Source organism: Gambusia affinis, linkage group LG17 (genome assembly GCF_019740435.1).
Source record: "Gambusia affinis linkage group LG17, SWU_Gaff_1.0, whole genome shotgun sequence".
Classification (NCBI taxonomy): domain Eukaryota; kingdom Metazoa; phylum Chordata; class Actinopteri; order Cyprinodontiformes; family Poeciliidae; genus Gambusia; species Gambusia affinis.
Window position 1 is genome coordinate 6,272,059 of NC_057884.1, and position 60,988 is coordinate 6,333,046.

The window sequence follows — 60,988 nt, forward strand, 5'->3', positions numbered from 1 at the left end:
GCGCTGAAAGAGCAGCACTTTCACCCCACCGCGTTCCACATGAGTGGGCTTCAGAGGGGCTGAGTGATAAAAGGGAGGAGAGAAGGGTAGGAAGAGTGACGGGGTGATGCTGCGGATTGATGGTGGAAAGGGGGACGTGGAACAAAGGTCATGTACCTGGGTGAGTATTAGGAAAACAAACAGACGATTCAAAGATGCGAGGCTCGGATGAGTGATGGGGACGAGGAAGAGAAATGAGATGCGAGGGAGGGAAGAGTGGAAATCCTGATGCATTATTCAGTTCATACAGACTGTCCTGTCTTTGTCTGCTCGTGCTGACTCACACAACAACTAAATGAAGAAAGACAAGGGCCCTGAAAGCACAGACGAAGCCCCTTTGCTTCTAATAAAGACCTAAACTTAGACACCCACCCAAACAAACATTCAAACACAGACTGGGATTTTTTTGTTGTTGTTTTTTTTAAAGGCTGATATTAATATGACACATTTATTTTGATTGTTTCCGGGTTTTCTGTGTTTAAAAATATTGATTCGGCAACAACAAAAGATGGCAATTGGTGAAGAAAGACAATTATTGTTGACCCTTTTGACAAGGATGATGTGTCTATAGCATCAAACCAGTCATTGTGGATATCTTTATCTCTTCTTAATAGGCTGTCTACGTGGCTATGAAATGTGTTTATATTTAGGACCCCCTATATGAAAATATTTATTAAATATCATCCAAACTCAACATCCTAAGCAAATAATCAAACCACAATAGTCGACTAAAATCACAATAAGAAACTGAATCAATCATAACTAAATGTTCTGTACCACATCTGCCTCAGGAGATGATTGAGGATGAAGAGACGCTGATTTTGGGCTGCACAGTGGCGCCGTTGGTAGAGCTGTTGCCTTGCAGCAAGAAGGTCCTGGGTTCGATTCCCGGCCCGGGGTCTTTCTGCATGGAGTTTGCATGTTCTCCCTGTGCATGCTGGGTTCTCTCCGGCTTCCTCCCACAGTCCACAGTCTCTCTAAATTCTCCCTAGGTGTGAGTGTGTGTGTACATGGTTGTGTGTCTCTGTGTTGCCCTGCGACAGACTGGCAACCTGTCCAGGGTGAATCCGCCTCTCGCCCGGAACGTAGCTGGAGAGGAACCAGCAACCCTCCTGACCCCATTAGGGACGAAGGGTGTTCAGCAAATGGATGGATGGAGATGCTGATTTCTGGTTCTTAAGGTTCTGACGGGTCTGCAGTTCCTCTCCTGATCCATTCTGTCTGATATACAGCAGCACACTGCACCACGACGGATACTTTTTTTTTGCTCTTTCGATGTACACAGTATCCATCCTTACTGAAATTGTTCAGCTTATAATGCGCGTCTTTTCATTCTCGTCTGTATTTCTTAAAGCGTTTTTGCTTCAAAGGACATGGAATCGGGTAGAGCAACCCGCGTTTTAAAAAGACGCGGGTTGATGGCGGCTGCATAGTGTCCGTTTTCAGGCAACTGTGACGTTCAGTGTCGGTCCGTAAAGTTCAGGGGGTCCTTTAGCTCCCGCCACTACAATTTAGCTTACCTTAATATTTCCTGTGTTGTATTTTGGTAATTATTGTTAAACTTAGTGTCAATGTGTGTATGATAAGCGTGTCTATCGGACAGTTATGTATCGGTTCAATACGGGACGCACATTTAACGGCCAAATATGGAACGACTCCGTATTTTACGGGATAGGTGGATATCCTATAAAGGGGTGCTGAGATACAGTTTTAAAACAGGGTTAGAATCGCCACTGCTACTCCTACTGGTTAGCTTTCAACTAGCAAAGGATGGTCAAAAACTTTACTCTGGTCAGCCAAGTCAATTCTGAGTAAATTTAAGAATACAATATATGAGCAAAGTTACCAAAAAGATTAAAAGGTCTGCTGTACTTTCATTGAAAATTCATGGTACAATATAATAAATCACAATAACTGAATAAAAACCTTAGCAAAAAAGAAAAACCAACCAGACAAAAATAAATAAAAAAACAGACTGAATATAATGTGCTGTTCTGATGTTTACATTTTTGACACCAGGCTCCCAGATTGTCTTGTGAATGAACTAAAACAAACAGTAGGCCAAACGTTTGATGAAACATGCATGTATTATTGTTTTAAATGACTTTTTGAAGAGTGATGTCTTATTAGGTTTGCAGTCATTTCCTTTTCAGGGACGTTTCTGGGCCTGAAAACTGTCACTACCTTAAGTGAGTCATTGCTAGAGTGAGTAATGCATGTGCCAAACATGACTTGTGCTGTACACTCCACCGAGACCATTCTGTTTGGAGATATGAAACACAGGGCACAGAATTCAATTATGTCAGTGGCTAGGCGCCCTGGACTCACGGTTACCGGTGTTGGGTGGATCTATCTCGCCTCTTTACTCAGAAACAGTCAGGTCTGGCAAAAACGAATTTTGTCCACAAAAGAACAGAGATAAGCAAGTGAAGTGAAGCTTAGGATTCAAGGTGAGACGGAGACTTTTAGGGAGCTATACTGTGATCAAAAACGCAGCAAAGGAGAGCACTTCCGGTGAAATAAAATGTGAAGGACATATTGAAATTTTGCAGTAATAATGTGGAAATGTTTTCTCTCTCTCTCTCTTAAATCCCCTCTCGAGTTGTTTGTGACATCTGGACAATAATTAATCTGTCCTGTTCATCCAGAGGACAGGAGTAACAACTCTCTCCATTGTAGGATCAGTCATCCTTGAAGCAAATCCAACAACCCTTACAAAAAATATGTGATCTGAATATTTTCTAGCATGATGGATGTATATAGTGTTAAAGTGCATGACAAAACGTACAGTTTCTCAAAGAGGAAAGCATTAGTTTGAACCTGAAAGTAGTTCATTTAAGATAAATCACAGCCCTACATCATCACAAAACAAGTTGGCCTGACATAAGAGATGTGACCTTTTTATGTCTTTATGAACATAGAACCTATAAATATGCAAATAGTTGATTCAAATAGTTTAATGTGTTATCTTCTGTGTTATCTTCCAAGCTTGTCATGAGTAGTGTGTAGTTTCTGTGAGGTTTGTTTTTGCCTGGCGTATTTTTCTCTGCAGTGTGGGTGGGTAAATAATTGGTTTGTCTACTCCTAATCTCTCCCTCCCGTTCTAATCTAAACCAATCAAACGGTCAGTAGCATTTATTTCTGCATGGCCCCTGCATAAGGGAGAAAAGTTGAAACTCTGCTGCTGCTTTGGCCGAAATGAATTCATTCCCACAACGAGGGGCGTTCAGCATCAACTTACCGCGTGGAGTTTTTCACAAGTCTTTTTAGCCTCCTAAGTGCTTCTTTTCTAGCATTTATGCCACTTTCACCTCTTTAGAATAACATTGTTATCACAAGCGTGAAGAACAGCACAATTATTCACAGGCTGCTCCTTTTCAAGTTTGGAAATGGTCTTGAAAATTGTCTGGGCCTGCAAAGTGTTCGCCACTTAAGTCCCCCTCTCCCCCTGATCCCGAGCTGCAGAAATGTTTGTTTGGACGTGGAAACTCCACACTGGGGTCGCTTTCAGATCTTAGAGCATAACATAAACCGATTTTCAAGACAGTTCCTCCTTTAATCATGTTAAGTAACAGTAACTGGAATTGCTGGGGAAATAAAAATGGGACTAATAAATAAAATAATCAACTACTGCTAAAAAGCAGCTGGCAGCCATTATTTGAGATATTATGTCTGGAAAAGCAAATTCATAACAGCGTGAAATGAATTAGATGCGGATAAGATGCAGAATCGCAAATGTATGTATGTTCTGACATAAATGATGAAGCACAAGTCAATCTGCTGACTTTGGTACTGGAAGTCATTCATGAGCCGCACCTGATTTCAGATGGGAATCTGTTTGAAAGGATTTCTGATTTTCTGTTTCCCAAAGAGATTTTCAGAAAGGGGCAAATGGACAATTAACCAGATGTTTGTCACTTATACCAGAGTCATTTAAGATACTACACTAAACTCCATCTGATGTATATACACAAAAAAAAAAAAAAAACTGTTTTTAACATTGCATCTGACTCAATCACAACCAGGCTCAGTTGAAAAAAGAGGCTTAAGCTCATACTTACAATGTTGTCATGTAGTACTTTGCTGAAAGGCTAAGCTAATGCTAGCATGCTGGCTATCGGTTTTGATGTGCAAAGTCGAACAGTCTGTCAGGTTTTGTTTTCTGACAGAAAAAAAACTTATCTGTTCATTCCAGGGGAGGAATGAACAGATATGAATTAACTGATTTGGGGCAGGAGAAGGAGTTAATGTTGACAGAGCATGAAAATGCCTTTTGACAATCTTTATAGGCTTTTTGCGAAAAATTACATAAATCGACATAGTTCCTTACCGCGACTGATAAACCCTCCTTAGAAGTGTTCATGTCATCTGCAGATACTAAGACCGGACAATGGCAGCAGACTAGCTGAACCGAAATACCTTCATGTCTGTCCGAGCGCATTCCTGCATAAAACTTTTGACCAATCACACAAGACTTCGCAAGGGTCTACGAACAAGATGACGCAATTTCCGGCACGCGACTGCGTCAATGACACAATCTTGATGCTTCAGATGAAGTATGGGAGAGCCATTACGGGAAAGGTTGTTCTCCTGTATCATAAACTTTGAATGTCTTCAATTCAAATGTCTTCCTAACCCTCACCCTAAGCTGGGATCTGTAAGAATTACAGACAGCAGAACAACAGCAGGTTTTACGAGTTGATTTTGGCTGGGGACTCCTATGCTAATCACTTAAAAGGACTTCTATCGGGATCTGATGTCTGATTTGTAAATCCCGAGTTCTGAGTCCCTGGCAGAGCTGCACTGTAGCCCAAACAAGTACAATCAGTTTAAAACTGGATTACAAAGAAAAATCAAAGGGGTCAAAGTGTGCTTTGGTGATGAAGCTCAATTCATTTCAGTCTAAAATCAATAAGCCATGATCAATAATTCCTATTGCGCCCACTGTCCTGTCAGGGTACATTTTGCATCTTGATGCTCTCCCCCAGACCCCCAGCGCCACACATGCGAATAAACACATATGAGAGCCTGTCACTCACTGCAGCCTGTTTGACTTTCCAAAATACGCCCGCCTCGCAACTTCAAAGCTCTTGCTTATACTTTAGTGAGTTAGTCTCATATTGTTTGGAGCGGAGAGTTATGATGTGTCATAAAACAGGAGAAGGAAAGCAGAAACGTGTTACCACACACAGTTAATGGGTTTCAGCACTTACCGAGCACACAGAGCACAGATGACTGTTTCTCTTGCAAATTGGTCTGCTTACAGTCTGTTTTCATTGATTCAGCAAAGGTTAATTAAAACTGTTTAACTTAGAGAGAGTTGGCCAATATTTATGTGCGTGGATACTGCTGTTTGTGAACCCAGATTTGATTTCTTTTTTTTTTATTATAAATTATGATAAAGTATGATTCAAGTCTTTAGTCATTCTATTTTTCTTTTTCCAAATTTCCTCTAAGGATCCAAGCAGTTTTGCAATCTTTTTCATGTGTTCTTAAGCAAACGTCCATCGGGTGTTTGAAGGGATTATTAGCATTTCTTTTGCTACACTTTGGACACATTTGAGAAATCCTTTTCAGTCTGAAAGTTTTAATGTTTGACAGAACTTAAAAGCAATTCACAAAGGCTCCCAGAGTCGACCAGACTAAGATATTGTCACATCAAACCAGTTTTCAGTCTATATTTATCGTCTTCTGCCTGTTGGATTTTTATTTTTTTTAATTTTTTTTTACTTGTTTTAATGGGTAAAACCTATTTTAAAAAGTGCAAGAGATATTACAGTTTCACTCTAAAAAAAATTACTGTCACAAAAGATAACTTCGCATTTAATAACAGGTTAATTTTATAGTTGGGAGATGAAAAACTGCAGTGATTGATTCAATCATTACCTTAGTGCTGGGTGATATTTGATAATTTTTTTTCCTCTGTTGGGCACATATGGCAAACTCCAGCTAAACAATAAAAACCAAATATATTGAACAGTAATTGCTGCTGTTGGATAATAATGTACACCAAGTTAAACACAATATGACCTTTAAGTGGCTGTGCTGTTTGCTCACACGTTTCATATTTTACACATGGAGCTTTCTTCAACATGGAAATTTAGCATCCTTATCAAGATGCGTAAAGTCTTCAGTCTTCTCTCGCTCTCTCACAGAAATCACACTTGTTTCCCTTACTCCCAGGGAGCTTACAGTGTCTTGTGCATTTTCTCAGATTATATTTAATCAGAGAAAACCTTTCACCTATTTGAAGGCCAACCGAGTCCTATGGTGTGTGTGTGTGTGTTTACCTCACAGCGTGTTCCCTCTAAACTGTGTAAACGCATGTAGGTCCCCATCACCGTGCCTCACTCTTTGGCTCTCTCACACCCTTAAACGCACTTTGTTCCTTTTGGGATCTGAGCTTAATTCATTGAAGCTCATTATACTGACGTTTTTCAGGTTTCTCCCTTTTGATGTGTCATTGTGTTTCTCAAGCCTTTCAGGTGGTTTTCTTCTCTCTCTCTCTCTCTTTTTTTTTTTTCCCTGAATAACACTTTATGAACACCCGCCACACACAGAGACGTGCCTCTCGTCTTATCCTCATCCCACCGACCCCAAATGCCCGCGTTTAGGCTCGGGGGTTTTTAATGACACTATGTTGGGAAGTTTGTCAAAATTTCGAGCCATTTTCCTGTGTCCCCTTTTCCCCCAGCCCCAGACTCGACAAATCACCCCGGCAGGTTGTTACTCAGAAATGACTGGTTCCAGATTTCGGGAGGTGAATCACGTTCTGTTCGTGCGTGAGAAGGGCCAGCCTTTTCTTAATTTGTTTTGAGGTTTGTTTGTCTTACGTGTGAAGCAGCACCGGAGTCCGAGCAGGATGTGTATGATGTTTAAATGTCTTGGTTGGGAGCAGATGCTATAAACACAACCTGAGTGTTATGAGGTCTATTCATAATTCCTGAATTCGCATTTTGACTCCTTGTCGCCACAATGTCGCAACGAAATGTAGCTGAAAATAAAATTGAAGGAAAATGGATTCACGCTTTTCAACATTGGTCATCTATTTTTTTTTTTTATCTGAAATGTGTGGCATGCACTTCTGTCCATCCCTCTTTCCTCTGACATCCCCCTAACTTCCTGTAGAAGACATGCAAGTTATCCAGTAGAGTCCACTTAATCAATTAAATCAGTTAATTGCACAATAAATTAAAGTTACCCTGATAATTTCCATTTGGATGATAATTTTTTTTCTGAAGCTCAATTTTATTTATAGTGACTTCATAATGCATTTTATTTACGGTTTCAATTGTGTATGGCTTTTATTTCCTTTATCGTTATTCTTTTTGGACATTTGCTTATTTCTTTTGGATATTTAAAATGTCTTCCCCTTCCAGTTTTAAGTGTTCTTTACAAAATTAACATTTATTGGTCTTTTAAACTTGCATTACTATGCCACTGTCCTTGAAAATGGTCTCAAAACAATAATGTTGCTTATCGCAACAATTCGGGGGACAATCTGTCATCCAGCAAAGAGTTCTTGTAACAGGCAAATCGCCATTGACACATGGTTGTGGCAGCAGTATACTTTGGGGTTTATTCTTCTTTGTCTTGCACAGGGAAGCTAGTCAGAATGATGGAAAACTGGATGCAGCTAAATACAGGAAGTGTGTAAGAAAAGCTGTAAGGTGCAGCGAGGCAGGGAAGGCTAAACTTCCAGCAGGACAATGAACCTAAACATGCGGCCAAAACCTACACTGGAGTACTTCAGTTAAAATGTATTCATGTGTCAAGGTCCAAAACACAACAACTGTATTGCCAGAAACCATAAAATTGTGCAAATTGAAATGACAAAAAAATTATTTGCTTCAAGGACACACATCAATTTTTAAAAATAAGAACAAAAAGGCTTTTGAAAAAGACGTGTTTCACCAAACTGCAACGGACAGTTTTTCCGCATCACACGAGTCACGTGACCAACAGGAAAACGTCACTACAGGCAAGAAGACCAAAAAAAGAAGACGTCAAGAAGTAGTACGAGGATGACGGTTTGTTTTTGTCTTTCTTAGGAAATAGTTAAATGAAAATTTGTGTGACCTTTGAAATTGCTGAATTCATAGCTCACACTGGTACTAAATTTAAAATAAAGAAAAACGCGCCTCAGGGACGCTGCCCAAGCTACCTGTATGGGAGGGGAGAGCGGCTGGTAGGAGGGGACGGGCGCTTAATCAATGCTGTTCCTCTGTTATTGATCATTTCATGCAGAAACAGCTGTTAAGTACATAACATGCTGTCTAGAAAAAAAATTCCCCACATCTTTTTTGTGCCCTATATAGCAAAGCGCCCCTATGCGTTGCATACCCACTTTTTGCGCCACTGATATGACATAACCTCTGAACGTTCAGTAGGTACAGCTGCACCCATTTCCTCCCCTTCCTTAATTTCCCTCAACTAAAGTTGCACATGTTCCCCGCCAAAAAAATAAAAAATACCTTCAGAGTATTGATTCAGAGACCCACGTCTCCACCCAAAAGCTTCACTCCCTTCTTTGGCTTCCTCCTGAATCCACATACAAGATGCATATGCAGATTGCACATGAGCCCTTGTGAAAATAAAGGCACTTGTGGTGAGGGGGTCTGAAAAGTCTCCTGAAGTGGCAGAGTCTGCGGCCTAATTAACATGCCATAGGTGTTAATTGGCAGCTGGCAGCAGTCAGAGCCTGCAGCAGGTGAACACCAGTGCTTGTTGAACTTGGATGCACTGAATAGCAGGAGGAGTCGCTGGAGGTTTGTGTGTCACCCATTTGCAAATCAATGCCCGCGGCTGGAGGTTAATTTGGATGTGGAGAAGTCTGACATCATGGCGCACCTCTTTTTAAAGGGGTTAAAGCGCCGCTTCCCCACTGAAGGATTCAATTAAAGATTTCATCCGAGCGTTTTTATGCGTTCGCCCAGAAAGCCAAATGTGTGTGGCGTGAATCTTAAAAGAGACGGCGAAAAGGAAAAGAAAATCCCTCGCGTTTTGAGTCCGATGGCTTCTACCTGGAAAGCCGCAAAGGTTTTCAAAAACCCCTCGTGCTGAACACTTTTTGTGCAGGGATGGAGAGTGGAAGAGGGGGGGGGGGGGGGGGGGTGCAACTTCAAATGCAAAGGGAATCCGGATTTTAAAGAAATTTCAATGATATTACTGTTTTTTTTCTTTCTTGAGCTTGAGGTTACCTTCCAGGAACAGAATAGTAGCAGTTATTTGACTATAAAATGAAAATATAAGGTCAAAGGGGAACGGAGGGCAAGAGGTGGTGGTGGTGGTGGTGGGGCTCTTTACAACCCATAGACACGGCACTGTAAGGGTCCCGAGTTCAGCAGAGTCCCGGATCTGAACCAATGAGCAAACCCGAACATCTGCCCGAGATGTACCCTGTAAATGTTCGGTGTTTCTTCTTCGGTACTCTCATAACCCCCAAGCCCCCCGGGTTTATTTTTGTGCCTTTTTTTAATCAGGCGTTTACGCGCACGTGGACTGCGTGAAAGAAATTAAGTACACGTGTTTGGTTTGGTTGCTGTTTGCCGTCTGTTTGCTTCTTTACTAGTTTGAAACACTCGAGGTTCGAAAAAAAGTTTACTTTCTGCATGCAGGACACTGAAATAACTCGTTTTTTAAGATGGAAGCTTCAAATTTTCTAGATTTTCCACTTTTGAAGTGTGTGTATATATATATATATTAGAACCACTATTTAATGCATAAATACATTATTATTATTATTATTAATAATAATAATAGTAATAGTAGTAATAATACTTTATATTTTTCTGTATTTTTTGAATAGATAAATTTTATTTGTGATTGTCTTTATTACTTATAAATAAATAAAGACACCTGTCAAACACCATGCAGAAAGCAGATCTATATTTCCATTTCCGCGTTTCTGAACTTCTTGTCATTATTCAGTTTGTTTTTGTATGATCTGGCGTAAAAGTAACAAAAATATAGCCTATGTCACGAAGTCGGCTTGGTCGCGGAGGGAACTGCTTCCCTCGCTGTGGGGCAAAAACACTCTCGTTTCTTTCATCAATTAGAAAAACCTCCCAGCTCGATCCGGTCCCAGGTTCGGTTTTCATTCAGAGCGTGGTTAAAAAAAAAACAAAAAAAAAAACTAAAAAAAACCTCAAAACATTCATTTTAAACAGACTTTTCATCAACTTCAGTGTTAAGCATCAATATTTCACCAGTGACGGCAAAGCCAGTTATGTTTGCTTTTCAAGAAACGGGGCTAACTGGGGACAAGACATAAAGGAACGGATCAGTTTCCTTCGCTTTAAGCGCCAATTTTTACTTGATTACCTCCCAGCAATGAGCCGGACTAGTTTTGCGCTGCAAGTTCTGGTTCCACTCCTTTTTTTTCTTTTTTTGTTTCCCTTTTTCGTAGAATTATGAACAATCAGAGTCTGATTAGGAGACAGCAGGAAACAGCAGCTCCAGGAGCTTACGCCTTTGCCAAACCACAAACAGCTGGGAGTTATTAATAAATAATACAACCCGGTTGCGCATGAGCGATGCTGACTGGATGGTGATTCCCAGCGAAAGCCTTCACGTTAACGTTTTAAACACACCGAGAACTGCGTGGAGGGATCAATAATAATAATAATAATAATAATAATAATAATAATAATAATAATAATAATAATAAACTGGCTTTCTTTTGTGATAAATATAATATTTCAATCTTTTTAAAATCAGTTATTGCAATTTAACACTTTAGTTTCCAAACTAGCAGACTGAGTCAAAACTTCTGAAACTCTTAAAGAAAAAAAAAAAAAGTTGGAATGTAAATACAGTGGCAGAAAAAAAGTAAATTAAGATTATTTTGGCCAAGAGGGCTTTCCGTCAAGACAATAAGTTGGACAGATGAATCAGCGTTAGGGTCTTAAATCTTCTTGTCCACTTAATCCGTCTGTTTACATAAAACCAAAGAAGAAGAAAACAGCGGCATACAAATGATTAGGTAACTAAATCAATAGCAAAAACTGAATTAATAAATGAAAAAAATCGGGATAGTTTGATGGACCAGAACAATTTTTTGTTTCTATTTTTCAATATAAAACATAAAGTTTCAATAATACATAAATAACGGCAGCAGCAATAATGATATAAATTATTATACAATATTTAAAATAGTGATTATAGTTATTCTTACTACTTTGTTATTGTTGTTATTATTATTATTATTACTATTATTATTATTAATTTTATTTATAAAACTTAAATTTAAATATAATCTTATTTAATGACAACCATATTTAAAAGATTATAGCAGACTCTGAAGCATAAAAGATAAAAAATATATAAACTTTGGCAGCTTATCTGTGAGTTTGTAGTGCAAATTATATATATATATATATATAAACATATTTTCTTTACCTTTTGTGTTGATGAATTTTGTCCCTTAGATATTTAAAACTCAAAGTTATTAGTGAAGGCTCATGGGAGCTTTCGTAGTTCAAAAGAAAACAGGTGGATTAAATGTGTTTCCTTTTTATTTGAAATAATGACAGAAAAATAAAACATGCTGAGAATTTGTTTAAACTGCAGCAAATTCTCTTGCAACGGCTTTAAAATCTTAGCATATTTTAAAACATGACTGATCAATTCAACATATTTCAAATTTGTTCGTGCTTTCTAGTTTGCAAGTGTGATTTTTTTTAAAAGTGCAGTTTCCATGTTCTGGTGGTAACAATTTGTTCCACTCAGTCGTATGTGTTTGTTGTAATTCCATTTGGTAAAAAAAAAAAAAATAAAAAAAAATAAAAAACAACTTTATTTGTCCCAAGGGGAAAGTAAATGTCATAATTCACATCATCCAAGTATCTTAACAGAGTTGTCATGGGTAGTGGATCTGTGGGCAAGTAGAATCTCCAGTAGCAGTCGGTCTTGCATGAACCTTTGAACCAGAAGACGCCTCTGACTGAAGACTGCTGCTGGATGACAGTCTCATGGCTGCCATGACATGCTCAGAGCTCAATTTATGGGCAGCAGATAGTAACATATTCTTTTTGACACCAGCAGTTTTTTTCAAGCACTGCTAATCCACCTCATCTGCTTTCGTCTCTCCTCTTTAAATCTCTCTTTGGCCATATGGTTAGCGTTAAATATGTCATGCTAGGAGTAAATATATTCACTTTGTAAAACTTAAACAATTTGAAAAAAAAATTCTTTCCTAAGTAGCTTGAAATAGTTCAGCAAAAGTGCTAATGCTAACTTAGAACTTGCTAGCGAAGCAAGTTGTCGGTACATATTATCTTATGGTTACCAGGGAAATGGGACACATACCACCTTGTTGAGATTTAAAACTTCACTATTTCACCTATGTTTCGTTATGCCATACCTAGCTTACTAGTGGTGCTAGGGTAAGTTGTTGAATAGCACAGCCTTCACATTAGTTTTCAAGTGAATTGTTTATTTTTTGGGGGGAAAAAACAGATAAGCAAAATTATCCTAAGATTAATGAATTAATTTAACTGAATAAAAATGTTTTTTAGCAATTACACTTTTGTGACTTCTACACGGAAATACGGATAAAATCTGTGTAAGTTAAATTGTTACACCGACTTTATTAGCGAAAATTTGTATCAGTTTAAGTCTTAACTAATTTCTTTCCTTTTTTGTTCCAGCACCGACTACGCCTACTTGTTATTTGAAACTTTAATATCCCGGAAAATAAAAGGCTTTGAACGCGTCGTGCTTTTCTATAGTTTAGAGATCCGCTGTAAAAGAGAAAAAAAAGAAGTTTTTATCACAAGTAGACAAGTGTCACCAGGTGTTTGTTGACACACGACAGTGCTCGCTTTTCGGTGATTTGTCGGGGCCAAGTTTCCAGTTCCTGAACACATAAAAGAGCAGAAAACATCACTTGACTTTCCTTTCCCCCCCCCCAATCGACAGGAAAAACGACTACGTGGAGGTGGAGGTTAAAACAACTCGTAAAGGGAGCGTTTTGGTAGTGCGCACAGCCGCAGCAGCTCCTACAGGAGCTCCTCTTTTCGCGCAGGGGTGATGCTGTCGGATGAAGGCTTCTGACAAATACGGAGGGAAATTCCAGTTTTCCCCTGACGGGTGCCCGCTAACAGAAGCGATCTACTTCACTTTAAAAAAAAAAAGAAAAAAAGAAACATTCCCAGGATTTGTATCGGTCAAATGATCCGGTTTGCGCAGATGACCCCCCGGGCCATATGATAGCGTTTGCGCCGCTGCCCGCGCGCAGCCCAGATAAGGTGCTTTTGGGAAATGTTTGTTTCTGTTTTAGTCAAGAGTAAATGACAGCGTATACGCTTATCGTGGAAAACCACAATGAATGGCCATTAGGAGTACAAAGCGCTCCAAATGGTGCGCGTTCAGGGGAATACTTTAGTGTCATATCCAAATTGCAGCAGGAGTAAACCAATTTTCTCCGCGCAGGAATAAACACAGGCTCCGAGTTGAACCGCAGAGATCAAGCTCAAGGAGGATCACACGGAGTGTTTCCCAAACTGCAGCGCAGACTTCGGCGGCAATTAGGAGCATTTTGCTGTGAATGGTGAAGGAAATAGTTTCCCTCGCTGCTAAATGTCACCAGGAGCGCGCCCGGGGCGTCAAGTGACCGCTTTGTTTTTGTTTTGTTTGTTAAAATCCCATTTAACTTCCAGAATTGGGGGAGGTGGGGTTATCACAGGATGTGCCGGCATTTCTTCAAACCGTGCAGTGTTATTTTAATTCAATTAACCAGTAACCTGTTGTTGAAGAGAAAAGAAAAGAAAGAAGTTTTTTTTTTTCATGTACCTTATATGTGACCATGCCATCACAGTTGGGATTTATTAAACACACTAAATAACTCATTACACATTCATTTAAACTACATAAACTACAAGAGGCACATGTATTTATTTATTTTTATTCACATAGAAAAAAAAATCATGTATGGAGATAAGAGGCTGAAGAATGTCCATTTAGATTTTTATTTAATCCTATTTTTTTAATTATTGAATTTTTATTTATGTAGTTGGACGTTATTAGTTGACCTAACATTGCTTATCGATTTACTCTATTCATTTACAGTTATTATTATTTATCTATTTATTACAATTTCTGCGTTTCATTTTTTTTTATATACATTTTTCAAAAGTTGTCAACCAGTAGAGACTTGGCACACTTTCTACTTTCGCTCTTTCTGTTTGGACTGCTCTGACCTGAAAACAAGTAAAAACCAGCGAGGACCCGAAACCTCAAAACCTAAGGACGACTTTTTCTTCGTAAATAATTTGAATTTACAACAGTTTCCTCCACTTTGCTGCGCGATAATGCAGCCTCGGCACAGAGAGCATATAGGCGTTTCTGTGTGTTTGCGCCCGGCGGATCAGTGCAGGAATTCCCTCAGGTCAGAAAGAAAAGCTGTGTTTTGAGGACCTTCTTAGCAGCCTTTGCTTCACTGCCCTTTGACCCCTGCCAGCCCTCCTTAGTGAAAGAGCATAATCCACCTAACATGGATTTAAACAAACAGTGTAATCCATAACACTTTGCCATGGCACACCGTCTGCTTTGGACACGGCTGCGGTCACAGTTCTTTTGAAAGCGCCATGTTTACTCGGATGATTTGAACGCAGTTTTTGTGCCCATGTTATGCAGCTTTTCTAAGTGGAGTGCAGTAAAAACAAAAAGAAGAGAGAGAGAGAGAGAGAGAGAGAGAGAGAGAGAGAGAGAAAAAGGACAGCATTCCCAGCTCCCTGGTTCAGTTCTGCTTGTGTCTGTACAGCTGTGTTTGTGGCCCTCGCACCTCTGCCCTCGATCGCCTCCCTGCAGCTTTGAGCCTCCGCCTCCCTCCCCACCTCCTCTCCTTCAAAAAAAAAAAAAAAGAAAGAAAAAAAAAAGTTCATCAATATTTTGTCAGACCTTTGACTTGACCCACACAATTAAACAATGGGATTTCGGGTACACTAAATGGCCTGGCTTTACTACAGAGGGCAGACTAATGAGAGCATGTCGCCTTTAGTTTCTGGCTCAGCCCAGAGAGCAGCGGAGCGGAAAAACAACTTGACGTTCCGTTAAGTCCGCCTCACGCAAACTTTTGAGGGCTGAAGGCAGGGCCTTTCCAGTGTCATTTACCTTCCCTCTGATAACCCGGACTCTCCACCTTCGTCCTTTCCGCTTCATTAATCACCACTCTGAGTTTTCGCTTTTTTCCAAAAAAAAAAAGCGAGAGCTGTAATTCCTCCCCCTGTTCTGGTTAGTTTAAGAATGTGTGTGTGTGTATGTGTGTGTGTTTTAGAAAGACAGAAAGAGGAACAGTACTGCTGTTTGTAAGTTGTGTTTTAGTGGACGGCCACTCAGTTTGATTTTTTTTCAGGCTCTCAGAGAAATACCAACGGACACATTTTTCATTAAAAAGGCTCAAGTTTAGCTTTCATATAAAAGACAAACGAACAGTAAAATAAAATTACTCTGTAACTCCTGCTGCTTGTCCAACCATCACATATCTTCACCTTCCTGCCTTAGTAATTGTTCTTTTGTTTTTTCTTCTTTTTTTTGGGCCAAAGTTCATGTTTTTTTTTTCTTTTTTTTCTTCTTTTTTTTTACCATAATTAATTTTGGCAGAAAAAAAACTTAATTCATTAGTTTACAAGTTCTAGAGTTCTTGTACGGTGAGCGCTGGAGGTCTTTCTGCATGAAGTTTCCATGTTTTTCCCACATGGGTTCTCTCTGGGTACTCTGGTTTCCTCCCACTGTCTCTCGCCCATTGACCACTAGAGAAAGACACCACCTCCCTGTTGTATCCAATAGATGGGTAGAGACAGAAAATATGGAGGGATTCTGTTGTGCCTTCAAGAGATTGGGTGTTAATGATGTTTAAGCATAGAAAGAACGGAAAGTGGTCGGATAGAATGCTACTTTTATTGAAAGGCCACTGATATGCAAGTCATAAATTTGCAAGCTAAACCTCTTTGACAGTTCTTCCTCTCTTGGGGGCCCTCTGCTGGCGTTTGAGCTCTCAGCAGCTGCTTGGTTTGCTTTTGCTTTAGGCCAGCTATAAATGTTTATTACCCTCCCTTTGCATTTGTTACAAACAGTAACAGAAACAGTAAATCTTTGTGTTGTGTAACTTCAATCCAACTTTTTTTTTTTCTATGCCTCGCATTTCATTTCTTCAGGTTTAAAGACGCTCTTGAATGAAATTCCTTCCCCCAATTAAACATCGAACGTTTCGAAAATCCTCCTCAAAACTAAGTTCACGTATCCAACAATAACATCGGCTTTGAGAAATCCCACATGGCTCTGAACTGGATTAAACATGAAGCAAGAATTTACACTGACATCTGAATTAACCCGTGGATGGAATCGCCAGGCAGCCTTTTCTTTTAAGCATTTTTGTTCCATATGATTTGTTACTTGTTTAAAACCTCTGAGTTTTAAATCTACAAGCTTTTCGATTAAATTCGTGTATAAATCACCAGTTCGCAACAAATGCCACCTCAAAGCACTTTAGAAGGCAAATATATCTGATGACATTGGTCAATGTTTTAAGAAGGTGACATTATGGGAGTTCTTTTAATTATACCTCAGCGGTGTTTCCGAAGTTTAAGTCATATCCTAAATGGACTACTTTATTGCACTTTTTAAGGGTAGACTGTTGAGGTAAAAACTTTCCAGTGTTCTACAACTTTACCATCATAATAAATACCATAACTTAAATAAATATATGTAAATTTTGCCCCCTTCAAAATCATTGTTAAGGTCCTTTAAAATCAACCAGAGGTTGCATGTGATTTCCACCTAAATGATTTACCAACGTATCATCTGCATATTTATTTATCCCACTTGTCCTGAATCCATCACTGCTGCAATTCTAATACCATGGCAACCTGTGTGTCACTGAATTTTCCGAATGCAGCTAATATTGCTATTCCCAGAATCCCCCTCCCTCTCCCATTAAATAAACACGCATGCACACGCAGTTTGACCGGATGGTGCACATGCGCGTGGCGTCTCCTTCCCCATCAGTCGGATCAGTCTTTCGAGGAACCTCCTCTCTCTCTCTCGGAGAGTCAGACTCGATATCTTTCGCTCTAATAATCTTCCACAAACGCAGCGTGTGGCTTTGGCGTCCCTGGATGCTCCCTGCACGAGATGCCCCTCACACAGGCAAATAAACACTCTACACACACACACACACACATAGATGTACACGCATTCTTTACTCCCTCCTCAGTTTACCGATGAGAGTTATAGTTTCTGTAATTATAACCCAGAAAGAAAAAAAAAGGAGAGAGAAAGATCCATATGCTTCCTAATTGGCTTACAGATCCTTTGCTTTATTCACCCCATGGTAAAAGGCCGGAAATATCAGTTGAAGTGTTAGCTGAGGGGGGACGGACCGCATGAGAAACGGCGGCGACAAAAGATTGAGAAGAATGGCCGCTGGAGAGGAGGACCGGCTATCTCGAAAAGACAGAACGAGGAGCGCTGTGACACAGGCGTGGTGTGTTTGAAATGAAAATAGACAAAGCACATTATGGGTATTATGTGATTTTGCACTAATGGGATGTTAGAGGAGCTGGCTGTCTTGGCAGGGAAAAGAAAGAAAGGAGGGGCCAGAAGGAGAGTGGGGGTTATGCCGAGTCTAGCATCCAGAAACCTTCAAGTGGTTTCACCCTCATCACTCCCGACGGTCAGAACGTCCAAGCGCTCGCTTAAATCAGCTGCGATAAACTTCTTGATTGGGAATATGCGTTAAACTTACCAGTTTTGTGGTGCTATGTGAAATACGTGAAGGTGTTCAGGGTGTGCAATTTGTTGCTGGTGTGGCGCTCACTGGCATTTAGCCTAAACGCCGAGCTCATTAGCGCTGAATCAGTTCCAGGAGAGTAACACCCAGACCTCTGCTCACACACCACAGAGCTCCGGCTGTGGCTGTTCGCCTTCGCCTCCGTGCCAATGTGCTAGCTCTACTGGAATGTGATTGATATATGTATTTAGTGTTTGGAAAGCGGTCCAAAAGCAGACTGCTTGCAAAGAATAAGACGAGAGAATCCGTCTGCCTTTAATGTTTGCTTCATACTGACTAAACAAAAGTAGGGAGTTGTTCCATGCATGCTCCTTTCCAGTCGAGTCAAGAATGGTTGCTCAGTTCAAACAAACAAGCCGTAAAATTTTCTATTATTTCAGAAAAAAAAAATAGAAATGTCAGTTGGAATAGCTCTACGGTTGAGAAGCTGTATTGGGTTTGCAGCTAATATTGCTATTATTATTATTATTCCCCTGTTTCTCCTTGTGCTAAGCTAATAATGCGCTGAGCCAAGCTGCAGCGGTGCACCTTCACAGTGAAGCAAGGAAACGTACATTTATTACCCAATGCTACTTGCACATCGCATATCTGGTTCTGCAATGCATGGGCCAATAACAAACTATGACAATATGACAATATGATAACCTTAGGTAAAAAAAAAAATATCGCGGTTGTGCTCTAAATTGTTTTATTTAGCATTTTCTTTAGTATGTTTTGACGTGAATGTACGCACGATTTCGTTTTTAAATATTTGCTAAATTATGAGCTGATCTTCACCCTTTGACATGACCTGCTGATACCAGTTCTAAAAGAACAATTGGGACAGACATGTGAATTTAGCTGGCATTTTAAATAAACTTATCACGATAATTTCTATAGTCATTGTCAAATTTAATGATCTTTGGAAGCTGTTTATTAGATGGTAAGTGAAATGCTAAAATTTGATTCCCCTCTAGCATGCGCGTTCATACTTTTGGCACATAACATGACTTAGTTATGTCATGATTAAACTATATGAATGTAGATGTAAACTATAATGGTATAGTTTACATTTAATAGGATGACTATTAAATAGTCTACATTTAATAAACTATTCTAGTTAATGCTACTAGATGTATGCTAGTAGCTAGCATAAATCAGCTACACGACAACAGTCATCTTTTTATTTATGAAATGTATCCCATTGGAAGTTTTCACTGTATTTTGGATTCCAAGACGGTATTTGACGTAAATTTATATATATATATATATAACTCGTATGCAAACAGAACCGATAGACATCACAAGAAGGAACACATTTTTATGAAATATGAGTTAAGCTAAAGAGCGTCCCAGGTAAAGACACAAAGGCACAAAGGTACTTTTGCCTTTCTCGTAAAATTAATCAAATAGACAATGTAACTCCAAAACAGCTATACATAAAAGTTATGACCAGCACAATATGCCACAGTGATATTTGTATCACCAATCCTAGACGCTAACAGCCCTTGAATTTAGCAAATAGTGACGTGTTTTCTCCTCTGCCTGCCACCGTCTGTTAGCACGTTTTACTCGTAGGACGTTTTTTTCTCCAAGTTGCCATCAGTCTCTTTACGCTAGCCCAAATATTCTCATAGAATGGACTTAAATTGCGCTAGCTTTGTAGCTAGCTCAATTTAGTTACAAAATTAAGATAACTACAAAATTGCTAGCTACAATTTTGTAGCTCAAGTAGCTTAAGAGTCTTGAGCGTCTCTCCGCTCAAGTCACACACGGAGAGATGTGTGACTTGAGTTCCACTTTATCTCTGACCGGACATATAAAAACATATAACAATAAATGTTGCTGGTTTTGAAACCGTGACTTTTTCATATCGAGGCTTATCGTGAAAAAGGTAACCAGCCCATGCCTAGTCTGCAAACATATGGAACTTCCTGTTTTGCATTTTTCATATACCTGGATCTGTTTGGATAAATGAAAGAAGGACCATTTGATCTACATGTTTACCCATCCCTCCACAAATATAAATTCATACTAAATGTTTATGGGACTCTTGAAGTCTGAGTCTACAGAAGTATTTAACTCTGACAATAATAATGAGTAGAACCCTAATGGCAGGTTAATGATTCAATGTAGAAATGTAGCAGAATGAAGGTCAAAATAATCTCATGTAAATGAAAACACGTGCAGCTGGACCTAAGGAAGGAGAGATGATTGAGAACTGCAATTGAAAGAGGAAGTAAAACAGGTCAAAAAGTGATCTTTATTTTCTTAAGAATCTTTAGCCCTGCTATTAGCCAGTGGTCCTTTCTTAACCTTTTTAGTCCTGAATCAAGGGCCTGCTGAATTGAGTCAGCCCCCCTCCCAAATGGAATTAGACTAAAATTACAGCATGAGGTCATGGCTCTCTGGCAATGAGCTCAACTACTCCAAGAAAAAAATAAAAAAGGAGGTTAATTACAGAAAAAAAAAAGTTGAAAATCTTTGAAGATCCATGGTTTTGGTACAGAAATAATCATAAGAAATAAAGCATATTATATTTACTGAAGTATGTCAGAGCAACGTTGGAGCCAGAAACCTCAAAGTGGGAGGACTACAGCGAGAGTTTTATGGAAGCGGCCCGTTTCAGCATCTTTGTGATATTCCCAAGGAACTAAACTTAGCAGGGCTGTAAAACACACATTAGTGCTCACTCGCAACAAAAACATGCTCCTCGAGGGAGAAAGTTTGTGAGATAGGTGGTCCCAGTTATGGGATCAATTTCTTTGTTTCCACAATGGCAGCCTGCAGCCTTCTAATTACCTGATCATACACAAATGATTGCGGTCGTACAGAAATTGCACGTTTGATGGACAGCGGCGAAGGGGGAAGAGGAGGAAAAATCTTTTTTTTTTTTTTTTTTCTCACATTAGTGGGAGAGCGGCGTATTGTGGTGGGGAAGTTGTTTTTTTCCTCTCTGCACACCGCATCTGGTTTCCAACATTTTCACAGGAAAGGATTCCTTCGCTTATGCTTATGGCTTGTCTGTGTCCAACAGCCTGTTACGGGCCTTCTTTGAAATAAATCCGCTGGGACAGCCGGGTCGGTGTGGCAGAGAGTAGAAATTTACAGTGCCTTTGCAAAAAAAAAAAAAAGAAAAGAAAAGAAAAGAAAAAGTCTACGAACCCAGCTTTTCCACATGTTTTTATGCCAAAACCGCAAACTCCAGTGTATTTAACTGGGATTTTATGTGATTACACAAACTGAAAGCAGTGGATTTAGGGTGAAGTGGGAGGAAAATATTGCATTATTTCAAGAAAATGCAAACAAATATCTGAAAAGTGAGAGGGGAATTTGGCTTCAGACCAGCCCTCCCCCAATGACATAAACATGTACAACTCATCTTTAATTAAAGTATCAATAATAATAAATGTACATATACGTGAATAAATTGCTGCCTACACGGCAATTAAAAAAGAATGAAACAAAAAACAGGGCAATATTTCATAATTTAATATATAAGTGAGCCAAAGAGCCTCTTCTGTTAGCCTGTGTCTAGAACTCCCTATGGGCTGCAGGTCTGAGGCTTTTTGTTAGCATGTTTTCCATCATTCTTATACATTGATAGGAAGCCAGATCTAAACTGGCAACCCACATTAATACAATGGTGAAATAATATTGACCATAAAACACTGTATTGTTAAAAAATATCAACATTTTTCCTACACAATCCTAACAAACATTTTTAATGTTCTCTTCACACTATTTATTAATTACTATTAATCTATTTGTATGATTTGTTCTTTAAATTGCCATTTATATTATTTTTCGGTCTCAGGAAATGACTGAGGGTTGAAGAGACTGATGTCTGGTTCTTTAGGTTCGGCGTAGCAACCGTCTCTAAGCAATGCGGGGCGGAGACAACAACAACCACCTGTCATTTTAGGCTAGCTTAAGCTAACCTGAATATTTACAACTCTCTTGTTGATACAATGACATTACTTACCTACTGTCTTTCAACCACTTTGAAAAGCTTTTCTTCGTCTCTGTTGTATTTACACAACAGGGTTCTGTCAACCTATGAAGCCTTCTTCCGTTTTCTGTTTTGTGCCCCGGAGTTTTTTTTCTGCCGCCCCATATTTAGCGCCCAGTTCAAATTTTAAAAATAAAAAATAAAAAAGGGAGGGCCGCTGCCCAAGATACCTGTATGGAAGGGGAGAGCGGCTGGTAGGAGGGGAGGGGTGCCTAATCAGTGCTGTTCCTCTGTTATTGATCATTTCATGCAGAAACACGTAGTACATGAAATGCTGACTAGAAAAAAAAATCCCCATAGTTTTTGCGCCCCCTCTGGTGCAGCGCCCCTATGCGTTGCACAGCCACCTTTTGCGCCACTGCTTCAGACCGTTTTACTTGGGACACTTCTAAATAAACTCCTGTTTCTGCTTGTATTAATCAAGTCACCTGGACCACATGGGAAAAACATATGAAGTAGACAGACTTTCCTGTCATTCAGCTGCACACTTAAAATGTATGCACTGAGACTCCAATATTAAAATAAATACAATAATAAATAGAAATTAGCTAAAAATAAAAAATCTAATGAAAAGTATCAATAGAAATATGTACAATAAAAAAGATGAATGGGAGCTTAGCATGTCAGAGGTCACCAAATAATTTTATGTAGTGGCATTTACTTTCTTACTTGCAAAAAAAAAAAAAAAAAAAAAGAAGCAAAGTTTGATTATGTTACAAGTAGTCCCAGATTGATTATGCATCATGTCGTTATAATAGAGCAATATTAAAAACGTAAAAAGCATTTAAAATAATACTGTTTGTTGTTTCAGCCATTTTGACGGAGCATATTTCCACCCGGAATTAGAAAAATGTTGCACCCTTCAACAAACATACATATTAGACGTCACCTTTTTCAAACCTAGGTCCAAACAAACGAGAGTCTATTAGACCGTAACAATGTTTTCTATATGTGTATTTAAAGTAGTTTCTGTTCATATTCGGGTTAGCTTACAGAGGAACACAAGGATAGACAAATATAAGAGGACAAATAAATTAAAGAAAAACTTTTTGTGGAAATATACAACTAACAATATAGACCCAGTTACATTATCGTCAATAATTTCTCCTGCGTCCGCTGATTGGTGCGTACTACGATTCGGAAATAGCCTTTTCTGCCCACACACAGTAAACACAAACAAATAAATATATATCCGCTTCAGCTGCAACAACAGAACAACCGTAAAATGCTTTACAAGTACCGTTTCTCCAGTTCGCCTGCTGCTGTTACCCAGCCGCAGTGGTTGGCGCGTCCATTACTCTCTAAGTGGTATTGATGAATGGACGTGATGTCCTGGGCTTTTTTTTCTTTTTTCTTTTTTCTGGGGTCCGGTGTGCGTGCTAAAGACCGTTTAACGGGAGGGGGGGAAAAAGGGACAACAAACAAAAACAAAAAACAACCAGCTCTCATCGCACAGCCTTAATTAAACAGGCTCCTTCCCACTGTGCATAAAAAACTGCCTTTTAATTGCTTTGATTAAAGTTTCTCAGCTAAACCCCAGAGTACATTTTGTTTCTGGTCACCCAATGAGCGTCTCCAAACTGTCTCGCTGTGGAAGCAACAAAACTCTAAAGCAGTTGGTCAAATTAAAAGTTAGTGCAAGTGTGCAAGCCTCGTACTTCCACCGATGTCTCTCAACGCTTGCAAAAAAAAAAAAAAAAAAAAAAAAAAAAAAACATTTTCTATTTCATTCAGCCTTTTCGGCGTGAGCTCGATCGTCAATCAATAAAAACGCGAGCTTAATGAACTGCTGTGGCCCTCCAGAGGAAATTGTTCGTGCACTGTTTTCGGTTTGCCAACTCGGGCGGTTGTTGCAGACGCACGTGTAAAAAAAAAAAAAAAAAAAAAAAAAAAAGAAAATGCTAGGGTGGCTCTTTTAAAAAAAGATACAAATGAAAATCTTCTTAAAATGGAAGATGTAAGGTGCAAGCGACGCAAAAGGCTTCAGCTTCTGCCGTTTAATTTGACAGTAAATTGCACCACAAACATCCAGTGACTTTCACAAAGAAACCAGACTTGGGCGCAACCATTTCAAAAACCTTGCTAAATAAAGCAAGACTGAGTCATTTGTCAAGAACCGTTTGACACTCCTAATGACAATTGGTTGGGACGACTGTGACTTTTAGTGGGCAGAGTAGTCATCTTGCAATTGGAAGACTGTAGGTGCAATTTACAGCGATGATGTGCCCCTGGGCAAGGCACTTAGGCCTAAGTTGCCTTCTAATCTTTGCATAAGTGTATAAAAGTGTCAACATTTATGAGTGGGATTAGGTGAATGTGGCTCTAGTAAAGCGCTTTGAGTGGTCGGTGTGACTAGAAAAGTGCTATAAATTCAGTTCATTTTCCATGTGTGCTTTATTGTGAGATTTGGTTTAAAACCACCATTCATAAAAAAAAAAAAACACACACACACACACACACACGCACACACCCACACACACACACCAAACAGAGAAAGCGAAACCTGTCTACCCAGGGAATAGAGTCGGGTGGCTTACAAATGAAATCTCCCTACACTTTCTTTCCTTAAAAAAAGAAAAGAAAAATACAAATGACAGGAAATATTTAAAAAAGTGATTTTTATTTCAGTCATCATTTTTCTGACAGAGTATTGTAACCTGACTACAATAATTTTTATTTAATTATGTGATTAAAGTCATAATATTAGCAGAAAAAAGATGCAGTTTTACCAGAAAAATATCTTAAAATTGCAAGAAAATATTTTTTTTAATGAGAAAAAAAACTTTGGCGTTATCAAGATATAATGCTCAGTTCTCTAACTGAGATGGCAGGATTGTTTCAAAGTTCTCATGCTGATAGTAATTTGATGCTTATCAAATTTCTATTGAGTATAAAGTGTTATCTGTATAACATATGCCAAAGTTTAACTTCAGAAGATGCTCAACATTCCTCGTTTTATTTTTTTATTTTTTGTAATGGCGTTCATATAGAATTACCACTTAATATTCTTAATATTGCAACTTTATTTGAGTAATAAATCTTAGCTTGGCTCATTGAGTTGACCTATATATATATATATATATATATATATATATATATATATATATATATATATATATATATATATATATATATATATATATAAACATATCTAATTCGCGTAAAATACCGGCAGCTGTGGTTGCCAGAATTTTACTGTATAAATACGATTTTACCGTATTTACAGTACTTATGGAAAAATTTAGAATTTTACCATCCTTATAAAAATCTTGGCAACCACAGCTACTGGTATTGTACTGTAAATTAGAGAGGTTTTTTTATGGTGTATGAAAGCCCAAAGAGGGGATTGGTGAGAAAAATTAAATTTTTTCCAAAAAAGAAAAAACTTCGATTAATTTCTCAAATCGATTTATCGCCCAGCCCTGCGAGTAAGTCGAAGAAAAACTGCGACCCCCTAAAGGTTGACGGTTCAGCAGTTATCCACCGTCAATCAAACAGTTGCTCATGCAACAGAAAACGTAAATCATCTCGTCGACTGACGGTTCCCTTTGGGCAGGAAGCTGTCTGCAGTTATCACCGCCAGTCCTTTTCCTCTTCGCCCCGATCCCTCACGTCCAACTTCGCCGGCGTCAGCTGTACAAACAGAACGAGTGAAGATCTCCTCTTCCTCCTCCTCCTCTTCCTCACCCCGTCCTGCTGGGTGAGTGTGGGGGGGGGAGCGGGTTCTGTGGGGGTATCCAGATGCCGGGGCACGAAGGGAGCTCAATAACTTCAAGGTTGTCTCGGGTGAGCGCCGCGAGACACGCCTCAACACCTCCATCACTTTGTGCCTCTTACTCTCGGTGTGAGCGCTGTGTGTTTGTACAAGACGGTGCAAGAGAGTGAAAAAGTTTTGTTATTCTCCGGAGCGTTTCTGTTCTTTCACGTTTACGCAGCCAAAAGGTTTTCTCGCTGGATCTGGAGTCAGGTGCATTCCTGCGCTTTGCCCCCTAAACACCCCCCTTCGTTAGCTTGGAGGAAGACAAGCTAGCGACTGAAATTCGATTGAGTGAGAGTGTGAGGAGGATGGTCCCCTTTCTTTCCCTCCCTCCTTCGGCCCTTCAGGCGCCGTAAATTGGCGAGTCGTCCCTGCGGAGCTTCGCGAGCGTAAACACACGCCTATGAATGGTCTGCATTGAGCCGCCGCTGGAAGGGGGAATCCAGGGGTCACCGGCGGACCCTACCTTCCTACTGCGCAGAGGTCGCCACAGTGATCTCCCCCATAACAGTAACATGTAGAAAGTTAAAGATCAGAGGGATGAATTCCCCCTCCTTACACTCCCATCAAACCTCCTGCACATCCCCACAGAGAGAATCCCGCTGCCCTGTAAGAGAGAAAAAAACGATTATTTGTTCAGACTGGGGAAGTCTTCAGCCGTCAGCGACAGAGCATCAATCTGTCAGGCTGCTGAACCGCCAGCAGCCGGGAAGCTGAAGCCAGGAAACAGCAGATGAAAGTTTTTCTCCTACAGGTAAATATCCACGGGGATAGGTGGAGCAGGAACTGATCAGTTCCTTTCAACAAGAGCGTAACGGGTTGACGAAAACATCTGAACTCTCAGTCAGCTGTACAAACCAAGCCGTCATATTTGACACAGCAGATCATTGCCACTTTGGGCTTAACGCTACTGCTGGAACTCAACCACTATTACAAATGGGATTACATTGGCTTACTGAGATTTTCAAAATAAAAGCCTCACTTTTCCATACTTTAAAGCTGGTAAAACAGTTAGTCTTGAAAGACAACCAAGTTAGACTTTCAAAACATACATAGTCTCTGCAGAATGGAAATATTCACTCATATACAGATGAACCACAAATATTTATACCCATAAGTACTCAGACATAAATCCTTATTCCCATAAAAGGAGGTAAAGACAGAAATTTTTCCCCTAAGAGCCCGCATTTACACGGGAACTCCTTTTTTGGTTATGTTCTTGACGCTGGCAAATAGACGAAGAGACGTTCACAAACTATCTGTTGTTTTACGCTAGTTGAGGCTTGATGCTCAAACCTGAGACTCATTGGACCTAACCCGAACATTCTTCAGTCCCATTTCCCAACCAAACATCCACAAGAAAAAAAAAGAAAAGAAAAGGAAAACAAAAGCAGTCGACTGACTGACAACAACTTGAACTCCATCCTCCCAGGGCGAGTACAACTTGACATGTCCTCATCTTGCTCTCATAATATTTTCAGAGGGTTGTTCCAAACATACGCAGAGCATCACTAAGTGGCTCCTTTTGCATGCGTGGGCTACAAAAACAGCATCTAAATTTGCTTAAAGTCTGCAGTGTTTCTTTAGCTGCGGCTGCTCTCTCAAGCGATACCCCTGGAAGCTCTTCGGTGGCTGTTTGTTTTCCTGATTCGTGAACAGCACAGCTGCTCCTGCAGCCAACTCAAACAATATGACACCACACATTTGGAACTGCTCATCAAAACTGAACTCTATGTCGAGCTGGTGCTACAAAACTAAGATCCGCTGAAATATTATGATTTCACTTGCAACAAGTACGACCATTTTCAGGCTAAATGCTTTGAAAACGCTGCATTCTATAACTCCTCTCCATTTAAACGAAACATTGAAATGATGTGCGGACTGTAAATCAAATAACTCAAACTCTGAACGCTACACGCTTGAGCTGTCCGTCCTTTACGAAAGCGACTTTGCGTTCAGGTGAAACGGGGCATTTAGCAGGTCCGGGACCTGCTCTAAGTCGAGCACGACCACACGGGTTCCACAAATCAGCACGCGGCCATTCTTCCGCCTGTTGGTGCAGGGGGTCAGGTTACCGAGGAGGGAAACGGAGCGCTGGTTCCACGGTGCTGCAGAGCAAACACATAAATCTACTCATCTTAGCAACGGCGATTTGTTAGTGGTGGGATATTTCCTTCCCCTCTACCTCAGAGTTTTTACCTTTTTTACAATTTTTACAAAATTGTTTTTGCAACCATAATTAGAAAGAAAAACACTAACAGTACTTCACACCCAGAGTACTTTCAACGTGATATTTTTGGCTTGCATGCCAAAACGTTTTGAAAGTTCCTGCTCTAAACCGACAATGAAATGGTTTAGATCAACATGTCTAAATCTGTGAAGACGGTGCAATCAAAGTTCAGATGCACATGGATCAAAGTGAGAATCAAAGCAAATTTAGAAAACTGAAAAATCTGCTCAATCTGAATGAGCTTGAGAATTTTTTTTTCATGTATTTATTTATTTGGAAAAAAAAATGGGTGAAAATTTCAGCCACTCTGGTTTGAAAAGCTGGTAAGAATTTGCAGCAACGGTGTCATGAAAAGGCGGTTCAATAAGCTATTAACTCAAATTAATCAAGTCAATCAATCAGGTTTATTTACAACAAGGCAGTTCGAAGTTCTTTACATCATAAAAACACAAACATACGAAATCATAGAAAACACAGTCAGTTGAAACATTGCATTTTGTCAAGTGCCATCGTTACACATCATAAATGTTAATTAACGTTTTATTTATTCTTCCAAAAGCAACTCTAAACATGCAGGTTTCTAGTCTAGATTTAAAGGAGCTCAGTGTTTCAGCTGTTTTCCAGGTTTCTGGAAGTTTGTTCCAGATTTGTGGTGCTTAGAAGCTGAATGCTGCTTCTCCGTGTTTGGTTCTGGTTCCTGGGATGCAGAACCAGAACCAGAACCAGAACCAGAAGACCTGAGAGGTCTGGAAGGTTAATACAGCAACAGGAGATCTTTAATGCATTGTGTGACTTATAAACTATTTCAAAGTCTATTTTCTGAACTATAGGGCTGTAGGGACTTTAGAACTGGGATGATGTGCTTTATCTTTCTGGTCTTAGTGAGAATGCCGGCTAAAAATAAACACGTCACAATTTATTTTATTTGTATTTGTAAAAACCTTAAAATGTATCACTGCCTTAAGTCAGCCTGACATATCTTTTTTCTAAATATAAAATGCTCCACATCCTCACCCCCGTTTTAATCTACACTAATTCTGGGCAACAACAGATTTATTTTATTTTTTTGCTGTTTAGAGATCACTGCGTGCATACTGATGACTCTGAATTACCATTATCGGACGGCTGGTAATTAGTTTTGGTGTTCACATTCAGGAGAGCATGCGCGCCGACTGTACGTATGGGGGTGTAAAAGCCTCTTTCTAGCTTTAACGGGATACAAGAGGGCAAAATGGAAGCGTGAGAGAGGCTCTCTAAACCTTGGAGATAAAACTGCTCTGAGCAGGTCGATACCGCGGTAATTCAGTAAACACATAAGTAAAAAAAAAAAAACCTCTTTGGCGCTCGCTTCGGTTTATTTGAACGGAGCGGTTCTGCTCACACGTTTCCATCTTACACCAGCGACGAGGCCGCACTGAAATCCATCCGGTAAGTTTAGCCTGTGCTAACACTGGAGGTGGGCTACGTTTCAGCAGCTCTTCCAGCCCCCCTTCGCCCCCGCCGTGCTGTGCATTTGGGTTCGGTTACCTGCCGGCGGAGCAGCAACTGTAGTGTCAAACGGATATCTGTCCAGAGCCGTGGGGGCTCGGCCACCCTGAAGCACAGAGGCGGCCAAACCCCCCAGCAGCAAAGGTATACTTTGATAGAGGCCCCTGAAAGTGTTGTGACAGGGCACAGGAAGTGCCAACTGCTCAGGGAGGAAGTATCAAATGAAGCGGCGTCTTGAGAGCTGGATGTACCAATCTGAGTTTTAACACTAGTGGAGCCTACAAATATATATATATATATATATATATATATATATATATATATATATATATATATATATATATATATATATATGTATATATAAAGAGAGAGAGAGAGAGAGAGAGAGAGAGAGAGCATATTGTGTGTTTTTACAGTTTAATTCCACCAGTCGGGGATGAGTCAACATTGCTATAGCACATGAGGTGTGTGTGTTTTCATTCATCCAAAACTGTGCAGGGAAAAGAATAAATGGAAACAGTTTAGTAAAAAGAAAGAAAGGAAAAGGAAAAACAGCCTCCAGATTCCTCTGAGGTGACAAATAAAAGTGACTGCTCACTGTTTCCCCACTCACAAACCTTCTGAACTCTTCTTTGTCTTGGCATTACCCAGTCATTACTCGCAGTGCCTGGAAAACATATTCTTCAGCTGTTTCACAGTTTGTCACATTACAACCACAAACTTAAATGCTATTCTTTTTTTTCTTTTTTTAGATGAATCAGTATAATTGGGAAGTGAATGGAAAATGACACAATTTTCAATTGATTTTTTTTTGCTTATATTAAAGGGTGCTGTGGTTGGTTATTCATTCCCCTTCGCCCTCACGCCCCTAATTAAAGTGCAGTGCAACATTATCAGCTGTAACTATAAACAGTTCAAGTGGAACGTGTTGACACCACGTCTATTTGTGAGACGTTGTCAGTGTTAGGGTTACCATGATTTGCGGGATGCTTTTCCGACAGGCAGGGAAGGTGTATCGACTTAAAATACAATGCAAATCATACAAAAAAAAAAAGCACATTGAATTGACCCCCATACATCCAGGCATTTGGTGTGTAGACAAGATGAAATTAATTTAGTAAGAGGCCCCAGTTGAGAGTGTTTGTCAAAGATTGAAATTTTAATTCCACTTGGCATTTCCATTCTTTATGTTGGATTTTGAGCTTTTTTTGCGAAGAACAGGAACCATTTTGCTCTTCAGAAATGCCAGAGTTTCTCAATTATTTTCTGCCATGCCCCCCCTCAGGGATCATTTTTTCGCAGCCCCCCACTCAGTGCCCTTCCCTCCACAGAATTTACATACTATTGCGAATCTGTTCCTATTTAATAATTTATCGTGACCTTATTATCAAAACCGCTGTTTTATTGTTCTAAGCCTCAAAATAATTTCCAAAATCAGTTTATTGAGTGAATCACTAACATTTAATCAAGACTACTCAGTTTGAAAAAGAAAAAGTGCAAATCATTCACTGGGATGTGCATTTTTAGACTTGGTAAAACTTTTTACAACTATAAGCATTGGTTACTTATCAGCTTCTTCAGCTTTCCCCATACTGTGCTAAATTGCAGAATACTGAGGGTCTTGTAAGGTTGTAGTTGGTACTCGTTTAACAAATGACCAAGTACTAAATGTTTTAGCACATCAGAAGCAATTTTCAGCTCCAGAACTTTGAACAGCTTCTTTAAGTTGCTTAAACAACTTTTTATTTAATAGAAAGAGCCAGACGGGTCACGTTACATATCACTCTATCTAAGCTTTTTAATTTAACGACTTTCTTCCAGCAATATTGCGTGTTCACTTTGCCAATATTTAAATTACTCTGCTAATTCGACTGGGTTTTAGCAGTATTATTCTTGTATTTGAAAATAAAAATCTCTTAGCCTGTCCATAAAACTCCGTCATACTTGCTTTACTGACCTCTGCTGCCGTTTTTCTTTTCACTGTCAAACTTCTCCATCTCTCCTCCATGACAGTAGATATATTTAAAAATTTTTTGTTGTTTTTTTTGCTCATAGAAATCATATTTTCTGTCATATCTGATTTTTGTTTTTCAAGTTGGTTGCCATGGTTATCATGCACAAAATTTTTTTTAACTAAAATCACCAGTTAATTTAATGTATTTCGTGTCAAATCATAGCCCACACGTTTTAAACCGTAGAAATTAGTTATAGTTTCTTGGTCTTAACATTTTTCAAAACGGTCGCCATGACAGTAATGGATTAATGGATGTTTGCACTAAAACGCAGTTATTGCCAGTGGTGGGAATAGCCAACCAAAAATGTACGCTCACCAACCACTACTTCCCTAAGCAAAATATTTGCTCCACTAATCCTAAACCACTAAACACGTTAAAACATTAGCAGAAGCTAACGCTAACCAGTCTGTGTCACACATCCAATCAAAGTTAGTTCTGGTTTTGCCCCATATTATTACTCTAAAGTTGTACGAACTGGTCAAAGTTCAAAACATATGAAGTGACATAAAATTCATCCGGGTCATGAAAAGGTGTAACATCTCGGCTTAAAGGGCTCAAAGACGGGGCGTGCTGTGGTGGCGTGGGGGATAGCGCGGCCCACACTTGGAGGCCCTCAGTCCTCGACGCGGCGGTCGCAGGTTCGATTCCCAGACCCGGCTGACGTTTGCCGCATGTCTTCCCGCCTCTCCTTCCCCCTTTCCTGTCAGCCTACCTTCGAATAAGGGACACTAGAGCCCACAAAAGAGCCCCTGGCGGGGAAAAAGAAAAAAAAGGGCTCAAAGATGGCGGCCATGTTGAAAAATGGCTGTCAATTCACGTGGCTAATGGGAAAATATGAACGACATACAGCATGAGGGGCGAGCGTGCGAACTTTTATCCTTGTATCCACACTTGAAAGATTCTTTCAGTACTATGTTACACTTTTCCACCTGTCAAATATACTGAAAAGTATTAGCCACATCTTTTAAAACTACAGTAAAACACCCTGCAGTTTATAGTTGCAACTTTACAAAGTGGGAAAAATACCAAGGCCTGTCGATAATTTCACTAAGTGCTGCTGATGCCTTTGTAGAAAGGATTCTATCACATAACCATAAAACAAAGACAGCATGGTCGCACTATTTCAAGGTTCTGTAAGACGAACTCGTCTGTCCCAAAGTTCCCCTCACCCCCCCGCCATGAAGTGTGCTAAAAGGAAATCAGATTCCCCCAACATGTTGCAAGCAACGTCGGTTTCATCTTTTATGTGGTGCGGGATTTGGCAAAAAAAAAAAAAAAAAAAGTGATTTGGGATCTTGTGCAGGGAGACGTCTGCTTCCAATTGTGGGCTGATGCGTCCGCGAGAGGAGCAACGTCTGTCAAACAGCGAGACGGGAGGTTTTGGGAGACGTCCAGAAAGCTCGAAAGGGACGCAGCGACGCAGATAGAGCAGGGGTGGCTCGAAAACAACCGCTCCAAAGCCCCAGCTCCAGCTTTTGCCCCCCTCATCTCCCCACCGTCCCATTCACAGATCCGAATCATCTGCCACAGACACTCTGTGGTTGAGTCAATGAGGTGGAGAGCTGGAGTGAGACAGAGAGAGAGGGAACGAGAGAGGATGGAAGGAAAGCAACACACCAACAGAAGGGGAAGGTTTGGGGGAGGATGTTTAGGGAGGGAAAATAAGAAATGAATGGGGCCACATGGGTGGCTTCTTGTCGGGGATGTTTTATTTCTTTTGGCTTCTTGAGTGACGGGGCCATCATCGCTGAGGAATCAGTGACATAATGCAGACGACGTGGACAGAAAGCTTTGAAGCACTTCAGTCCCCTCCCCACATGCGAACAGCGTTACATTGGAAGCAATGCAAACATACAAAGGCTTTTGGTCCGCCTGCTTTGTGGGTCTGTGTTGAAGTGTCTGACACTTGTCTAGCGTTAAGATTAGAAACACTAGGAGGTCGGAAACATTTGGTACTTTTTGGGCGAATGCTGATTTCTGAAATCCCCGAAAAATGTTAATACACGCTTTAATTTATACCTAAACAGAGCTACTTTCAGCTTGCAGTGAATACTTAGCAGATAAATGTTGTCTCAAGTCAACAATCTTAACCTCCTGGCAAGAGATGGTTTGTTTTCGCCCTATTTATTTTTGTACCTTAAGTTTCTCGCAGTGTTTGTTTACAGGATATTTCTTTTATCATGTTAGATTTTTTATTATTATTATTATTATTATTTTGTCTTCTGGAAAAGCTTCAGTAAAGTCTGACGGTTGGAAAAGAATGATCTACTTTCTCTCTCTTTTTTTAACACAACAAACTAGATTTTTTTTTTTTTTTTTTTTTACTTATTTGTTGGTTGAAACTACTCAACTTGATTCCAGAAGCAGCGCCACCAGCAGGAGAGATTCGGCAGGTCTTGGTAACCCCGATGTATTTGTTGACTGCAGTCAGACAACCTTATATTCTCATTTGTTAGGAATCTAAATTTAGATGAAATCAAAGGCCTGCCTGAACCAATGGGGTTTATAGCTGCCTTTTAAGATCAAGTAGTTTATTTATTTATTTGCGAATATATTAGTTCTTGTCCTTGAGGTTTTTATAGAATGGGTGGTTCCCAAATCAAGCTCTTCTCAAGACCCCCGTTTTCCTGGGACCGCCTCTGTTTTAAGCACACATACAAGCCGTGCTGTACTCACCTCTCTCTCTCTTTCTGTGTGTGTGTGTGTGTGTGTGTGTGTGCGTGTGTGTGTGGGCGTGTGCGTGTGTGTGTGTGTGTTTGCTGTGTAGACTTCTGGCAGTCTGTGTTTAGAAGAACTGTTTAGGCTCTGCCTTGCGTCAAGCTGCAGCTCTGGGTTTGGGTTACCTGCGGGTGTCACGATGATGAACGGGCTGCCGGAGCTTGATGAACTGTTTATGACCGAAAGGCGTTGTTGCATGTAACTAATCAGGCCTGAAGCCGGTGGGCGAAGGCAAGACTCTCCGCCGAACGGCAAACGGCAAGAGATGCTTGATGATGTTTGGGATGCAAACAGTCAGCGGATGTTGCGGTGACATCACGCAGCTGCTTGACTCGGAGGGTTCCGCGGGGCGGCCGCCACTGGGGACTTCTCCTGGCAAAAGTCGGCTCGTTGTTTTTTTTTTTTGTTTTTTTTTTTGCTCTATTTATTGTTGTAACCTAAGTAGGAGATGTCTAGGTAACCTCTGTACTTCGTTTCAAGTGGACAGAATAATAAATCCAGCCGTAACAAATGGTTTGTTTCAGGCCGGCCCTGTTATTTTATCATCACATTCTGCACAGGCGTGATGGATAAGCTACGAGGCTCCGGCTGTTTGTACGAGTGGCTAGCATGCCAAAGCAAACACGCGCGCGGGCTAAAAAAGAAAGTGAAAAATGCGGTGAGAGACGGGCCCGCATAATTTCTGCAGCAGAATCCCCCGGATCTGAGGGTTCACGCCGGGGTGAGACAGGCAAAAAGATTGGAGGATAAATAAAAACACCCCCAGAAAGTCTTCGGCTAAATAAATTATGTGCAAGGACGCGTGAGTTTGCACTTCGTGAAGTGGTGAAAGCTTGAAAGTTTCTCCTCGGCGGCCCCCGTCTGCAGAGAGGTGGCTCCTCGCCAGAATCTTTAATTCCTTTTTTCTTTCTTTTTTTGCCCTTCATGCATCTGTTGCTGTTACTGTAACTCTCTTTATGGGGGAATCGTCAAATGCCCTGGGCTTGTCTGTGCAAGATCAGAAGGGTTACATGGTGTATATAATGTTTTTTACGGTTCCTTTTTCTTTGTAGCTTAATTCAGCTGCAGGGATTTCCATGATCAGAACTGGAAAACACATATATGTAAAAGTGAGGGGGGAAAAAAGTTGAACATTGCCAGTAATGCATGAATTACATTTGGATTACAGATGTCAGGCATAATTTTAAGAACACACACACACACACACACACACACACACGCACACACACACACACACACACACATCTATCCCACAACAAGTTGAATTTTAATGTCTACTGGAGAAAAATTTGAGTTCATAAAGTCAAGATTTATAAGTCAAGGGAGGAAAAGTCAGGAGAAATGTATAAAAGCAACAGTTTGGCACCCTAGGTAGACATTTAAAAACTCTTTGCTCCAAGTCCAGTCTGCCTGTAAATAACCACACTTTGCCCCTAAATGCTGCGTCTTGAAGCACTTAAAAAAATTCTGGGAGTATTCAGATAGATGCTGTCGGTTTTGAACAGGCACGTTTGAGCCCCGTTCCTCAACCTCGACTGTGTCACCAGAGCAGTCTGAGTCATATTAGCAAGCCGTGCGGTGGTGGTTGTGTAAGTCTCACCTTTTTCTACATAACCTAACCGTCATCTGCTCGTTGGTTTTTCACCACATTCATTTCACCAGCCGGGGGGTTAGATTAGCTACCAACAGGTGGAGTTGAATGCTCTGATGGCCGTGGATAAAAATCAAAATCTAGTGGATAATAATATGCGAGAGGGTGTAAGGAATAAGAAAACAAAAACACTCCAATGGAAATCAATTTATTACCTGAAAAACTTTATGCTTACAAACAACCTCAACAGGAGCTGGGGTGACCCTGGTGTCTACACCCTGCTCAATATCCTGCTACATATCCAAGCTCACCCGTATATATATATATATATGTATATATATATATATATATAATGTAATCACAAGTACTTACTGAATCCTTTTTCTACTTTCCCAGTGAGCGGCCACACGTGAACCACTAAAAATGTCCTTTGCTTTGATGAAGAACAAGGTGTTCTGCGTCCAGCAGCGGCCCGTCGGACCCTCTGGATCCAGATAGCACGTCATCATCCAGAAATGGTGTTCAACTTGTTGTTTTTAGCAGGGCAAAGGATTTTTAATTATTATTATTTTTAATCATTACAGTTGCCTTGTATTTCTTCTTTTTTTTTTTGTATCCAACTAAGGTTTTAGTGGCTATTGTTCATTAGCCGGACAGAACGGAGTTGCAGAGAGAGAAGGGAAGGAGGGAATCAAACTGAGTCGATGTCCTGCCACTGAGCCATGTGGCGCTCCTTATTTTTGATTTATTAATAGCTTTATGGCAAGACAGAGAGAAAGAGGGAGAGAAAGAAGGGAAGAAAGAAAAATGCAATGGCTTGACAAAAATGGAAAAAAGCCACCGTTGTGCAGCAGGTCCTTGCAGTTTGGAGCAGCCTCTAATTAGGGCAGCATTCAGGGGTGGCATTAGTTCCCAAACTTCTTTAAGGGGTAGAAAGCGGAGCTCCTATTAGAGGGAGACAGGCTGAGCGTAGAGACATACGCTGAATAGCAGATGGAAGGATCCGGCACCGCCAGGGGAGGCCGGGGTGTTGCTACGGATCCTGCAACTCTGGGTTTTAGTTACTTTTTTACATCTTTTAAAACTGAAATTACGTTGTAAAAGAAAGCCTGCATAATGTGAGGAAAGATGCGTCACTTTTTATTGTTATAGTAGTTGGAGTGAAACACTAAGAAGTCAGAGCTCCATTTGTTTTGTAGGAAGAGAAAGAGGGATCAGCAAACATTTATGTTTTATGTAATAAAAACACGACGTTCTGATGTGTTTTAATGAAAACAGTCTATGTTTTCATTAGGAATGTGTTTTTAAAACGACTTCCACACTGAATCAGAAAAGGGGTACGGAAAAACATCCTGGTTCTTCTGAAAGGTTGACGTTTTCACTCCTTTAATTTCATTATCAAATTTAATTCCATCGATTGGGTTTTTAATAAAATTCTGCAAAAAGAACTAAATTATGACGAGCTTGTTGTCAACATTACAAAGTGCTTGTTATACAAGTCAGTTTCTTTTTGTTGTTTTTTTTTTTTTGGGGGGGGGCGCAGAGTTTAGTTACCAAAAGTCAAAGTTTTCAAGCAATTTCAGTTATTTTGATGAAAGTTTTATTTTAAAGGTTTTATATATATATATATATATATATATATATATATATATATATATATATATATATTTAATGGTTAGTTATCTAAAAAAATATATTTATAACAGGATGTACTGTTTACGTTTGTAAGACATATTTGTAAAAATATCACCTCATTAATAAAACCAGCAATAAACAAATCAGTTTTGTTAAAAATTCAGCACTTTTTCTGGTTCACAGAGGAAAAAAAAGAAAATTACTTTTTCTTATTCTTTTTTAAAAAATAGATACATTAAAAAAAACTTCCATGTGTACTTGGATAATACTCACCGATTGCTTAAAAAAAATTATTTATACATAAATTTTTTCTGAACATGAAAATTCTTATTTTTCTCATTCAAAAACCCATTTACAGAGTCAGAACCAAAATCCCTTGTTTGCTCAAACTCAAATATTATTTTGTGCTTTTAAAAAAAAAAAAAAAAAAAAAAAAAAATGGATACAATGTTCTTACAAACTTAACTTGACTTTTTTTTTTTTTTTTTTTTTTTTAAACCACGAGACTTTTCTGCTCTGAATGTTACTTTATCCCCTCTCCTCATGACCCGTGTGACCCCGCAGGATAAACTGCTAACTGGGCTTCAGTCATGCTCAAGGAGGATGATGATGGTCACGTGATCCATGGCCACAGGTCTCCTGTACCTCCACCTCACTGCACCCTCCGACTTCCAACACTTCCTAGTTCCCGACGCATCTATTTCTTCCTTTATTTGTGTACTTGTTCTTTTTTTCAGCTATAGTGTCGCATTTTGTGTTAAGCACTTTCCATAATCCTTTCGAAACTGAAGGTTATTTAGTATTTTTAAGCGGGGGGGCTGAGCGATCTTATGCAATGGTTCAATAAACATATAGCCATCCACTTATTAAGAATAAACTACTTCATAAATTATTGAAGGAAGTGTAGGATGTAAACAGATATTTCCTACGTGATTTACGTGATGTGATAGTTTACGGCAGGGTGTTTTTGCGTCTTTTTGACCTCATCTGCCTTGAACCGTTTTTACATTGTAATCTACGATTCTTTTCTTTTCTTTTTTTTTTTGCGCGCGCGAGGTTTAAGTTGTTGAAAGCAAAAACCAAAACAAAGCAAAAAAAAAAACAAAGTCAGGTGGGTTGAGTAGCCTATAATTTTACATATTCCCAAGAGAACAAGTGGTGAAGGAAAAAAAAGAAAAGAAAAGAAAAACACTTCAAGAAATTCAGTGGTGGATTTTACGCCGAATCGGCTGCTTAAACCATTTACGGAACGTTTTTCTAGATGAGGTTTATTTCCCCTTTGGGGGCCTGCGTTTACTTCCCTCCACAAAAATGTAAACATGCGAGGATGAAATACACTTGTTCCAAAAATGCTTACAGTTATTATAAGAGCAATTTACATAGAGAAATTAACGTCCGACGAACAATAATACTAGAAATATACCAGAGGGTTTATTATTATTATTATTATTATTATTATTATTATTATTATTATTATTATTATTATTATTATTATTGTTAATAATAATAATAATAAGCACTGTATTCCCTAACATTCCCAATTAATACCAGATATACCATCCATCCATTTTCTGTACACCCTTGTCAGTGGGACGTTCCAGGCGAGAGGCGGGTTCATCCTGGACAGGTCGCCAGTGTGTCGTACACACACACACACACACACGCACGCACGCACGCACGCACGCACACACACACACACACACACACACACACACACACACACACACACACACACACACACACACACACACGTAGGGAGAATTTAGAGAGACCAATTAACCTAACTGTCGTGTTTTTGGGAGTACTGGAGGAAGCCAGAGAACCCGGAGAGAACCCAAGCATGCAGAGGGAGAACATGCAAACTCCCTGCAGAAAGACTCCGGGCCGGGAATCGAACCAAGGACCTTCTTGCTACCAACTGCGCCACTGTGCAGCTCTGCCAGATATAAATTCCGGAAATAGTTACATGATTTATCATTTCCGCATTTACTTTTGCTTTTGTCTCTATTTCACTTCTGCTATTTGTAAACAAGCCTTCAGCTGACCTCGTTCTTTACTCTCTCTCTCTCTCTTTCTCCTGCCTCTCTCTCTCTCTCTCTCTCTCTCCAGTGTGTGCGTGTGTGTGTGTTCTGTATCAGTGTGTATGTGTGCCCGTCTGTCTCTCGTTGCGTGTTACATCATCACGCAATAGCTGTCCTCTCGTGGCCCACTGAACTGGCTCTAAGCGCTGTACCAATTTGGCCGTCTACTACGCGCTTCACGTTTCTATGGATCAGCGCAGGCAGACACACGCAGGCGGCGGGCGCACACATCCAGTCACGGAAAGCGCTCAGGCTGTATAGTTTTATTTATTTATTTATTTTTAAGGCAACCATGTGGAGTGATTAAAAATTAACAAAAAAAAGTCTACCACATGCATCAGCTCAAAGTATACTTGCTTATATCTCAGATGCTTAAAAACGGTTTGATTTTATGGGTAAAAATAAGGCAATTGTGTGGCTTCTTTCTGCAGCTAAAAGCGCACAAGTGAACACTCCAAAGGGACAGAAAACATCTGAAACAAATGGAAGTATAATGCAAAAATATAATAAAATAAAATAAAATAAAAAATCAAGCTGATTGAAGGGATTCTAACTTCCAACACTCACATTTACGCTCCAATCAAGCTGCTGCCAAAATGTCAACAGTCTCGCCCCCCAGCTCCCCTGGCAGATTTGCAATTGAAGAATGAGCTTTGAAGTTATTGAAAAAACACGTCACACCAGTAATAATCCCAATTTTCAAACGGATTTTAGCACGTCATTGGACGTCATACTAGAATATTAAATCAGTGATTCTTGAGAAGAGGGGCAAAACAGGTCCTATGGATAAAGCACAAAATTTGAATAAAATACACACAAAATATATTTTTTTCAAATATCTAACTAAACTAACCTGGGCCATGTGAGCACAACAATGTATGTTTTCCTGGTGTTTGCTGAATATTTTTTATTTCAAACATTGTAGTAGATGGATGTTGTCTTTAAAATCCCTTGTCCTGAAGCAGGACTCGATACATTATAATAGTTTAAAACAATCAAAGGGATACTAAGATAATATATCATGACAATTAAGTATAAGTATTCAAATAAATAAATATAAAAGTATCATTGAATTGAATTAAAAATCATTTTTATATATTTTCCAACTCAATTGAAATTTGTCCCAAGTTTTGTCAACACCGTCAGACATAAAAGATGTAAAAAATTTAATAAATAAAAAATCAGGCATTATTGGGGGGCATCAGAACTTCTGAGGACCCCATGACCTCTGACGCTCTCTTCCTTTGCTAAGCAGCTCTAGTTAGCTTGTTATTCTTTAGTTTTTCTCTTCCGTTTTATTCCTAAGTTGTTCGTCATAACCATGATGTGTCAACACCATAACTGACAATTTACAAAACTTTGATGAAATTTTGTGAACTAAATGCTTAATTTTAGTAAACTGTAAAGATTTAATTGACCTGATGAGCTGCAACTCCGTCAGAGTTTTTAACTTTCAGTGTGACTCTTTCATTGATACTGTAGACAAATCTCACTTAAATCTGCAGTTAATTCATTTTAATGTATTTTATATAAATGGCTTTACTTCACATGTATCAAGCTTTTCTTTTTACTCACTAGTTTGTCACCACCTTCAGTTCTGTGTCAACTCCGTCATGCACGATCAACTCTGTCAGATGGACTTTATGTTGTTTTCTTTGTTTTAAATATTTCTTTTGTTTCTAGAGAAGCATTTGTCTGTAAAACCGAGTAAAAATATCACTTATAGAGTCATTAAAAAAATAATTGTATATTTATTTTTGTCAGATGGTGACGACAAAGTTCTGGGTCAGATCCATTAAAAATGTAATTTAAAAAAAAAATGTTGCAACTGGGAGCTTGCACCTTAGCATCTTTACAGTTCCAAAACATTATTTTGTCATATTTGTATACATAAGCTTGAGGAATAATAAAAAAAATGTGGAAAAATGTAAACCCATTTTGTCCCACTTCTCAAGAATCACTGAAATATTATACATTCAAATAATTGAACTCCCGCAAAATCACAAGTTTGTACGTTCAACTTTCAATTAATATTACGTTTTCAACCCTACCTAATTTTTTTCTTTCTTTCTTTCTTTTTTCTTTTTCTTTTTTTTTTTTTGAAGTGAACTGAAGTTGTTAAATTATTGAACCGTTAGCTATTCACATTCGGTGTGCGGTGAGGAGAGAACACACAGAGAACAGTAAGGTCAAAATCTTTATACGAATAAAGCAACTTAGTGAAAGTTGAGAGAGGTTGTTTTTACATCGACAATTTAGGTTCGTCTTCAGTTTTACCTAATTTATCGACAACACTAACGCAAAACGCAATGTACGGGCAAGTTGCACTGTAAAATCGAATTTTGAAAATGTGAATACATTCAATAAGATTTTATCGAGCCTGTAAGTACTTGAATTTAGCTTCCAATGACATTTAAATTATGACTTCACTCGATTCTTATTTTAATTTTATTTTTTTAATCACAAATTGGACCAACTCAAGACAGCTGTTTCAGTTGTTAGCTTAACTGCTAGCTAGCTAGGCTCAGGTGGTCAGCAAATAACAATGAGCCTGGAGTGTTTACATGGGTTTTACTTTGAATCAGTAGCTTAGTAAAAGCAGCCTGCTGTCCTTAGACTTGTGATTGAGACGTTTTCTTTGTTGGACTAAGAATTTGAGTTTTTAAAAACGATAGCTGTTTTTACTAAACTTGTTACAGCAACAAAAGGTTCCCAATCAATTTTATCAGAATTCTGACTTTTTACTACAATTCGAGAAATTCCTTCACTTTGCAACCCATATAAGCATATCAAGGCAACTTCTTTCTGCTGAGTGCCACACAAGATAAACGAGAATTGGATCATTAGTTAAATTCCGATCAAAACATTCAGCTTTACTTAAAATGACGTGAATATATATATATATATATATATATTACACGTCATTCTCAGAAATGACCATAGTTGATTCAAATTCAAATCACCTTAATTGCTAGCATTTAATTAATTTTTATACTATAAAATGTTTCAAAAGAAAACAGCTAGAGTATGTGTGACTAATTATTCTGTGAAAAAATGATATAAAAAACGAGATCTTTTACTGTGCTTGTTATGTCATTAATATTAAAAACGTTCAGCTTACTTAAAACTCTTTTTAGCTGTTGATCTTCTAAAACAATTCTTTTCAGGAACGATTATTCACCGTCAAATTCGAATAAATTTTCTTATCGTTGTGTGTCAAACGGTAGCATATCTTGGATCATTATTATTATTATTATTACAATTTTTTTTTTTTCTTTTGTGGCCATGATGATGTGTAAATCTGTGACCCGGCGGCAGGGAGAACACAGCCGCACCCCCTCGCTCCCCTGCCTCACCCGGCTGACACCCTCCTGTCCGCTCACCGCAATTACGAGGATGAGTGTGAGAGAGGTCAGATGGACACGCAAGGCCCGTTTGCGCATGTTCCAAAACGTGCAGCGGTGGCACCGAGACGAGCGTGTTTCAGCCTACATTTGTGAACGCACGCACAGAGGCTGAAACACGCTCGCCAGCCAGACGTGACCCTTCCTCGTTGCAGGGGCTGCGTAACCGCACTTGTAAGTGGTCATTCCTGCACTTTGACTTTGCACTTAAACGCACCAGAAAGCTCAAAAGCAATTCAATTGATTTCCGAAACAGGCTATGGTCTCGTCTTTTTTTTTTTTCTGTTGCAAAACAAAAAGAGAAATTTATTCTTCTTAATAAACAAACTGTGTAGAAAATATCACACCTCAGATACACCATAATTGGCAAAAAAAAGTACAATGCTTTCATTACCTCAAATCAAAACACATCGCACAGAATTATAAATGACCTTGCTGCTTGCGTGTTCTTTTCTTCTTTTCTTCTTCTTCTTCCTTTAATACAAATTTCAAATCGAAACCTTTAAACCTTGTTCTGATTTGCTCATAAAATAATAATATTAATAATAATATATGTTAAAAAAAATTATGTGTTTGACACAATTTAAACATGTGATCACTTAGAACCTGTCCTGAGACGCTCCTAAAGAAAACAACAGTGACTGAAACAGATCACGTCTTGATAAAGTACAAGGAAAATTCGAGGTCAAAAAAATCCTTTTGATTCTCACTGAAATAATAATAATAATAATAATAATAAAAACCCCATACCATAAATATATAGTTTCATAATCAGCATGAATATAGGCACAAATAGTGTTTGTTTTTCCTGCATGTCCGTCATTCTGCTGTAAATAAACGTACAAAAATAATCCTACCTTCAAAGAGGGGAGGGGGGCGTTTGTTTCTGCTTTTGATAAGTTTTTTTTGTTGTTGTTGTTGCAGTTTTAAGACGTTTTTTTTTGTTTTTTTTTTTTTTTAACAGGCGCTAGTGCCTCCTATAATTCTGTTCGGGAGGTTTTCGACTAAAACGGCCTCCGGGTGGACGGACTGCGGCTGGCTGGGGAGCCCCAGGGAGGTCGGTAAAACCGGGACAATGACAGGAGGAGTCCTGGCAGGGCTCAGCGACCCGCCGATGATGCTCTCTATGGAGAAAGGAGAACGCTGCTGCGGCTGTGGCGGCTGCTGCTGCTGCTGCTGCTGCTGCGCCGGGGGGCTCGCTTTCTGCGCCGGGGATACGGAGCCCAGAGCGGACCCGAGCTGCGGGTAAAATCTGCTCCGGGCAAGGTCCGTGCTGGTGGGCATCAGCGACGGCGACGGGATGTGCGTGTGGGAATGTCTGGGCTGCTGTTGCTGCTGCTGCTGCTGGAAGGCGAACAGTGCGGAGTGCGTGTGGTAGGACTGCAGCTGGATGCCGTAGCCTCCGCAGCCGTACGGTCCGTACCCGTACGCCGCAGCTGCCGCCGCCGCCGCCGCCGCCGCCGCGGGGATGAAGCCGTTGGGCTCCCGCAGCAAGTCCTGCGTCTGCTGCCGCTTGAAGCGCTTCCTCCGCCTCAGAAAGCTCCCGTTGTCGAACATGTCGGCCGACTCCGGGTCCAGTGTCCAGTAGTTGCCCTTTCCGGGGTTCCCGGGCTCGCGCGGGATCTTCACGAAGCAGTCGTTCAGGGACAAGTTATGCCGGATGGAGTTCTGCCACGCCGGGAACTTCTCCCTGTAGTACGGGAAGCGGTTGCTGATGAAGTCGCAGATCTCGCTGAGCGTCAGCCTCTTTTTGGGGCTCTGCAGGATGGCCATGGTGATTAAGGCGATGTAGGAGTAAGGGGGCTTCACCAGGGCGTTCTTCCCCGCCGGCTTGAAGGCATCCCTGGAGGAGGAGGAGGTGGAGGTGGAGCCGTCCTGTAGGCATGGAGGAGGAGGAGAGCCGGCCAGGAGGATGCCGTCCCGCATCTGCGCCACCTCGTCCACGTAGGAGCGCGTGTGGCCGTCGCCGTCCTCGCCCTCGCCGACCACGTCGATGTCGGTCTCTTCCGAAAGGAGGGAGGCATCCGACATCTCCGAGCTCAGAGTCATGGCTCAGTCTGTGCGCTCCGAGCTGCCCCTGAACCCCCCTAAAACACGTCAAAAACTCATAAGAGAGGGAGAGGAGAGGCGCAGGAGAGAAAAGTCCGCTGTTTTTTGCGCTGTTTCCATAGGGTTTCTCTCTCTCTTTCTCTCTCTCTCTCTCTCTCGCTCCCTCTCTCTGTCTTTTCTTTCTTGGGAGGTTAGGCAGTTCGCAGACTGAAACGCGAACCCTGGAATTGTAAGACTGAATGTGTGAGTTTGGGGGGAGAACCTTCGAAACGGGCAAATAGATCTCACAAGGGGCGGGTCTTTTCTTTAAATTTATACCACCGCCCTGATCACATGGGGGAGGAAACGTCACAGAGGCAAACGAGAAGCATGTAAAATCATCATCAACAACAATAATATAATAAAAACGGAATTTGAAAACTCAGATTTTCCTTTTCTTTTGAAGAAAGACATTTTCTAGTGCCTTTTTGATGCGTTCCAAACTCATCTAATGCGTTTATTTTGTTAGAAATGTAGCAAATTGCTACCAGGGCTGGCATGTCTCCATTTGTCTCAGTGTACATACAAAATAACAAGAATTAAAAAAAAAAAAAAGAAGAAAAAAAAAGTGAAACAAAGGGGTTAAAAATACATTATACAGGAAGCTCAGTGATTGGCCATTCATTTCTCTTCTGCCACTTCCTGGGAGTGGCGCTCCCAGTTTGCGTGATCCCGCACTTCTCCAGATTATCCTGCGAGCCATTTGTAGTAGGAAAGAGTCAGCTGTTAACTCGAATCAGTCACGGGTCACGCAGAGCAGGCAAGACCCCCCTACCCCCCACAGCACCCTACATGCAGCCGGGGCCTAGAGCCGGCTGCATGTAGGGTGCTGTGGGGGAGCGGGTATAGACTCGGAGTAATAATAATAATAATAATAATAATAATAATAATAATAATAATAATAATAATAATAATAATAATAATAATAATAATAATTATAATTATTATTATTATTATTATAATTATTATTGTATGGCACAATCAATATTTTATTGTATTTGTCTATTCAAATACAATAAAACAACACAAAAAAGAGAATTTTATAATAAACACGGAGGACATGGCAGAAGATGTCATCTTTAATAAATGTCCGGCAAAACTCGCACAATTCTTATTGATGATTTATTTTCCTGTTTTAGGATTATTATTATTATTTATTTTTATCTTTTACTAATCTTTGGGCTCTCTCTTTGATGTTTAACGTGTTAAGTAATAAGTAAATAAGCTAAGCGAGTTGAATGTAATTAAATTCTGCCTTGCTCGTTTATAGTTGGCTCATTTTGAGGTTGATTTGAAACACGCCGTCACATTTATTGGTCGAAAGAACGACAGTAACTGCTAGAGATTTTATTTTAAAGCACACAATAAACTTGGCAAGCAAGTAAATAAATAAATCGAAATTCGAAAAGAATTCTATTTTTATTTTTTTACATTATTAAAGAAGGAAAACAGAAGTTTTTTGGTTTGTTGATTTATATATAAAAATACATATATTTTTGTTAAAAAGAAAAAAATAGATGATTTATAAAAAAAAAATAATAATAATAATAATCCATTTTCAAACTTGATACGGTACCTTCCTTTTTAAGGGGATCTGCTTTGTTTGCGTGCCCCTCCCTTCCCCACAAACGTTTCAGACGTTTCCTTGTTTACACCGCCATCTAGCGGGGATATCGTCCCGGACAAAAATAAAAAGGAGGAGAAGAAACCTCCAAGGGACGCAACAGTTTCAGTACCAGCTCTCACACAGCGGCTGACTAAAATTTTATTCAATTTTGGATAACTCAGAATGCTGGGATTATTATTTCGCCAATGTTACATAGGCTATATTCTTGTGTTAATGGGTTTTTTCTTCTTCACGTAGAGCAAAAACATTACCATGCACTTCTTTGACCACAATACCCCTTTTAAGGACGTCACTTCCCAGCGGCAAAATTAATCGAAAGTGGGGTTTTATTTCTACTATCGTTAATAATATTGTCGATAACATCGTTGATATTTTGAACAATAGCTGATGTTTAATTCAGTCAAAATGTGAAGATTGACAGTTTTAACCGGTTCATCGTGAAGGTGTTAAACTTCTTAAAATATATAAATTGACCGACAGTTTAATGCATTTAGAGCAGACTCACAAAGAGACCTGCAACAGACATATCTGTTTATCGCAAAATGTTATCGTGATAATAGAGCAACTTTTGTTTTTGTTGCTATTTTATTGAATCATCTATTTATTTTAATCACATATATTTATATATAAATTTATAAACTGAAATACATAAATAGTAAAAAAAATATATATATTTATATACAAATAAACTCACAGGAAAAAAAATGTTTGGAAACCTCTGGCACCTGTTACTTACCCGCTGCATCCCGTTTTTTTCATCCAAATAAACTTTGGAGACTTTAACCAAAACATAAATTCTTGAATAACCACTTTATACTCTAAAAGGAAATGGAGGTCATGACATATAAGGCCATTTCCCCAGAGCAGCACAACCTTGAGACGTCTTGATGCAAACACAAAAAGAAAGCTAATGCACTCTTTTGTTGTTTATTTGTATTTGCAGTCAGCGATGAGTCCTGACAACCACCAATTCCTAAAAGAAAAAATAAATAAACAAAAAGAGTGAGGAGAAGAAAAAACAAACAAACGCTGCACACACTTGTAACCAGTGACATCACTTTTGACTAAAGATGTTGAAATTAGTGTCTGATTCAGCATACAATGAACGATCGCTTATAACTTTGAACGTAAAACGGCAGCCTGCAAGTTCACTTACTTTCTCAGAGTTAATCTAATTAAGTCAAACAAAGATTTGTATTTGTGAAACTTTTTTCTTTTCTCACTCTGACAACTTCTGGTTTGAAAGAGTTGTGAAAACCAAATGACCTAAACTAGCCAAACTAGGACTGATTTACTTCACAGCAGTTACTGATGTTTTGAAACAATTTATTGGAAAAATCTTAGGGGTGGGAGGAGGGTTGCAGGAAAAAAAAATTGTTACTGACTTCAGTTTTACACTGACACTTTATACAAACACAATCAACAGTTTATTTCATTGGGAATGTTTTGGTCCTAGTTACATACAAAACAGGTGAAGCCAAAATGATTCATACCCATGGTTGGTTTAAAACACCCAGTGTTGATTGGGTTAAGATTTAAGGAACAATTTCACTGAACACAACTCACTTTTTGTGATTATCCTTACTTTATAGTACTATTGCGTGCATACATTGTTATATAGTATGGATAATATAATAATACATGCCACACCCACTGAAACTACTGATTTAAATCCTAATCTTGATTTAAAAAGCAGCTTATAGATTGGTTTAATAATGATCGATGAGAGAGGAAATGGGTCAAATAATACTTAGAAGTGGGTAAAAGTTGTTAACCACCTTGGTAATGTTATCAAAATGCTCAGTATAAGAAAAGTTGCATTTTTTAATTTTCCCACTGAAACACTATTTTGTTGGGTGATGTTACATCTAGAGCAGGGGAGCCCAGACGTTTTGAGAGCAAGATTTCTCTCTCACCAGCCGCCTGAGATCTACCTCATAACACTGCTCTGCTAGTCAGTCGGTCTTTGAGTCCTTTTTTTTTCTTTTGCTAATGGAACTGAAACACACTGAATTGCGCAACACCTTGTTGAAACAATAATTACTGAGATTATTAATTTTAACACGTTGTATTGATTTTAAAATAAATATTATTCTTTAATGGAGCTACAAACGTTTAGGATCTTAGTGAACATTTTTGATAAGCGCGTCAGAGGAGGACGTGCTGGTCTCAGCGTCCTGGCGGCGTTCAGCTTGTCACCTAACTTGCCGAGATCGACTCGAAACCTTCCCGGGATCGACCGGTCGATCGCGATCGACGTATTGAGCACCCTTGATCTGGAGTATTTTAGCATTAAGGTTGATATTTCCATTTATCCGTCACCTGGTGCAACATTTCTTTTTGAAACTGTGGATGAAATGACGGAAATGAAAGCAGAATTTAGCTGTGAGAGTGATTGAAATTGAGAAAAATGTTGACAAATGTAAGACTTTGTAAACATTGTTTAACCTTGTTATGGAATAGTCCAGCCGTGGCACTAATTACGTTTATTTTAATTTTTTTTTTTTTTTTTTTGAAGCGTTGCATCCTGCCTTTCTTGAGACAAGTTTGAAAAAGGAAGACTGATGTTTTTTGAATCGGCGGAAACTGCTGCTGGACTAATCAATATGGGAATTCATCCCTGAGTTTATGTCTTCATCTCCGGTGTAGCCAATAGTCAAATACAAGGAACTGTGGATGTAAACATTTTGATGCAATATTTTGTAAGCATCAACACAGTTTAATCTTCTGTGGCAGGAAAGGTGCTGAGTTCATTATTTGAAATGTTTTGTCTTCTGGAAACTTTTTTGAAGTTCCAGTTATTTTTGAGTTTTATCTGAGGTCCTATGATATGTATGCATCTCCACAACCACCCAGAAGCTTAGAAGATTGACTGTATCAATGCGTACAAAAATAGTATTTGTGTGAAAACCGATTCACAATATTAACTATGTGAGGAAATTATTTTATAAGCACCTGTCTAGTTTTTTTTAAAAATTGTATTTAAACTTATTTAACTATCTATTGAAAATCCTGTAGCTGTCTTAGTAAGCTGTGTTTTTGTGAAATCTGTTTCTGTTATTCGTTGGGTCATAACTAATAATTCATAGCACTAATCAAACCTGATGCCAATGTGTGTATTGCAGCCTGCTGAACTAAACCCAGGGCAAAAAACCCCCAAATAATTACGCTTCTCTTTTTTTGTCTGACGTCACGTCCTCCCTCCTCTCTCGCTTCCATCTTGCTCCCCGCATGTGTCTGCTGTTAGTTTACAGGTCAGTGAGGAGCTCTAAATACTCTCTTCTCCGCACTGTTATCCCCTGATCAGACGGCCAGAGGTAAACGAAAGCCTTTCCTAGTCGGATGGCTGATATTCGCCGCGGTGTGAAGCTAATCTTACTCACGGATCTGTGTGGTGGTGTAACAGGCCGTGCTGCTAGCAGCTAAGCTAGGCAAAGTTAGCCTCCAGCTTCCTCGCATAAAAGCTATAAAAAAAACTAATTTAGGCTGAATGCAGGTTAACTAAACTTGCCCTTGACGTTGAATAGCGTGTTGCTGGCTTATTTAGTTCGACTAATAATATTTTCTTATTTGCTTGGCTTCGCTCGTTCAAAGCACCTCCCAGAAATAAGGAGAATAGCTTGAGTTTTGTAGCACTCGTCCAGCGGATTGGGTAATTTTGTCCTTTTTTTGTCATACAGTGCTCACCGGCGGTTCGTTTAATATGGTTTGGACGTCTTATCTTGAGCATTTGCAGTACTACCACACCCACACTGACAATGCTGCTCGGTGCGCATTTGTTTATATTCGTGATATTGTTCCTTTATTTTTACCTTCTTTTTTTTTTATCCAATCAGATCGCACTTTACAAATAGCTCCGTGTTGCACTGATGACACAATGTGTAGAAATAAGTGAATTAATTTATATAAATTGTGCTTACAGTTAGAATAAAAAAAACATTTCATCTGATTTGGCAAGTCAAACCTGAATAGCCTATATATATGTGTTTATTTAAGCTAGCATAAACTATGTAAGTAGGTTGGGTTTGCTTATTTTAGCCATGTTGTTTCTTAAGTGATTTGCGGGGCAAGTGGTGTAAAATAAATTGCATCTGATTTCAATGATCAGAATCTACTTTCTGCCAGATAAATTTCTGGGATCAGCCATCAAATGTTTATTTTATTTTGTCTGCCTGATTATTGTTTCAACATGTGGTCTTTTGTAATTATAGTATTTTAGCATTTGGTGGATTACTTATGGAAGATTTGAACAATGTTGGAGTTTTGCTTTCACCAGGTTTTAGTGTCCTACTAATATACCTATTTCTATATCTTTAAAAATTGATGTTTCTTGAGGTTTGTGTTTCTTCCCTAATTTCCAATCCTGTTTGTTGATTTGTTTTTTCCTTTTTTGGAGTTAGTTGTCACTAGTTTTATCATCTTAAGGAAATGTTCTACCAAGTTGCTGCTAAACAGATAGTTATTTTCTGCTAAAAACAAAAAGAAACTCTGAAATTTTGAGATTAATTGCACATATTTACAAGGAAAGAATTTGGATGTTTTATAATGTAAAATTTGCAAGGAAAAAAAAAGTAAATTTTCCAAGACTAAAGGCATGTATTTACATTTTTTAAGCTAGCATGATTGCTGATATTTAGTCAGAAATTTGTAAAAAAAAAAAAAAAAAAAAAAAAAAATCTCATTCAAAAGCAAGAATTCTAAAGAGCTCATAAAGTCAGATTTTTCAGAAAATAACCAAATTACTTCTTGTAAATACATGCAATCTCAACATTTCCTAGTTTTATTGATCTGCAACACAATGAACGATTCCCTTTATAAATGTAAATTTTGCTGTTATGATAAAGCATTTGAGTTTTTCATTACTCTTTTTTTTCTTTTTTTCCGGAAGCCACATAATAAATACAAATTTATAGAAATAAGTTATGAACCTAAAGATGAATTTGTTATTCTAACTTTTGTGGCTTCTAGTGTATCTGAGTGCATCTCTCTGCTAAACTTTTGTTCTTATTTCCTGCTGGCAAATGTCAGAAATGTTGTTCACGCGAGTTAATTTCAAGATTAAAACCTTCACTCACTGTTCTAATCTGATTTAGTGTTTGAGTTTACAGTGTGATGTCTTGATCTGCATGGTGCGTCTTTGTGCGCTTGCCACTTCTGCATCATGTTGTCCCATGTTCTTATACCTTAGATTTGTCTGTAAATAACTGCAGCACTACCACCTTGTTATAATATATCGATGTGTTCATTTGCAGATGAAAGAAGCAATTATGAATCAAGAAAAACTCGCTAAACTACAAGCGCAAGTCCGCATCGGTGGAAAGGTAAAGTCTCACCGTTCTACGCAGTGTTTCGGTTCTCTGTGCTCCTTTTTAAATGTTCCTTTTGTTTTCGTTTCTTTGCTTCACCTGAATTTTTCAGAACCAACAAATGTTTATGAATTAATCGCTATTAATTCATGAGAATCATGAATGAACTGGCCTGGTCAGAAATGTAGAATCAGGGAATGACTCTAACAGAACCTGTCCGACAACATGAAGTGGGCCAAAAGATGTCAAAACGCCAATCAAGACCTAACGAAGCAACGTTTGAAAACGGTCACTAGGCCGTTTCTAAATAGTTCTCACTACGGCGAACTATGGTGAGAACTATTTACCACAAATGGGAAAAAAGTTGAACCTTTCAAAATACCGTGGAAAGCTGCTGGTTGCAGTAATTCTTGAAATTGAACAGTTTGTGACCCCAGTTAGAAGCGTATTTGGGTTGAATTATCTCAAACAAATAAAATGGCCCAAAAGAACAAAGGTTTATGCGTTGTCTAGTTAAAGTCTGAGCCTAACTCCGATTTGAGATGTTACTTAAACAGGCCACTGATACTTTTGGGGGCGGGGGGGAGCAATTCTGCAAGATAAATAGGGCCAATATTCCTCCAGTGTGAAGTTAACGACTCATTGGGGGTTGTCGTGGTTGCTTAAATGCGCAACGGTGCAAATACTACTCCCACAGGGAAGCGCCCGCAGAAAGAAGAAGGTTGTACACAGAACGGCGACTGCCGACGACAAGAAGCTCCAGTTCTCACTAAAGAAGCTCGGCGTCAACAACATCTCCGGCATCGAAGAGGTAGGCGCCGCGCGGCGGAGCCCGCCTCCCCATGTCCGCGCCCGTCTCCTTCGGTAACGCCTCGGCGTCTCGTTCCAGGTGAACATGTTCACGAACCAGGGCACAGTGATCCACTTCAACAACCCCAAAGTGCAGGCCTCCCTCGCCGCCAACACCTTCACCATCACCGGCCACGCCGAGACCAAGCAGCTGACCGAGATGCTGCCCGGCATCCTCAACCAGCTGGGAGCCGACAGCCTGACGAGCCTGCGGAGACTCGCCGAGGCTCTCCCCAAACAGGGTCCGCGACCCCACGCCGTCGTCACAGATTCCGTGGCTTCGCCGCGGTTTCCCCGTCTCGTTGCCGACGTGGTAACTGTGATTGCTTCCTCTGCTTTCAGCTGGAGATGGAAAAGCACCGATTGCAGCAGTAGAGGAAGAGGACGACGACGTACCAGGTGAGGGGTTGGACATCTGGGGAAATCTTCCCACAGTGGGGTCGTTGCATCAAGATGCTGCTCCTCCGGCTTAAATAAATAAAATGCCACAGGATTTTCCCTCCCAGGATGCATTGCTGTCTTTCGACGATGGTGCCGCCTTTGGCTTTATTTGCTTTTCTTTGCAGAGAAAGTTGGACCCAAACACATGAGGTTGTCATTAGCGCGATCCCGGCTTTTCCCAGGACTTCTCAGGTCCTCGCTAACGCAACAAACAATTACGCAGCCGCCCCGCCGTGGAAGCGCGTCATGGCACAGGGGTTAACTACCCTCGCCACCACGTTGTTGACAGAGTTGGGTTTCCTTTTGTTCTCCTGCTGTTTGCCCAGACGTTTTTAAAAATTGTTTCCATTTTAACCTTTGACCCTCTGAGACTTGGACATGGTGGTTCTCACAGAGGAGGGAGAAGCCAACTTCTTGAAGTGCTTTGCCATAATTTGTACTGCGCCTTTTTTGGCTTTTTTTGTCGACAAGAAACTTATTTTCAAAGCATGGCCTTTATATTGTTGTAATAATTTTTTTCTTGACAAATTTGTGCGCCACTCTGTGCCGGCCTCCTCTAAAATGCATCGAAGTTTGAGGTTTTTATTGTGTCGAAAGAAAGGTAAAATGGTGTGAATGCTTTCATAAGGCATTGAACGTTGAGCCCATTGCAAGTCTGTGTGCGAGTCAGGAATCAGGTTTCAGATAAACTCACTCTTCCTGGGAGCGTTTCGAAAGCTTGGATGCGACTTCCTCTCCTGCTCATTCAGTTCAGCCCTCCGCTTTTGTGTCGTTTCAGATCTGGTGGAGAATTTCGACGAAGCGTCTAAGGACGAGGCCAACTAGGGGGAGACGGCAGAACTCAACAGGACCACGTGGGGGGGGGGCAGGAGACGTTTCGCATTGAAGAAGCGGAGAGTTGACAGTCGAAACACCTGAGCAAGTTGAGACATCGTGTCGGCTTTGAGCCTTCTGTAAAAAAAAAAAAAAGCGCAACACTTCAGTTAATTACCGCCACACTCTTCAATCATTTCTTTTGAGTCGTTTTGTAGAGTACTACCCCGTGCGGAAACTGAGGTCGCAGTATTTCAGAGTTCAGGTGTGTTTATTTCTCAGTACACCTCTTTGCCGCCAGGCACTCCACATGCTTGTCGTGCTCATGTGGTCTTAATGTCCAGTTCCAGTAAGAGATTGTGTGTCCGATGCCCCCTGGCTGTACATCCGTTTCCTCTGTTACCGAACTGTGGCGTCCCTAAAATCACCATATCTGGAATAAACCTTTGCTACTGTCGCTAAGCAGAACAGTGTGTCTGTTTTTTTGTTTTGTTTTTCTAAGTGGGAATGATAAAATGCTTCAAAACATGTTTTCACCAGACATGTTTGGCACTTTTCCCCGAATATCTGACTTTTCTCCACACGTTTCTCTTGCACTCTTAATTGTAATATATTGTTTAATGCTAACTTAAAGGGTTAGCGTTAAAGTGCATGCAGAGCCGCAGTCTTAAATTCCTGTATTTAAAATGAAGGCCTTACAATTTCTTGAATTCAGTGAAAAACAAGTTGGCCTGTTGCAATAAGCAAATCAAAGAATCAAATGATTAAACAACCTCAATAACTTCCATTTACATGATTTAGTTTTTCTCTTTTCTTTCTACCAAAAATTGGTTGACAAATGTCTTCAGTCTCAACTAGCCCCCTATTTTTTTTTTTTGACAGTGTTGTTTACAGAGACTTTATAATTCATTGTATGTGTTTCTGTTGTTTTGTCCCAGTGTTAAATGTTCTTTTAAGTTGATTAATTTTTAAGAATTGGTTCTTGCTTTATTATACCATTACCATTAGGTCACTTGAAAGTGGTCTCAAAACAACGATACTATTTATCACAATAGCTTCTGGGACTATTTGTTACCGTGACGGGCCTAATGACAAGTTAATAGCGGGTCTTGAATTTTGTTGTGGCGGGACCGTTTAATCTCAGTATGTGTAGTTTTCTTGAGACTTTACTGTAGCACAGAACTCTTGAGTCACATGCAGACATCTTCACTGTGACTGAACGCGGTTGCGGCCATACAGCTAATTGAATTCTTTATTATGTTTGTTTACCACTAATATATTCTTTCTAGTTTGACAGCCATCAAACGTAAAAGCAGGTTTATTGCCAGTTATGGCTGGATGATATTTGTCTTGCCCATTAGCTCCCTTCTGTTGCTAACCAATATGATTTTTAGTTTTATATATTTATTTGTACGTGTGTCACAATGTCTTGCAATGCATTCTCATTGGTCTTGAATTGGAATTGATGAAACCTGCAGCTATATGTTGCTCTTTATGAAAATGGAAGCTCTCAATCTTGACAAAATGATACTATTGGTCTGAAGCTGATGCGGTTACCCGGATGATCAGCCATGGCAACTGTTTACACTTCTTTCCGTAAGTGTAATGAACTTTTGAATAATCACTTCTTCAAAAGTCATTTTATGATTTATAAACAGATTTTTATTTTATTTTGTCTTTTGTTTAACTCAATTCAGACTCGTTTCTTGGTTTGCTATGTGACTCGATGTGTTTATTCAGTATGGAGCACTTTAAACTGCAGATTCCTTCACATCTAAGAAGTGCTAATTATAGGGAACCTCCTGTATTTCCCCCCCACAACCAATTTGGTAAAAGAAAAAGAAAAAAAGTGTAAATTGCCACAACTAATGGGACTTTATGTAATTTAAGTTTCACATGGTGGCCTAAAAGAAAATTAGATTATTTTTTCTTAATTTTCTCACATGCCATTCAGTTTTGGAAACCTACCATTTTGTAGCTTAAAACAGCTTCTATTTTTTTATGGTAAAAATTTTAACTTTTTTTTTTTTTTTTTTTTTAAACAGAAAGACAACCAACAAACACATTTGGACAGACGGCAAAATTACGACTTTTAATGCACAAGCCATTTGATACAAAGCTGCAAAAGAAGCACCACGATACCACTGTCGATTTGCAGTGTATGGTCTTTTTAAAATTCACTAAACATCTAAGCGTGGCTGTACGTAAACACACAACTGACCCCAGAATGGCCACAATACATTCAAATAAATAAAATTAAAAACACACAAAAAGATTCGGTTGTTTCACCCGACATGTTGCCAGCTTCATGTTCTCACGGTTCAATGTGCCTCTCAAATGTGCTTGCTGTGAAGACCAGACATGAAGATGAAAAACTTTTTTTTTTCCCCCCAACTTTAGAAACCATTTCAGTATGGTTAAAGTTATTTAACCCTCCCACAGTCCAAGGTCGACATTCGGGAAAAGCGAGGCAGATGTTATGGGGTGTCCTCAATTTCCGAAAACACAGGAAAAATAAATAAATTGGAAAACCACACACTCTACCTCTTTAAGGTCAGCAGGAGGTTAACAGGTGGAAAAGGTGTAATAATATATTAGGATGTGACGAAAACAAAAGCCCGTTGTTGCTTTAATAAAACATCACTTACATGTAGTCTGCGACTCGTTGACAACTCCAGAGGATTACGTTAAAGTGCAGAGCATGACCGCTTCGAAAAGGGTTAGAAGTGAAAACAAGCTGTCGTGTGCACAAGATTAAATAAATAAGATTTTACGACACCGTTTTGAAGAGATCACAATATTCCCGCAGGCCGCAATCCAGGGCGTGCTACATGATTGTCCAGCACCAAGCAACGTCCCACAAGAAGTCTGTCCTCCAGGAGTTCACTCTCTGATTCCCATCAGTAGCTTCAGTAGGTGGGCCTCCATCACCTGTTGAACTAAACACACAAACACGGATTTGTTTCCAGTGTAGAACCAGTAGATGGCGCCACGACCAAAGAAACAAACCCCTCAGAAACAGCAACAGTTTGCTAGCTGTAAAATCACATCGGTGGTAGTAACATGCTGAAGGTTTGCATAACAGCCAGGCGATACATGTGCGTCTTCATTGGTTATATGCTCAGGAAGGAGTTCTGTCCCACTGATGAATGTGGCTTTGGTGCAAAAATGTAAAGCCAGTCTTTTCAAGAGTAGAGATTCACTCCAAAAACAGAATTAAAAGTCAAATTGCAAATGCAGCAGACCTTCATTTTTAGATTATTTCTGTGGTTTATGATGTATTTATTTAATGTGTATTTTACATTTAAATTTCTCAAAGTGCAAAGGATCTTCTTTTGGTAATCCATATTTCTGTGGTTTGAAGAAACCAAAACTTCAGTCCTTGGCTCTAATGTCAATCGCTACATTTGGAAGAAAATGTAACAATTGTGAGCATCGTTGAGAACACTATCCCAACTGGGAAGTATGGGGTTGGCAGCATCATGTTGTGGGGAACATTTTGTGGCTGATGCGCCTTATGAAACAGCATCATGAAGGAAGAATGATAGGAAATATTGACGCAACATCTCAAGATATCAGTTCAGAAAATGTTTGATTTATATTCAGACAACGTAGGGGTGTAAATAACTGGTTTCAGCTTTAGTCCAAAACCCCCCCCCAAAAACAACAAAACAACAAAATATCTATACTAAATTCCAAGTTGTGCACCCGATTATTGTTTTTTAAAAATCACTGAAGCCATTTCGTGGATAACTATTCACGTCTTTGATGAGCATGTAAACGTCTGGCTGTATTTAGAGCTAAACGTAGCGAGTAGACACGTTTGTTCCTCACACACCGTTTCGATGACCCATAGCCACGGCCATATCCATGGCGTTGAATCCCGAATCCGACTCTACAGTGGGATCAGCGCCGCTGTCTAGAAAACACGAGTCACATTTCACGTTGGTGTCGGATCAAACAAAACAGACGGGAATTTATCCTCTTAAAGTCATTACCTACAGATGAATTTTCCTTACCTAACAGAATCTCAACACAGCGCACATGGTTGCCATGGACAGCATAAAGCAGAGGGGCGCCTCCATTCTGAGGAACATAAGTTGATTTTTAAACAGCGACGCCCAGAGGCCAACCAAGGGAGTTAAACATCGTTACTCTGTAACATCAACCTTCCACAACCAGATCTATGTTGATACATCAACCACAATGGGATGCAGTGGACATGAATCAAGCTCATACCCAGTCGTACTCATTGACGTCCACTCCACAGTCGATGAGCATCTTAACTATGTCTGTGTATCCCTTACTGCAGGCCAGAGACAGCGCACTTTCCCTTCCTTTGGCCAGCAGGTTTGGGTCGGCCCCCTGCAGCCAAGCGAGAGAGAGAGAGAGAATGAATGTTTCCAGAGTCGATTCAATAACCGTTACGTGCTCCGTTCTGTTCCGCCGTACGTTTTGCAGCAGAAACTCGACGACGGCGATTTGTCCGTGCGCCGCGGCCCACATCAGAGGGGTGAAACCTTCGTCGTCTTGGAGGTTGATTACGGTCTCTGTGCAAAGAAATACACCTGAGACTAAAATCTGTTGGAGGTGCCAGAGGTACAAGAACAAGGTGGTGTGGGTACACTTTTTCTATAGTTCATGATTATTAGGTAAAAATTGGCAATCATTGTAATGTTTACGTCTTAAATTGTTTTGCTCACACTGTAAAAGGATTAGAAGTGATATTAGCCAAGTTACACCAAGGTCAGATGCACCACAAAAGGCAGGCACTTTTTGGCTTATGGCTGACTGACAATTTTTAAAGTTTTTCACCTGTGGAACATATAAGATGTAAAAAATATCCCTCTATTTATTGGATGGAATCAATGTTGAATGTTATAGAAAATGAAGGGATTATAAGATGATCCCTGTTTACGGAACTAAGCACATGATCCTAAACTTAATCAGTATTCATAGTACTGAGGTGAGCAGTCTCGGAATTGTGTCCACTACTGTGCAAAAAAGGAAAACTGTAAGTGCAGAGGAAGAGGGTACAGAGAACAGGGCCCGGAGGAACACACAATGACAAGAAATTGCTTTTACTGAAAGACAAAACTATATGCTCTAAAAACCAAGATGAACTGCCCACCTTGTTCAATTCTACTGGCCAAAAACACCATTTCTCCCTGGGCTGCCAGCTGATGAATGGATAAAGCTGGAAAATAAGAGGAAAACTTAAAATGTTGCACTTCCAATTAAATGATTCAAGTAAAACAAACAAAAACAAAACCATCACTTACAGTGGACCAAAAGAGGTGTGGAGGAAACCTCGTTGCCACGGTGTTTGTTGGTCAGTGTGGTGGACTGTTTGATCGGGGAGAAATGTTTAGTGGTGGATGGCGTGTAAACGTGACGTACTTGTATACCTGGTGACGGTGAGGTTTGGATGTTGCACTCAGCTGAAAGGAAGAAAAGAGATCTCTTTAGTGTACACACAGGATGACGTCTTGTACATTAAAGAAACAAATTTCAACTTAGAAGGCAGATCATACCTTTAAACAGAACGGAAGCAACCTCCAGGTCAGAGTTCACCTGGTCCTGAATGTTCTTACTGTCCTCCTCGTTGAGAGACTTCACAAATCTGGAGCAAACATTCATGTCAAAGCGGTTGGGGAGGATGAACTTGATGCCCATGGCCACATTTTGAGGGCTTGGCTCGTCGGGGTTCGGACCCACAGACTGCTCGGTCTTTATGGAGCTCAGGTCAGGCATCACGCAGATCCCCTCCATGTCCTCAGCGACCAGGGGACAGACAGCGGTCCCCTCTACAGCTGCCACGGTAACGTTATCCATCCTCTTATCTTTCACACAGCTAAAGCGGACCGGTAAGAATAATGAAATACAACGCTATATCTCGAAGCTCTCTTCACTGAATTCAAGGAGTGCCAAAATACAAGAATTAAACTAAAGCAGCACTTATTTTCTTCATCCAAATGCCCACAAACCAAACTGTCAGTTAGCTATTTGTTAGCATGTTATAGCATATTGTTGCTCCAGCTTTGTTAGTCATACTTACTTATCGGGAAATAAAACATGTTCAGTTGTTCAGACTTGAAACTTAGACGTTACCAGCGTCCGAGTAGCTAAGTCGAAAAAATACAACATGACGCCAAATTAGAAAATTGTCATAAAATCATCGCTGCGGCTTCGGTGTTTTTATAAATATGCGCATGCGCACTTTGATTCTGGGTGCTCTCCCTTATTTGGTTCTCCCTGGACTTCCGGTGTTTTCAGCTATCCAACAGGTGCAGTCAGCTGCTGTTTAGTATGATGATGCATTCAAGTCGGGTCGTACACTGTATTTTAAAACGTTTTTTTCCCCCCAGTACTTTATAAATGACATCCCAGGGTATTTGCAGGTATGCTTTATGTTGTAAAGATTAAACATTATATAGTAAATTCAAATGCTCACCAAAATAATCTCAAATCTGTACGTGGCCTTAGTTTAGACCTCATTTTAAGGAGGGTTAAAAAAAAATGGGGCACCTTTTTGCTCAGATCTAGTGTCTATCTATAGTTTTAACCAAAATACATGAATGTAGATTATGCCACAATTTCAATTATTTGTAATTTGTGGTGCATCTTGCTGTGTTTTATTAAATTAATTTGACAAATGTGAGACAAGAAATATTCAAGATACTGAGCAAAGTACTGAAGTTAGGCATTTTCTGGAAAACAAAGTTATTTTATCTGAAGATTTTTGCAAAAATTAACCTAATTTATGCCGTGGTTTTTACACTTCCACCAACAGATGGCGCCAATGTAAAGGTAAAAATCAAATGTTAACTTGAAACTGAAATTGAATTTATCTTAAATTTATTATTGAATTTAGGCTTCACGTGTTTGGAGAAAACTAGTTAAAAAGTATACCTTAGTGGTTTTTAAACCATAGATACAGGAGAAAAAAGTATATTTTTAAGCTTATGATATAAAAATGTTAACATGTTAACAAAAAAAACTTAAATGATCTAGAAGAAAGAAACTGTAATTTCTCTATTTTTAAGCTGTGACTATCTGTGTGTTGTAAGAAATCTTTTTACAGATAAAGAAAAACAAAACATTCCGACTTGGTTAGTGGATGG

The 60,988-nt window shown here is 39.6% G+C and overlaps 3 protein-coding genes across 4 annotated transcripts; 1 reads left to right on the top strand and 2 right to left on the bottom strand.

Moving 5' to 3' along the window:
* Positions 1–38,972: 38,972 nt before the first annotated feature.
* Positions 38,973–45,079, bottom strand: foxd1 (forkhead box D1). The gene has a single exon (XM_044095965.1). It carries the CDS (start codon positions 44,787–44,789, stop codon positions 43,698–43,700), a length of 1,092 nt encoding a protein of 363 aa, XP_043951900.1. The 5' UTR covers positions 44,790–45,079; the 3' UTR covers positions 38,973–43,697.
* Positions 45,080–49,596: 4,517 nt separating this feature from the next.
* btf3 (basic transcription factor 3) lies at positions 49,597–54,332 on the top strand. 2 transcript variants are annotated; one of them, XM_044095968.1, is made up of 6 exons: positions 49,597–49,709; positions 51,708–51,776; positions 52,459–52,572; positions 52,651–52,852; positions 52,953–53,009; positions 53,830–54,332. In XM_044095968.1, exons 2-6 carry the CDS (start codon positions 51,708–51,710, stop codon positions 53,874–53,876), a joined length of 489 nt encoding a protein of 162 aa, XP_043951903.1. In that variant the 5' UTR covers positions 49,597–49,709; the 3' UTR covers positions 53,877–54,332. The 2 variants fall into 2 exon arrangements, with proteins under 2 accessions (XP_043951903.1, XP_043951904.1); XM_044095969.1 differs by having other exon boundaries at positions 49,638–49,772.
* A 1,195-nt stretch (positions 54,333–55,527) lies between these two features.
* Positions 55,528–60,115, bottom strand: ankra2 (ankyrin repeat, family A (RFXANK-like), 2). The gene is made up of 9 exons (XM_044095966.1): positions 59,923–60,115; positions 59,399–59,718; positions 59,147–59,305; positions 58,996–59,061; positions 58,317–58,414; positions 58,104–58,229; positions 57,884–57,950; positions 57,703–57,783; positions 55,528–56,803 (listed from the first exon to the last, which is right to left on the bottom strand). The coding sequence occupies exons 2-9, from the start codon at positions 59,697–59,699 to the stop codon at positions 56,748–56,750; spliced, it is 954 nt and encodes a 317-aa protein (XP_043951901.1). The 5' UTR covers positions 59,700–59,718; positions 59,923–60,115; the 3' UTR covers positions 55,528–56,747.
* Positions 60,116–60,988: the final 873 nt, after the last annotated feature.

What these genes read in the sequence shown, in the direction of transcription:
- ankra2 (XM_044095966.1), bottom strand. Translation starts at nt 59,699, where the DNA reads ATGGATAACGTTACCGTGGCAGCTGTAGAGGGGACCGCTGTCTGTCCC. An exon ending in GGCCAGTAGAATTGAACAAG is followed by an intron (nt 58,415 to 58,995) that starts GTGGGCAGTTCA and finishes TTCTTTGCACAG; the next exon opens with AGACCGTAATCAACCTCCAA. An exon ending in GGCTATGGGTCATCGAAACG is followed by an intron (nt 56,804 to 57,702) that starts GTGTGTGAGGAA and finishes TTGTGTGTTTAG; the next exon opens with TTCAACAGGTGATGGAGGCC.
- foxd1 (XM_044095965.1), bottom strand. Translation starts at nt 44,789, where the DNA reads ATGACTCTGAGCTCGGAGATGTCGGATGCCTCCCTCCTTTCGGAAGAG.
- btf3 (XM_044095968.1), top strand. Translation starts at nt 51,708, where the DNA reads ATGAAAGAAGCAATTATGAATCAAGAAAAACTCGCTAAACTACAAGCG. An exon ending in AAGTCCGCATCGGTGGAAAG is followed by an intron (nt 51,777 to 52,458) that starts GTAAAGTCTCAC and finishes CTACTCCCACAG; the next exon opens with GGAAGCGCCCGCAGAAAGAA. An exon ending in AGAGGACGACGACGTACCAG is followed by an intron (nt 53,010 to 53,829) that starts GTGAGGGGTTGG and finishes GTGTCGTTTCAG; the next exon opens with ATCTGGTGGAGAATTTCGAC.